At 35.1% G+C, this 66,759-nt stretch overlaps 2 protein-coding genes, 2 long non-coding RNA genes, 1 other non-coding gene and 1 pseudogene across 6 annotated transcripts in view; 4 read left to right on the top strand and 2 right to left on the bottom strand.

Moving 5' to 3' along the window:
• Positions 1–14,842: 14,842 nt before the first annotated feature.
• LOC148782091 (uncharacterized) lies at positions 14,843–18,674 on the bottom strand. The gene is made up of 2 exons (XR_016056278.1): positions 18,469–18,674; positions 14,843–15,541 (listed from the first exon to the last, which is right to left on the bottom strand). It is a non-coding gene; the product is annotated as an uncharacterized LOC148782091 (long non-coding RNA).
• Positions 18,675–29,169: 10,495 nt separating this feature from the next.
• On the bottom strand, positions 29,170–32,309 carry LOC18425041 (GRAS family transcription factor family protein). The gene has a single exon (XM_006829612.3). It carries the CDS (start codon positions 30,657–30,659, stop codon positions 29,448–29,450), a length of 1,212 nt encoding a protein of 403 aa, XP_006829675.1. The 5' UTR covers positions 30,660–32,309; the 3' UTR covers positions 29,170–29,447.
• Positions 29,258–29,359, top strand: LOC148782090 (U6 spliceosomal RNA). Its single transcript, XR_016056722.1, has one exon. It is a non-coding gene; the product is annotated as a U6 spliceosomal RNA (small nuclear RNA).
• A 4,091-nt stretch (positions 32,310–36,400) lies between the features above and the next one.
• Positions 36,401–39,277, top strand: LOC105421880 (pentatricopeptide repeat-containing protein At1g08070, chloroplastic pseudogene; annotated as a pseudogene). Its single transcript, XR_016056277.1, has one exon. The product of XR_016056277.1 is annotated as a pentatricopeptide repeat-containing protein At1g08070, chloroplastic pseudogene (transcript).
• Positions 39,278–41,009: 1,732 nt separating this feature from the next.
• On the top strand, positions 41,010–44,275 carry LOC148782089 (uncharacterized). Its single transcript, XR_016056276.1, has 2 exons — positions 41,010–41,381; positions 42,380–44,275. It is a non-coding gene; the product is annotated as an uncharacterized LOC148782089 (long non-coding RNA).
• A 19,988-nt stretch (positions 44,276–64,263) lies between these two features.
• Positions 64,264–66,759, top strand: part of LOC18425042 (coleoptile phototropism protein 1) — an 8,173-nt gene continuing 5,677 nt past the window's right edge. Inside the window, exons 1-2 of the mRNA XM_006829613.4 lie at positions 64,264–64,846; positions 65,108–65,320. Coding sequence (XP_006829676.2) covers positions 64,343–64,846; positions 65,108–65,320 — 717 coding nt within the window. The 5' untranslated portion in view covers positions 64,264–64,342. The remainder of the gene's footprint in view (positions 64,847–65,107; positions 65,321–66,759) is intronic.

The raw sequence follows: 66,759 nt of genomic DNA, 5'->3' as shown, positions 1-66,759 counted from the left end.
AGATAAAACTGCCTTTCTGTCAATTTTGAATCTGATATTTGGGAGCCTTGAAACTAGACACCCACTATGTAAAAGCCCAAAGGAAATCTAATATTTGCATATCAATTTTGTAACTAGTGAATGAATACCATGTAAAAAATAAAAGGCGATTTTTTGTTTACCAGGATTTAATGGTTGGAATCATATATAGACCAATATATACCCTTTTGAGGCCAATATAGAAAAACTTTGGTCCAAAAATGAATCACATTTAGCCAAGGACCAGAATTTGGGAACTTGATTCATTGTTCATAAATTCTTAAGTATTTCCATATATTCAAAAGCCAAAAGCATGCTGAAATTTCACCAAAGCTTATTTAGCATTCTAGTTATGTTCTAATTATGTTTCCCTTTTTCCACGAGATCCATTTGTTCTAATTATGTTTCCCTTTTTCCACGAGATCCATTTTTTCACCTGGATGGCAAAAGTATAGAAACAGAGACACTAAGAAAATTTATGAAATTCGAAATGTTTGGTTATCGTATCCTCGTATGCACATTTTCCATTAAATGCTTGAGGTATCAAAAATAATTTGTGACCTTAAGTATTTTCCTCAAGAAATAAATAAATACGGAATTTTAGTTATTTATGGCGATGTACAACATGATCCGTATAGACATCTACTCAATGGTTGCAAGTTGATGGCAAGAGTGGGATGTACACCATTGCGTTCACATCATGATCTAGTGGTCCTAAGCATAGTTGCCAGGAGCGCCACCCCCTACGGAATCTCGCTCCGGCATTTTGGAGCCGGGATCTCACTCGGAACTCATTCCCATCTTTTTGGGATCTTGCTCTAATTTTTAGGATTCTCGATCCTATTCACAATGGAGCTCTCTTCCGATATTGCACGGAATGCATTCATTAAATTTTAGGATCTCATTCCCGAATAAATTAAATCCCTGCTCCCAGAATTTTAGGAGTGATCCCTACAAATCCGGAGTTCCATCCCTATTTTTTCAAAACATCCTAAAAGAAACTTCTTAAATAAAATTAATTTTTAAAATAAAATAATTATATTTTAAACCAAATTTTCATAAAAGTGGAGTTCTGCGATGGGAGCGTGGACTAATCATGCACAGAGCTCGATTCTTCCTTAAATGGAGCTCGATCCTTTCCAAATAGGAATGTGGTCATTCTTAGATGGGGGCGCGATCCTATTGTTGATGGGAGCACGATCCTAATGAATATGGGAACACGATCCCATTTGACATGGAACGTGTTCCCGTTAAATAGGGATCTCGATCCCGATGTATTGGGAATGCGCTCTAGGATCTCGATCCGCTACTTTTACCTTCACCAGAACTCGCTCCACGAGCTCCGAAGCTTTGGGCAGACGTCGCTCCAACGCTCCCACTCCTGAAACCAGAGCCGATCCCGCTCTGGCTCCTGGTAACTATGGTCCCACTATTATTCCATCACCTTCCAATCGTTGATTGGACAGTCATAAACTTCATGACTGTGGGCTTCTGAAGCTGTGACAATTGCAACATATGATTTAGACAATCATAAACTTCATGACTCTGGGCTTCTAAAGCTGTGGCATAACTTCATAAATCATGTTTTGAGTTGCAATTAGTTTAGGTAGGTGAAGTTAGACCAATATGAGCAGACATAGCAAGTTGGGTTGCACCGAGCCAAATGTTGAATCTAATCGAATACACCGTAATCGTCGAAAATTGTTACTTTTCTCTGTTAAGGGTTTGTAAACTATGATATATTTGGGTCTGTTCCAATTTCGTGGAGCACCCCAGATCATCATATGCCAACCTGGGACAGTTAAGGGTTTGTTAGTCTGTTGCTCTAAGGCAGTGGAATTTTTAGAGGGACTTTGAATTGAGGAATGAGATCCTTAACTGATATGAGCAGAGGAAGGACATAATGCACCCATTCATTGTTGATGTTTGATGGTAGGTTTCGGACTCGTGACGTACTGTTGCAATTCTCAATACCTTCAATAACTTAGTATATCAAGTCCAGGGCCAAATCCTAGGCCTGATCCTCTTCCCCACCACTTTCAAAAATTGGGGCATTACAGTGTGGAGAAGATATCCATTCTCATATGTTAAAGGAACAATTTGAGGGTTTCTTTTGAGGAATCCAGCAACTTTGTATGGAATGGATTGCTTGATATGTAAGTGACGTGGGGGAGAATTGAAGAGGCTGATGTATTGTTTCGACTTTTCCGCGTGATGAGGGAAAAAGATGTAACCACTTGGAACAAAATCATCAGTGGGTGTGTTAAGCGTGGAAGGGAGTCGAGACTTCTTGTTGTTTAGAGAGATAAAGAGGCAGGATTGATGCCTAATGAGTTGACCTTCATCACATGGAGCTTTTCGAAAGCATAAGAGAAAAACACTCGGTGTCTCCAAACCTTCGACACTAAGCATGTGTTTGGCATATTTAGAGAGAGCTGGACTGTTAGGGGAGACTCGAAGTTCATAGCCGAGTTGCCTATTGAACCAGATGCAGATTTATGGGGGGCCTTATTAGGGGCTTGTAGAATTCAGGGTTGGGTTCGGTTAGGTGAAGCAGCAGCCATGAAAATTCATGGTTGGGTTCGGATAGGTGAAGCAGCAGCCATGAAAATCTTTGAATTGCAGCCTAAAAATGCTGGGTTTCGTTTGTGAAGTATGCTAGAGTGGAGAGGTGGGATGGGTTTTTTTAGATTAAGAAAGTTGACGAGTACAAAAGGCTTAACCATTGATCCAGGGTGTAGTTGGGCAGTTCAAGCATTTCTCAGTGGTGACAGCCCACCCTGAGTTTCAAAAGATAAGTGGGAGTTTTCGTAAATTTCTATGAGAAAATGAAGAAAGAAGGTCGAGAAGTAGCCATTAGAGATGAGCTGGAAGCTTCGAAAGCTGAAGTATTTTGAGGGCACAGTGAGAGAACGACAGTGGCTCTGTCTCTCCTAAATACAGTGCTTGAAACTCCGATTTGGGTCACGAAGAACCTACACATGTATTAGCTGCCATGACATTGTGGAATTCATCACTAGTGTAGTCAAGAGAGAGATTAGAGTGAGAGATGCCAATGTGTTCTACCATTTTAGAGATTGGTTATGTTCTTGTGGAGATCAGGGATATTTGGAAGGTCTCAATAGCTAACATGTTCTTGTGGAGCTCGACTCGTTGCTTGTACAGAATATGAATTGCCGGAGCTTGAAAAGACACAGGAAATTTGACTCAAGAGGGATCATGAATGACAGAGTTTATTTAATTTATGAAAAATAAATTGATGGCATACAGAGAAGATATTGTTTATGAGTAATGATCTTATGAGACACTCCCACACCCATGTGTGTAGGACCTTAAAAGATCACCATTAAATTTGACACAGATTTCTAAAAAAGTCAAATCCTATACCCATCTGATAACTTTTTTAGAGATTTGTACCAAATTTAATGGTGATCATTTGGGGTCCTACACACTTGGGTGTGGGAGGGTCTCATAAGATCATTACACTTGTTTTATTAATAGAAGTTTTATGATGATTTTCACAAGGGTCTTTGAGCTCAAGGAATTATATGATGTAGTCCATGTTGGGATCGATCGGTGAAAAATCATCAAAGGTTTATAACATTCACAGGTATTTGCATTCATGTTAATATAAACAAGCAATGAAAACTACAAAATATCAAAGCAAGAACATGAAATAAAAAATACAAGAACATTCAATCTACAGAGTACAAAGATTTAACGTGGTTCGGTCACAAATCATGACCTACATCCACGGGAGAATGGTGCGAGACTTTACTTACTGATTTGGGAAGATTACAAAGTGAAATCGAGTTCAAAATATTAATTTCCAGTAGTCATTTCTCACTCTAAATAGAGCCAAAAAACAAGGCACTAAGAACACCAAAAAATGGGTTCTCTTTAACACTTTTTCTCACTAAAACAAGGCACACAACAAACCGACAATGGAGTTCAAGCCTTTTGCTCACTTTCTTTCTCTAAAACAGAGCATACCAAGCTATCAAGAGAAAACCCAATTACAGTCCAATCTCGCTATCTTTCTCATTCTTTCTCTCTCTAAACAAAGCAGTTTTAATCCCTTTAAAAGAGTATAGTTCCTACAACACCACAACCATTAGATTAGATGCAATCCAATAACCCAAAATAAAAGATAGAAAAGTTCAATAAAACTCTCACATGTGTGATTTGTTTTCACATATGTAACAATCTCCAACTTGAAGACAAATCACAAAGTCTTTGAAATAATCATCAATGCACCACTTTCCATCCACTCGAGGTTACGTCTCTTCCAACCCGGAAGTCTTCTACACATCATATTCTTTTCATATGAGACAACCTTTGTCAATATATCAGCAAAGTTCTTCTCAATGTGAATCTTGCTCACCTGCACATCTTTACACTCGAGGGCCAACTAAATAAAATGATATCTAACCTCTATATGTTTTATCTTGGAGTGATAAACTGTATTTTTATCTAGATGAATAGCACTCTGGTTATCACAATGCATAACATATTATCATGTTTCACCCCAAACTGGCAAGTAACCTTCGCAATCAAATCATTTCCTTCGTTGCCTCAGTCAATACCACATACTCAGCTTTAGTTGATGACAAGGCAACAATATCCTTCAAGCTTGATATCCAGCTGATTGCACCACCACCAACATTGAAAATGCATCTAGTGGTAGACCTTCTAGTATCACGACATCATGCATAATCTGTATCTATATAACCAACAACTTCCAATGATGAATTTTCAAAATACAAGCTTTCATTTCGTGTCCCCTTCAAATACCGAAGAATCTACTTAACTGCTTGCAAATGTTCCCAACCTGGATTAGACATAAATTTGGAAACAACTCCCACTGCATGGGCAATGTCTGGTCTAGTACAAACCATTGCATACATCAAACTACGCACTACAGAAGTATATGGAACATTCTTCATCTTGCTTTTATCTACCTCATTCATTGAAGAGTCTCTTTTAGACAACTTGAAATATGCAGCTAATGACATAAAAACATGTTTACAGTCAATCATATTGAAGCACTCAAGAACTTTAGAAATATATTCAAATTAACTTAACCGAAGTTTACCTTGCTTTCTATCCCTATAGATGTGCATGCCCAAAATCTTCTTGGCTAGTCCAAGATCCTAGGTGGCAAAATGCTTGAACATATCAAGCTTTAAACACTTAATTTCACTCAGATCATTGCTAGCAACAAACATATCATCAACATAAAGCAACAAAACAGTAAAAGAATCATATGTTGAACCCTTGAAGTACACACAATAATCAAAATTGCATCTAGAATAACCTCCACTCAGCATAAAACTATCAAATTTCTTATACCATTGCCTATATGCTTGTTTCAAACCATACAATCCATTTTTCAAACTTGTAAACCAAGTTAGGATTGATTTTGTTACCAAAACCTTTATGTTGACACATATAAATTTCTTCTGCAAGATCACCATGCAAGAATGCAGTTTTAATATTAAGTTGTTCTAACTCTAAATTTAAGTTAGCAATCAAAGATAAAACAACTCTAATAGAACTATACTTAATAACATGAGCAACAATTTCATGAAAATCAACACCTAGTTTTTTCCCATAACTTTTCACCACAAGTCTGGCCTTATATCACATAAGACTATTAGCCTTCCACTTAATAGCATATACCCACTATTCTTTAATGCTTTTTTCCATGTGGAAGTTCCACCAACTCCCACGTATCATTATTATGCAAAGCATCAATCTCTTCCTCCATTGCCTTATGCCACTTTTCATCATTAGGGTAATAGATAGCCTCATGAAAAGACGCAGGTTCACCACTGTCAGTAAATAAAGCATAATATAAGGAAAGAGAATACCTTTGTGTGGCCTTGTAAGGGTATATGGATATTTTCAATTCTGGCTCAGGTATAATTGGTAATCCTTCATCTTGAACTAATTCGGTGTCATCCTCATAACTAACATCACCTCCATCAAAACTGTCTTGAGCTTGAGCTTGACTCTCTTGCATTTGCCAAGGTAAAAGAATGAGATTTGGTTATTGTATATCCACAACATGCATTTCTTGTTTTGGCTCTTCTTGCTTCTTTTCAGCAAACATTACATTCTCATTAAAAAGAATATCTCAACTTCTAGTAGTCTTCTCTGTAATAGGATCCCAAATCCTATAACATCTATCATCATCACCATACCTAAGAAAAGCACATCTTCTTGACTTGGCATCCAGCTTGGCTCTACTTTCACTAAGCACTTGAACATAAGCTTCACACTCAAATGTTTTCAAGTGTTCATATAACACACTTTTACCTCTCCATAGAATTTTAGGTATTTAACCATTCAATGGTGAATTGGGAGATTTATTGTTCAAATATGCAACTGTATTAGTAGCTTCTACCTAAAACTGTTTACCAAGACCAGATTGTCATAGCATGCTTCTTACTCTTTCAATAATAGTCTTATTCATAGTCTCAATGACACCATTTTGTTGTGGGGTCCTAGGAACAATCATTACTCTGCGAATGCCATTCTCTTTAAAAAAGTATCAAAAGCATTCGAGCAATATTCACCACCATTATCAGTTTGCAATCATTTTATAAATCTCTCTATTTCTTTTTCAACCTTGGCTATGAAAACCTTGAAAACTTCAAAAACTTGATCCTTAGATGCCAATGGATACAACCAATACTTTCTAGAATAGTCATCTAAAAAAGTGACAAAATAAGAAACTCCACCAAGAGATTTAACATTAACAGGGCCACAAACATCAGAATAAATCAATTATAATGATTTACTTTTTCTATGAGATTCATTTAGCTTAAAACTAACTCTACACTGCTTACCCATGACACAATGATCACAAAAATAAAAAAATGAATGCTTAGAAATAGGAATAAGATTTGGAGTTTGCAATACCTGCATACCATGCTCACTGAGATGATCCAAACGACTATACCAAATCTGTATATCTTCATGCATACTAGCTGCAACAACGATATTCTCTGTAGCATGATTCCTTTGAGTTGTGCCATGAAAAGTGTAGAAACCATAGTTAGCAAGTCGGGGAAGATCAATATATTGGCTCACCATAAAATTGAGAATAAATCATTTTTTATTTTAAAAAATCAGATAAAAAAATCGGGTAAAAAATACGGATCGGCAAAAATACTTTATGTAAAAATATTGCAAATATATTGAACTAGGCTCAAAAAATCGGAGTGAAAAAAACAGACATGTTTAAAATAAAATTAAGTAGAAATTAAAATAAATTTAAGTTGAAATAAAAAATAAAATAATAAGTTGCTGACAAATATACGACATGAATTTTCTTATTAAATGCTTTAACAAACATCACACATACTTAGTACATAACGCAAAAAAAAAAGAAAAAGAAAAAAGGCAATGTGAGAAGTAGAATTGAGTTGGGTATATTAATTTCTCTCTCTATATGGTGACCGTCCCTTTACAACCATAGTTAAGCAATGGGAAGATGTACACCTTTTTTGGTTCGACGAGCAACAAATGCAGTAGACCAACAAGAAACACAGAACAAGAATACGAGCATTACGCAAAGTGAGAGAGAAGAAAACACAAAATCTTCCATAAAGAAACATGGAGTGAGAGAGAGAGAGCATGCATAGGCACAGAGAAACAAGATGGACATAAAATCTCAGAGAAGATGAAAAACACGGTGGACATAAACCTTAATCCAAGATTTCCAGTCATGAATTAGGTTTGGGGATTGAGCCATAATCTGGTTTTTTTTTTTGGCTTTTGTTTAGGATTTACTAATCCCAGATTTGACGTCATGAATTTGGTTTAGGGATTGAGCTCTAATCTGGTTTATTTATTTATTTATTTTTATTATTTTTAAGCTTTTGTTTTAGGGATTAAAGATGTTGTACAAATTGTGATAATTTGGGTCTTTGAGCCCTAATTTGGATGGATTTTTTGGTGGAATTTTTGCCAAGTCAAAATTTGGGGATTTTTTATTCAATGGTTGTTATGGTATTTTATTCTCATTAATTCAATGGATATGACTAAGATAATAAACCCTAACAATATACTTGGGGATAAAAATCTATTTTTCAGGAAAGTTCTTTTTTTTTTTTTTTGGAAATAATATACTTTCTAGAAAGCATGGAAATAACAACTACCTAAAACAGGAAAAAGTTTTCATCGTTTAGAAGAAAAAAAATATAGGTAAAAAAGGCAAAGTTTTTTTGGACCGATTTTTTCATAAAGATCAATAAGGCACGTTTTAAACGTTTATGTGAAAATAATGCGTATTTTTGTCAATCTTTTCAAAAAGTCGCAGTTTTAAACGTTTTTGAAAAAAACTCCATATTTTTAAATGTTTTTGAAAAAAACTCCATATTTTTGAAAACGTGTTTTAAACGCGGACTTGCTAACTATGGTAGACACTCCCATCTTTTTGCCCTTTCAACATTGTCATATAACCTCTTGAAATCTTCCATGATCTAGTTCCAAAAGTCACTATGAAAACAGAGTCATCTAATTGACTGACTGAAATGAGATTTTTCTTTAACTCAGGAACATGCCTCACATTTCTCAATGTGTGCTTCTTTCTATCTGATTGCTTAATGACAACATTTCCAATGCCCAATATTTTGCAAGCTTAATCATCACCAAGATAAACAAAGCCACCATCCACATCTGTGTAGGATGAAAAATATGACTTTTCTGGGCAAACATGAAATGTTGCATCAGAGTCTAAAATCCAAGTATCTGCAATAGGCAATGTTGTGCATGCAACACTAAAAGTGACCCCATCTTCACCATCTGAAACCATATTTGCTTCGGCATGGCTATCATTGCCCTTGGCCTTTTGCTTATTCTTCAAAGTAGAACAATCGTTCCTTGTGTGACTAGGTGATGTAAATTGAGAAAATAAAACCAGAAAAAAATAAAAATAAAAGGTTGAGAGAATATACCTTATCTCAAGGTCTGCAAAGGAATTCACCCCAAGATTGAGAGAATATACCCCCTCTCAAGGTCTGCAAGGGAAGCCACTCCAAAATAATCTTTTCACGAGATCAAATTTTATTAACTCATCTACCTCTTTTACAATGAAGGGAAACCTCCCTTTAAATAGAATAAAAAATAAGATAAACATTAACAAAAAAAACTCTCCCTATATTTTTCTTATTTTATCTCTTCTTTCCTATTTTCTCTCTCTTAAAATCACGTGCCAAAATTAGGCTCGTTTCTATCCCATGTTTTGCCCAAATTCTCTCCAACTTTAATTATTGTTGATATGGATAAACACTCTCTATACTTAACCTTATCTTATTTATATTCTTAAACTAGCTCCCATAATTTAACCTTATCTATTTATATTTCAAACTAACTAACCCAAATCAATCAATAACTAATTAACCCAAATCCATAAATATTAACTCATACACAAACTCAATGCCTACAAATATCCATGCGCACCTCCTCTCTTATTCTTGAAGAGATAAACTAAAGAATAATAAAAAATTAAAATAACCCTAATATTATTTGCATCACTCTCTTCAGGTTGGGAGACGCTCGACCTCGAGCTCAAAACTTGGTGATGAAGTCCCACTATAAGTCTCGATACTTTTTCTTCAAGACTAATGCCTGCAACTATGTTCCAAGAGTAATTGTTGAATACGAGCTTGGGCTGATTATTCCTAACCAGGAATGAGTCTAGCTCCAAAAAAACACCAAGTTCAACCGATCAACACGCTTGACCATGAAATTTTGGGAGATAGATTTTAATGTCAAAATCTCGTGGTGGTTCTATAGGACGTGGTGGATCTGGCTTCTCTATAGAATATGACCGATCTAGCTTGTTAATTTCTTCTTCATGAGGAAGATTGTTCTCCCACCGCTGCATTTCTTCTTCACGAGGAAGATTATTCTCCAACCGCTGCATCTCTTGTTTCTTCTCAAGTATTTTAGTTTGAACATCCTCTAGGATGTTAAAAAACTTTTCCATAGCTCGTTCGCAACAATCCCAAGCTTGTTCCCAACGATCATCCATAGCAGATCTAACTTGCTCTGATCTAGCTTGGTCTCTGTAGATCTAACTTCTCTGGATCTAACTTGCTCTCTAGATCTGACTAGCTCTGATACCAATAGATGTAAATTGATAAAATAAAATTAGAAAAAAATAAAAATAAAAGGTTGAAAGAATATACCCTCTCTCTAGGTCTGTAAGGGAATTCACCCCAAGGTTGAGATAATATACCCCCTTTCAAGGTCTGCAAGGGAATCCACCCTAAAATAATCTTTTCACAAGACCAAATTTTATTAACTCATCTACCCCTTTTACAATGAAGGGAAACCTCCATTTAAATTCCTCTTTTACAATGAAGGGAATCCTCTATTTAAATAGACTAAAAAATAAGATAAACATTAACAACAAAAAAACTCTCTTTACACTTTTCCTATTTTATCTCTTCTTTCCTATTTTCTCTCTTTTAAAATCACGTGTCAAAAATTAGACTCGTTTCTTTCTCACGTTTTGCCCAAAATTCTCCCCAATTTGATTATTGTTGATATGGATAAACTCTCTATATACTTGACCTTATCTTATTTATATTCTTAAACTAGCTCCCCTAAGTTAACCTTATCTATATATATTTCAAACTAACTGAGCCAAATCAATCAATAACTAATTACCCCAAATCCATAAATATCAACTCACACACAAACTCAATGCCTACAAATATCCCTGCGCACCTCGTCTCTTATTCCTGAAGAGATAAACTAAATAATAATAAAAAATTAAAATAACTATAATATTATTTGCATCATCAAGTTTCTTGTGATACCAACAATTAACCTTCTTATCCTGTGACATGGACATGCCTCTGCTATGAGATTTGCCCCTATTAAATCCATAGCATTGGTCTCTATATTGTGTCATTGATCTATCTCTTGCTGCCAATGCTTGATTTGATTCGACAAGTATTTGTGTGGATGCCTTTTTAGTTTCTTCATTTAACAATGAAGCTACAACATCTTTTAAATTAAACTTGTTACCCATTGTATTAAGCACAGTGGTAACCAAGGTATCCCAACTAGCAAGCAAAGAACTCAGTAAAAGCAAACATAACACTTATTCATCCAAATTCACTTTCAAAGACCTCAATTGTGCATAAATTGAATTAATTTCACTCACATGCAACCTAATTATAGCACCTTCTTTAATTTTCAAAAGAAATAATTTTTTCATCGCATACATTTTATTTGCACCAGAAGGTTGCTCAAAAGATTGCCAAAGCTTTGCAGATATTTTACATTGACAAACATCAAATAAATTGACGGTGAAATATATAGTCCAACAACTGCCAAATATTTTCGATCAAGGACATACTATTCCCAATCTTCCATTCTAACAGGCATGGTCAGCTTACCTCGAATTGGCCAACCCAATTCTTTTCCAACAAGATAATCTTCTATCATGATTTTTCATATTGGCCAATTGCTTTGATTTAATTTTTCAAATTCAATTGCCCTTTCCATTTTCAAGGAAAAATTCAGCAAATAGCCACAATAGTAAAAAAACCCTTTTCTTCACAGACAAAATGAAGATCAAACCCTAGGCTCTGATACCAATTGTTGGGATGGATTGGTGAAAAATCATCAAGGGTTTATAACATTCACAGCTATTGCGCCTTCATATTAATAAAACAAGTAATGAAAACTACACAATATCAAAGCAAGAACATGAAATGAAAATACAGCAACATTCAATCCACTGAGCACAAAGATTTATCGTGGTTTAGTCATAAATCGTGACCTACATCCATGAGAGAATTGTGCAAGACTTTACTTACTGATTTTGGAAGATTACAAAGTGAAATCGAGTTCAAAATATCAATTTCCAACAGCCTTTTCTCACTCTAAACAGAGCCCAAAAACAAGGCACCAATAATACCAAAAAATGGGTTCTCTTTAACATTTTCTCTCACTAAAACATGGTACACAGTAAACCCACAATGGAATTCAAGCCTTTTATTCATTTTTTCTATCTAAAACAAAGCATACCAAACTCTCAAGAAAAAACCCAATTGCAGTCCAATCTCTCTATCTTTCACACACCTCTCTCTCGAAACAAAATTGTTTTAATCCTTTTAAAAGAGTAAAGTTCCTACAATACCACAACCATTGGATTAGATGTATTCCAATGGCCCAAAATAAAAGAGAGAAAAATTAAATAAAACTTCCACATATGTGATTTGTTTTCACTCATATAACAGTCCATGCTTTTGAGTTTAATCTCATGGATATGAATTTCACTGCTACAGCAATGATGTTTGCGAGAGAGAGCAAATTACATATTCTCAACTCTTGAGACGGCCCAAAACATGGGAGTGAGTTTTAAGTGTTCATGGTCGAAAATCTCGACATCACTTGCTATTCTGACTGGAAGTAAACATGATCTATTGTGGTCTTGAGTTTGATTGAAAAGGAAGGTGATGACCACGATGGGTGAAGAGCTCTAGAGTCTCTGTTAAAGAGTGAAAACCACAAACTTTCATACTACTGGTTATGATTCACGGTTACTTAGAATGGGTTTTGTATTTGTAATTTTGTATCTTACTTTGAAATAATGAATTTTATGTAAGGACCAGGAAAAATTTGCAAAATTACTTTTGGGTCCATATTTTTAGAAATTTAATGGAAAGATTCTTCCTTTTTCTTTTTCTTCTTCTTCTTCCTCCTCCTCCTCCTCTCTTTCTCTTTTATTTATTTATTTATTTATCTGCCATTTTGCTCTAGATTCGATGTTGCAACTATCAAATCATTTTATTTATTTATTTATTTGGCATTTTTAAATCAATATGACTGATAAGATATCAGACCACCCCATTTCTAAAGCCATTTGGTAATGACAACACTGGATTGTCCTACTATCTGATCTATTCTTTTGTTTCGGGGTTGTGATATGTTATCCATTCTAAGACAACTTGTATATCTAGTTGTCCAGATATGCACAATGACTAGCCAAAAATAATCTCTCTTTGGTGGATAAGCTCTATTTAAGTGGGACTCCCCTGAGTGCATTAGTTTGTCAAAATTAAGACGGAAAATAAGATAATGAATCTTTCCTGGTCACCCTCTTTTTAAGTGGATAACATAGATTATACTACCACCATTGTATCAGTTTGTCCAAATGTGAACCACCCAACTAATATCAAGTGTATGAGTTTCTTCACTTTGTTCCAATATGAACTAAGCAACTACTCCCAAAGAATGAATCCCTCTCTTTTGGATTAATCCCAAAAAATGAATCTTCTCAATATTTTTGGATTAACATGTTGGTTTAGATGGGATTAGTAGTTCAAGACCTGGTGCTCTGGATCTGGAATCGCCAATCTGAATTAAGAATTGTTTAGGACCGGGTTTATTGGAACTGGCTCAATCCATGGTTAAAACCTTCTTTTTATTTATATTTCAGTTTTTTGTCTTTCAGTTGTTTTCTGCAATCCTAAGAACTTGAGATTCATTATTTTTTTTTTTGTTGGATTAATAATCCGGCCTGTTCAAATCACCAATATCGATCGGAAAGGTGGATGGACGATCCAATCCACCAATTCATGTTTTAAAACTGCTAAAAAAAATTTTGCCCCCTGAAAGTTGAAGGTCTGCATACAAAAGTTGTGTCTCTAGTCACATATCATGCTTGAGGGTTAAAAAAGAAAAAAGAACCATAAAAGGAAAAAATAAGCATAATTTGATGGTTCTTAAATTCCCTATCCAACCAAGTTTTACAAACTACAAAATCCATGGGAGCTATCCAAGTAAAAAACATGAATGACGCCAACTTATTAAAATCAAGTCAATTGCCAGCAAAATATTCTCTCTACAAACATTTGTGCTGCACACATCTTTAAATGAGTTATTAATGTTCCTTGCATTTAGTTGATATAGTGTCATATTCATCTCTCTGTCTCTTCTCTCTTGAAAAACATCTATATCTCTCTCTTTTAATGGGTAATTTAGTGGGGAAGACAGACCACATATGTTTCTTCAAATAGTTTAAGAGTTAGTTTTTTGAAAATTTTAGTGAGTTAGTGTTAGTAGGAATGAAAACCATAATATAGAGAGGTGTGGGGGTTATACTACCACGAATGACCATTGAGTGTCCAAATAGCAATATTTGTGAAAATGTGGGTACATCAACGTTGCAAACCTCAAAGGCGCGTCTGAATTTTGGAATACTTAGTTTCACTTTTTTTTAAGTGGGCCTCTACGGTAACTGCTGAAACTCGTGGTATCCACTTTTTACATTAAAAATAACGCAAGTGGATATTGTGAAAGAAATACTAATACGACATTGTGGAGAATATATATTTTTAAGGTAAAAGTTTATATAAAGTTGCAACCTTAAAATGTAGAAGTACAAATGTACCTCAAAAATCTATCGAAAAAGGTTGTATTAATGTTGAAAGGCCCTGTAATTGATCATCTCGACAACGAGATGTATGAATGTGTAAAACAAAGATTTTGAGTCAAAAAAATAGTACATCTTGCAACACATTATCTAGACCGTCTATTTTCAAGATTTTCACATGTTTATGGATCTACATGATTTTAACTATTTTTTAAGTTTAAAATTTTATAATTAGATATGAAAATTTGGAGGTGCGCCTTAATTGGATTGTTTAAGGTTGCAACCTTATTGAAACCACACCTTTTTTTTAATTTTTTTCTTTTCACCCCTTTTTTTTTCTTTTGGTAAAGATCACTTACAAGTAGTCTTATTACAATAACTTTTTCTTCACAGAAAATAAAACTAACAAATCCAATATCTTAAAAACCTTGATGCCATTAAACCAATTATTTTTAAACAAAAAAAATATCCCCAGTTCTTATGTTTGAGAATATAAAATCAATATAATTAAATATAACAAAAAAAACAATGCCGAAGATTATCTCAACCGGGCCTATTACACCCCACACCGAGTCAGCACCATCCGATGGCGGGGGATCGATGATCAACCTTCAATCTTAACCGGGAAAGCAAGTTTAGGTCAAGTCGCACCAATGGAACATGAACTTCTTTAATCAGAAACTCAAACCCTAAGTGAATTCTCTTAGCATTCTAGTTTGAGAGAGATGAATTCTCTTTTTACTACACCCTAAAACCCTTAGTTACAAATCTATAATTGAGAAATGGGAGAGAAAAGACCCCATAGCTTAAACTCTTAGCCCCTTTTTACAATGTGGAAGAGAGAGATCAAAGATGAGAGAGTGGGGCGTACCCCCTTTGGGCTTTTATGAGAGAGAGAGAAACTTTAGAAAGATAAAGTGTAGAAATTTTCGGTAGAGACAATCGTTTTTTTATAGGCTTAGAACAAGATTAGGGTTTCTTAGGGTTTTTATTGGCTTGCCTCTTCTTGTGAGATTGAATATGAACCATCGATCTTGTGTGACTTGTAGGGTGAGAGATTTGAGCCATCAATTCCATAGATGGGCCATCAATATGGAATGTGCTAGAACCTTTATCCTATTTTCTTAAACCATTTTCCCATCAGTAGAAATTAAATAAAATAATTTCAAATATAATATTGAGCATACCAAAATAATGCACAAGCCTTCTCATGCTTTTCAAAAATTCATTTAAAGCTTCCTCAAGCCAATACCGTTCCAAAACACATAGCAACTTAGCCTACAAGCCAAAATCACTTATCACAAAAATAGAAATGTTCTAAATGGGTGAGGTATGCCACCCATGAGAGGACCTCATGGGCTCCACCATCTAGGCCATGGTGGGCCCATGTGCACAATGGGCCCCTATACAAGTTTAAATTAAAACTCAATAAAATAATTTTAAAATTTATTTGAATATTTAAATCAATGTAAAATCAATATCTCTGATTTTATAAATCCAAATTTGATAAATAAACTATCCAGAGATCTATAAAAATTCAACTAATAATTCTAAAATCATATATATCATAAAACAAACATAAATAAATTCATTAGATGGGAAAAAGATCCATATGGTCTAGGAATTAATTCAATCAAATAATGGGGCACTCCACCTTCAACTGTGGACTACGAACCACACTTGCTTTATCAAACTGACCCAGTGTTTCCCATGACTCATTGTCCATACAGGGGCTCATTAGTGGGTTACTAAAACCTGATCGATAAGTCAAGGGGTCATAATTCCAGTCAGTGGATTTCAAGTTCTCCCCTAGAGACTGGCCAAGGTCACCAAGTTTTGATGCAACCACAACTACTATGGTGCATAGAGGTATCTCTCGCACATGCATACGTTTCACTCTGAAAGATGGATTGCTCTCTTGAAACGGTCTATCAATATGCATGCCGTGTAATAGTACATAGATGAGGCTTTGGCCCTGTCTTTGAAGGCCACCATCACACACAATTGTCACACAGTCCCTCGACTTACTTATCCGGGCATACTCCGACCTCATCAAGGGGTTACCCATTAGAACATTTATCAGTTTATACTCTATGCCCAGGTAACATGAATTTTTCTTAAAAGACTAGCTTACACCGTCAAGTACAATCTGGTATCAGCAAACATCATTTACTTAATATGGTCCACGACGGACCAAATATCTACTGAATTTATGTTCCACTATATCATTTTATTTTACAAACACTTTAATTACCACACTCATCCAACATACTGTAGTATCTTTCATATAGCACTTCCAATAAAATAAGTTAAGAGACAAGCCAGGATGATGAAGGGAATTAACAATTGATGCAATTATCCCTTCTACTCTCTACCAACATTTGGTGTCGAGGGAGCATTCCCTTAGGCAAATGGCTCGTCCGAGTCCACATGGGCTCAGAAAAGTAATTCAGCCTAGGGGCGAGGTTCTAACTCGGTCATTGGGCAAGGCTGAGTTACCCAGAGTTATGTCTAGACCTTAGGGAGACATAAAAACTTCCGAAAAAATAACAAAATCGTAAAAAATAATGAATTGTCCTATAAATTAGTATATTATTTGAATGCTTTGGAAAAAGACTCGCGAGTACTTTTTGCCATAATATCTCTTTTACAATTTTTTTAGATGTTGCCAACTATAATTTTTTTTTTCAAATCTATTTTTTATATTTTTTTATGTTTATTTGGACTTTTAAAGTTGCTTTTTGGTTTATTTTACTTGTATTATCTTTCTTTCATTTTTTTTTCGAACTTTTCTCCTATGTTTTTCTTTAAATTGGTCGAGTAATTTGCCTTAGCCAAGGACGAGTCAATTGGCTGAGGCAAGTTTTTAAATATAGATAAGAAATATTAGGATCCATTTCACTAGATAATTAATTCAAATGAGTACTTGAATGCTTATAAACATTCAAAAAATGGATCGGTGGCTTGGATTGAGCAGACCAAAAATCGATCTAGATCGGTGAATTAGCTATCCAGATTGCCATTTCACTGTGCAGAAAAACAGTGAATCGGTGAAAAAAACATGTGAAAAAAAACAATGAAACGGCGAAAAACCGGTTCGGATCACCATTTTACTATAGAGAAATGTCATTTTAGTTTGAAGAACTGTTGATTCCCTTGACCTGACCGTTTTCTTATATATATGTAGAACCTGATCGGGGTGACCAATTTCTAGATCGGACCTAGTGATTCCGACCCAACATTTTTTAAATCACATCCTACAACATTAGAAGACCTTCTGTTGAGCTTTTCTACGCTTGTCACTCGGTTCAGTGGCTTACCTCCCAATGTATGTTTGTGTCCTAAAAATATTCTTAACTAAAGTTATATGCTCCTCTGGCAACATGTTTCTTCATATTTATTTATGGAATTTGTTGTAGCTCAAAACTCAGCTAGAAAATACAGCCTTGTATCTTGTAACAAATTATGTGTCTATGTGTTATATATTTACAAATTTTACACTATTTTGGGAACATCAATTTTAATAATAAATAGATTCCAGGCCATATGGTTCAGTTGGATTTTAGATTTTTAGGTGAGGCTTCAAGTAAACTCTAATTATTATGTGACCCATTCGAGAACTCCTAGGTCTTACAGAAAAAATAAAGCTTCATCTCAAAACTCACTCAAAATATCACATCTAGTATTGGAGAACTTTCAAATTGATCATCTGACCATTATGGTTGTGAAAAGAAATTGGATTTCAAGCATTGGAAATATTATATATCATAACACATTATCTAGGTCGTGCATTTTCAAGTGTTCACGGATACACAAGATCTATACCATTTTGTGAGCTACAAATTTCATAACCACTAGTAGAAATTAATTTTTAGAACCATCTGGTAGCCAAAGTATTTTACTGACGAGGTTTTAATGTGAGGTTTTACTCTTTTTTTCATAAATCTCAGCCCTTATACAAATTACACCATATTATATATTATGAGAATATAAGTAATGAACCGATTACTAGTATTGAGACTTATAAGTAATAAACAGATTACCAGGCTTAAGACTTTTCATCATCTTGAAACCTGGCTTTGCTCGACCCTTTTCATTATCTTGAAACCCTCTTGAAACCTGGCTTTGCTCGACCCTTTTCATTATCTTGAAACCCTTAGTAGTGATAAATTAGTGAGATATGAATTTTATTATTTTCATATTAGTCTCCTCCAATATCTCAATGATAAAATTTTAAAGTACTTTACCATTTCTAAAGTGCATTACCAATAGCTATTTAAACTAAAAACTAACTCCACTTTTTGCGAGCAAGATGGCTCATTCAATGTTCACGAAGAATATTGATTCATACAATATGTTATTATTCTTTGAGGCATTAAAAACATGGTACAATCATACTATCTATATTTACAGTAGATATATATTTTGTTATTGTCTATTCGATATGGTTAATACAACACTTAAATTCAAATTTTAATGTAACAATAACTATACTGTAGGTAATTTTAGGTATACTTATTAATAATAAATGAGTATAATAAAATGTTTAAGACATTTTTTACAATAACTAAAAATAAGCATTTTCTCTCAACTACATAAAAAGAATACTATAATATGATGGGATGATGTGGCATGCACAGTATGTAGATGCTTGAAAGGTATGCAAGGACCCTTTAATCGTTGAGATTAAATCTAGCCTCTTCTAAGGGCTACAAAAAAATTTTATTTTTTAATTTATTTAAAAATCGTATTTGTTTAAAATTTGGGAGTAGATTAATATATATAAGGGGAATTAAGAATTAGCAAAAAAAAAAAAATATTTTAATAAATATTGGGTAATATGATATATTGGTCATTTTTATTTGAACTATGATTCTATAATTTTTATTTCATCATTAACATTATCATAACCCTTTCCCAATTAATTACGGTAAGTTATACGAATCTTAATCTACCATTTAGCTCTATTTAAGGTCATATTCTCAGTGAGATCATAACCCCCATATCTTTTCAGACTACTTTTAACCATGTCCTTGTAGGTCTACCCTTTGCACTTTTCAATCCTTCCACTTGAACTAACTCGCACCTCTTAACACATACTATACTGTGTCTGCGCCACATTTGACCAGCCCACATAAGTCTATTCTCTCTCATCTTATCGCCTATTGGTGTCACACTTAAATTTTCTCAAATGGATTCATTAAAAATTATGTCCCTTCTTGTCTTATTACCCATCCATTTCAACGTCATCATCTCCGCTTCACTCATTCTATGGTTATATTGTTTTTTGTCCGCCCAACATTCCATCTTATAGAGCAAAGCTGGTCTCAAAGCTGCCTTATAAAACTTGCCCTTCAACTTCATTGGTATATGACGATCATATAAAAATCCAGTTGTGCATTTCCACTTCTCCCAGCCAGCTTTAATTTTGTGTGTGACATCTTCATCAATTTCTCCATTTTTGTAGATTATCGGCCCCATATATCGAAAGTGCGGTCTTTTTGGTACTTCCTGGCCAACAATCTTAATTATTTCCTTGTCTCCACTCATATTATTACTAAACTTGGATTCCATGGTCCAACTAATTTTAAAACCTTTGGATTTAATAGCATCCATCCAAAGTTTTAACTTTGTGTTGATGCTGTTTTGGGTCTCATCGATCAAAACTATGCTATTTACGAACAACATACACCATCATACCTCATCTTGTAGTGCCTAGTTAAGTCGTCCTTAACTAAGACAAAGAGGCATGGGCTCAATGCTTATGCTTGATGTAGATCTCACTGAAAACTCACTCATCTTTCTACTATTTTTTTGTATACTAGTTAGCGATCCATCGTACATATTTCTCACCAAGTTGATGCAATATTTGAAGACTCATTTTTTTTTCCAACACCCACCAAATTAAATCTCGAGGTAGGCTATCATATGTTTTCTTGATATCAATAAAGACCATGTGGAGGTCTTTTCCTTTCATACTAAACTTTTCAATCTATTGTTTAAGTAAGAAAATAGCCTCAGTTGTTGACCTTCCTAGAATAAAACCAAATTGGTTTTCAAATACTCTTATTTCATGCCTTAGTCATTGCTCAATCACTCTCTCCCAGAGCTTCATAGTATGGCTCATAAGTTTGATCCCTCGATAGTTCACACAATTATGTATGTCTTATTTGTTCTTGGAGATAGGTATCACATGAATTTTCTCTTCCACGTCTTTAAGCGGACGTCTATAACCATGAGCCTATGTTGGGTAGTCAAACTTTTTCATCTGATAAACTTGTAATTTTTATATGATGATCGATCTACCTTCTTAACTAGAAAGAAGTCTATCTAGCTTTTATGTGATTAATTTTATAAGTTATTTAATATTCATCTCGCTTTTTAGAATAAGTCGATCTACCTTCTTAACTAGAAAGAAGTCTATCTTGGGTAGTGAATTATCGATCGAGGGTGTTGATGGTGCGCGACTACCATCAATTGCGAAGCAATCATGACTCAAAGATGGTTTGAAATTTCAGCAATTGTCAGATCAATTACTTGGAAGTGGCAAAGGCAGAGGTGATGTCAAACCTAACGTCAGCTAGCAAGTATCTCACATCAACAGGGTGGTGACAGAGTGACATCTATGAAGGCACAAAGGACTCTTAAAGACGCATCATCGACTTGTGAAGGTAAATCTACTTTTACTGGTAAGATTTTTCACGTTTAATTTTTTCTCTACGTCTGTTATTTCATGGATTGTACATGGTCTTCGTCGCCATGGTAGAGTTTCAGATATTTGAAATTTGGTGAATCATCACAACATTGGACTTCTTTTTCCAGTATAACCACAACTTCCTATTGAATTGATAGACAGAAAAGCAAGAAAGTTGGATTTTTACAATAATGTCATAGTTAATGAGGTTGAGGGGAAATCATGTATCATATTTTTATGGAACACGTGTATATATTTCAGCAAACGTTATCCATCTCAATGAGCAGATGGTTACAGTACAGGTTACACACTTATGCAATGGATGCACTCTAATAATTTTTGGTGTTTATGCTTTTAATTCCACATCTGGCTATGCTTTGGTATCATATAAGAGACATAAATGGTGCTATTATGGTTTCTTGGTTGGTGATGGGTGATTTTAATACTATTGTGGATAGCTCAGAGAAGATGGTGGGTAGTATTTCCTTATCGCAGGACTCAGGAGATTTTGCCCATGTAATAGCAAATTGACTAACCTTGGTTTTGTGAGGGGTTGACTTTCTTGGTCAAATAGTCAAGTCAATAGAAGATGTATAAGGGAATGCTTAGATCATGCACTTGCAAGCATGGATTGAGTTCTATTTTACCCGGAAGCTAAAGTAGAGCTCTTGCCTAAAGGAAATTCTAACCACTGTTAGTTTTTAATCTCTAACTCTAAGTACTTCACCACATGGTAAAATATTCCTGGTTTCCTAGACATTACTTCTTAATCTTGGCAAAGTTGAAGAGGCTCAAGAAGGATCGACGAATAAACTAAAGCATCTTTTGGTCATGTGGGTGAGACTATCTCAGCAACTCATTGACAACTATCCATTCTACACGATAGTTTGGCCCGTGACCCGCTTAATGGGGCCCTTATGTTAGAAGAGGAGTTAACAAATCAATTGCAGCAGTTATTGACTCACAAAGAGAGCATGTGGAGGCAAAAGTCAAGACAAACATGACTGAAAGCTGGTGATTCTAATAAAAAGTTTTTTCTTATCTCCACTGTTATCAGAAGAAGGAATGATAGGATTACAGTTCTCAAAGATCATAATGGAGTCTCTCTTGGTACTAAAAAAGAAATTGAGCAGCAGTTTTTTCATCTCTCCATTGTTATCTGAAGAAGGAATGATAGGATTAGGCTTCTCAAAGATCAGAATTGAGTCTTGCTTGCTACTGGAAAAAAAATTGAGTAGCATATGATTGGTTACTTTGGGGATCTTCTTGTACAGGAAAACAATGTTGACCTTCACTTGACATAGCACTTCTTACCATCTTTGCTTAATACTCAAAAGTGTCGGCAACTTATTGATGTTTTTACTTTGGAGGAAATTAAAGCATGCATTTGGGATCTGGGCTCGAATAGTTTTTCTATTAAGTTCTACTGGTTCAACTGGGAGGTGCTCAAGAAGGATCATTTTATGGCGCTGAATGACTTCTTTAAGAAATGTAAGTTTCATAAATAGATTACTTCCACTTTCATTTGTCTCATCTCTAAGGTTAACTCCCCAAGTGTCATAAAAGATTTTAGATCAATTGCTTTATGCAATATTCTATATAAGAATATAAGCAAAATTATTTCTAATCTATTGAAGGAGGTTTTGGGTGCTTTGATTGATCCTAGACAATTAATGTTTTTAAAAGGGAGACTGATCACAAATAATATACCAATAACAAATGAACTCATATCTCTATGTCGTAAGAACTCCAATAGGGCCAAGATGTGCCTACAACTTGATTTAAGTAGTGCGTACAACTGGGCGTCTTGGGATTTCATTCTTGCATGATAGCAAGCCTTTGGCTTCCCAGAGATTCATTTCTCGGGTTCGACTTTATATTTGCACTCTACTTTTTTCATCATTACATAATGGTCAGTGTTCGCAAAATCGAACCAGAACGGTTAACCGGATATGGGGCTAGGAGCGGGTAGAACCGGAACCGGACTAACCAGATCGGTTTGGTCTGCTAGAGTTTCTTTAAAACAATGGGTCAAAAACCCAAAATTTATTTTTAAAAATAAATAGAAAAACATAGAGTAAGTGTATACTATCTTATTGCCTACATTTATCTTTTTCTTTTTTAAAAAAACTTCTTGTTGAAAATATGCAATCAAGCTCCTACGTGGCTGAAAATTTGCAATTAAGCTGCTGTAAAAAATCTCCTTAAACCAAAACCAGAATACACAACATTTCTGATATACAGTAACCTTATAATCATCCACCAATAATAAGTTAAACCTAAATGATTTTAAATTTTTAACCAAAAAAACTTCCTACCAGTTATGAAACCCAAACAACTAGCATATCAATAAAAAAAGAAATAAAGAAAAAAAATTTCATATAACTAACACGAGAACACAAGGAACCATAATTCGAAATAAACCATAAGAACAGACACTGAAACCACAACTTTCATCAACATTAATCTTGTATTTAATTTCTACAAAGCACTGGTTTTTAAGTTGTTGAGATCTATTGAAACCAATATAAACTATAATTCAAAAAAATAGATTAAAATCCATATAAACAACATGAGATTACACAAGATCATCAACCAAATATGCTGATCAAAATGATAAAAGCTAATACACTTTTACTTTATCCAAGAATAGCTTGTACTGAAACAAAAAAATAATCTCCAAGAGTAAACCTATGAGAATGACCAAATTAGTTAACATATCACATATAACAACAATTGCACTAAATGAACAGATCAATGCCCTCTTTAAGGGCATAAAATTCCTCAAAGTTGTAAACAAATACTCGAGCAACTTAAAAATCATATTAAAAAAAAATACTAGATGAAAAGTCATATGAAATTCGTACCTGCAATCTCAATTGTAAAATCGATCACCGAATCGAGTACAAAAATCGAGTGGTTGGAGGACGTTTTTTAGCTCAGTTCAGAAAAACTAAGTCAATGCTTTAATATGTCAAAATCGAGTACATATCTTGGATTTTCAATGAATTAGGCCTTGAATTTTGTGTCTCCATGATCTACAAAAGCCAAGATTTTGATTGATAAAAAACAAAAAACGAATAAACGAACTGGAGTATGGCGGACTTTTTCAACTCAGTTCTAAAAAACTGAGTCGATGCCCTAATCATTCCTAAAACTCGAATTTTCAATGAAATTAGTAGTAGAATCCACTTACTAAATCAATTATCTATAAAATCCATGGATTTTGATGGATAAAAATCCAAATGAGGCCACAATATTCAGTATGGCAGATTTTTTGAACTCAGTTTAGAAAAACAAAGTTGATGCCCTAATTACTCCAAATCGAGGTCCAAATCTTCGATTTTAAATGAATTTGAGATTAGAATATACTGAATAACTCTTTTATCAACAACAGCCATATATTTTACTTGATAAAAATACAAAAACGAGGCCACAATACACACTATGGCGGATTTGTTTGAAAACGCGAAAAACAAGAAAATAACGGCAAAAAAAAATCAATTTTTTGTGTGTCTCCGGCTTAAATCCTTCATTTTATACTATAAAAACAATAATATCAGACAATAATTTACTAAAAATCCAGAAAAAGGCTAAAAAAGTAAAAATATCAAATAAAAAAGGAATCCAACAAAAACTCAAGTGTTCTGCATAATGTAACGGTCACTGAAGAAAATAACGGGCGTTATTTCAATGTTTTTACGTTATTCATTGCATTTTTTTTAAAAAACCACCCGATTACCTAAAAATATGTTTGGTTCGTGTAGATTCTGACCGGTTTTGGGTCGGAAATTTGTTTGGAGGTGAGATATGGCTATTAGAACCCAAAAACCGGGGGTAACAGGACCAGAAGGGTCTCGGTTCTGTTCTAACCGGCCTGTTCCGGTTTGAATCTGACTGTTTTTTCCAACAATGATAATAGTTCACGAAAAGGTTAGTTTTGAGTAAAAGTGTCTAAGGCGATGATATCCTTTATCTCTTTGTACATTTCTGTTAGTCATGGATTTTCTCAGTAGACAATTGGATCATGCAATATTGTAAGGTATGCTACCTATGGCTTTTCCTTCAAGTTTTGATTTTGGGATTTCTCATCTCTTTTATACTAATGATGTGGTTATATTCAATGAAGCCTCTAGTAATACTGCGAGTGTCATGGAATCTGATCTTTTAAATTTTGAAAAAGCCACATATTAGAAACTTAATATTACCAAAAGCAAAGCATTTTCCTTTAGTGTTACACAGGTTATCAAACATATGATCTGGAAGGAGCTTGGTTTTGGTGAAGAAACCTTGCCGGTCAGGTATCTGGGCCTTCAACTATACCATGGTAATTTAAAGTACTCTCAATGCCACAGTTTGATTGGCAAGGTGTTTGGCACGATAGGCATGTGGCGGGCATTACCCCTATCTTATTCAGGCAAACTTTAGTTGTTGAAGTCGGTACTCAATCCATTGGCTATCTTCTAGATCATATCTTTCATCGTACCCTGGCATACATGTAATATGGTCAAAAGCTGCAAAGGAATTTTTTTTTAGCAAGCACATCTGCAAAAAAAAATGTCTTCATCGTGTCAAGTGGGAAACTGTATACCTAACTCTTGAGGAGGGGGATCTTGGGGTTCGTGATATTAATGATTTCAATATTGCAGGTATGATGAAATTGGCATGAAAGATTGTAAACAACTCATCCTCTTTGCTAGCACATTTTTTGAAACATATATATTTAAAAAATTAATCTCTCTGGTGGGCTAAAAAAAGGAGATGTTCTTATGCCTGAAAGGGTATTCAGCAAGGATTATCTTATTTGAGGTACAACGTTAGATGGATCATTGGGATGGATGTTCAGTAGAATTTTGGGCAAATGTATAGTTATCAGAGACATCAATTTGGGACTCTTATGGTGCAAATGTTCATAAGGATATTAGTCTCTTTGCTAAAATTAAGGTCTCAAATTATATACAAGGTTCTCCACAATCTTGGAATCTTCCATCTCGTACTCTTGACCATTTAATTAGAATATGAAAGGAGGTGGATGTTTTTACTATCCCGTTGCAGCCACAGAGCAATTTTTTGGTGTGGATTCACTCTTCTAATAGTTTGTGGAATTTTATTCGGCAAGAGGGTATTCTCAACCTATTTTCAAAGCAATATGGTCCTCAAAGTGCTACCCCATAGCCAAGTGCTTCTCTTGGTTGGCTATTCCATCAATGACTTCTAACAAATTCTCTTCTTTTAAAACGTGGGAGCACCCTAGCTTCTATATGCATAACAATGATAACATATGTCATCTTTTGTTTTAGTGTGTTTTCTCGCTGGGTATTTGGAGGTCAGTTGCATGGAGAAGTGGTAAACGATTCATCCCAGGAACACTCATTGCAATCATGCTTAGAAATTGGATTGCTTTTAGATTCAAATCAGATGGTCTTCTTAATATTTGGAGCTCTCTTTTCTTCACTACAGTCTAGTTTCTGGCAATCACAGAATTTTTCAAATGAAGGTATCAAGGAGTGAACAATTGATAAGGAGGGTCACATCTCATGTCTATGAGTTAGCTGACGGTAAAGCCTGGGCCTTCCATATATAAGAAAAGGTAATTATTGAAAATGTATAGATTACATGATGCTAACAGCAATCTAACCCCCTCATTCCAGTTGTATGTTCTTTATCTCATCTCCATCATTTCAAGTTGAATATTGACATGGCCTTTCTACAGAATCCAAGGCCTGCAGGAGGCGTTGTTGTAATAAGATATGGTGATAGCTCCTTTAATGATGCTTTTATCACACCTTTTGGTATTGCATCCAACAACTATGAGGAATTTTATGCCCTTAGAGAGGGCATTGATCTGGTCATTTAGTGCAATTGTTTCCCGTTGTAGATTGAAAGCGATTCCTCCCTGCTAGTCAATGTCACTCAAGGCCAATGTAATCCTCCATGAACACTTCAAACTGTTGTAGTCAAGTGCGGGCATAGCCTTTCAAATTTTGTGTGGCCCATTTCCCATATATATCGTGAGGCCAACATGGTGGCGAAGGCACTTGCCAAAAAAGCTACGACCTTCTTTGGTGCTATGGTTTGGCACACTAGACTACTGAATTTTATTTCCCTTCCTTTACTTCATGACTTGACACAAATCCCCTATTGGAGAGCTGAAAAATTATGATTTGTATTTCTTTCTCTTTATTAATAAAAAATTGGGTAGGGGGCGTTTGTCGCCACTGATTTACCCAAAAAAAGAGAAGCAAGTTACCAAATAATATACATTCAACACAAACAACAAAAAGTCTCAAGTAAAGAACAAAATTATTATCATAGTTTTGACTCCACTGTATACGATAAATACAATTGATTTCGAGAAGAGTATATCAATAGTTTTAATGGAACATTTTGATATCTCATAATGGGAGACATGACATTTGAATTCTCGCATGTGCTTTGTGGTTTTTAGTTTGTTTATACTTCTTCTTATAGGACATCGAGTCATCTGACTTACCTATTGTTGTGAGCCACCTTGATCATGAAACACCGATCTATATCATGAGCATTACGAAATAGTAAATCCACTACAAAGCCAAACTGATGGTGGAGAATTTTTTTAAAAAAACATCAATTTTTATTTTTCAGAAAAAAGAACAGTTTAGATTAATGGTTATCCTCTATAGTTTAGATTAATTTTAGATTTAAAATCAATGTTTAAATAAATTTTGAAGGGGCCTCCATATAAATAGATGAGTTGACTGACTCAGTAAATACTTTTCCTTATTTGTACCACATGCTTCTAAAAACACATATGCAGAGCACATGGATTTTGCTAGTATTTATAACGGGGCAAGCTCGCTATGCTTCCCCATTGCATAAAATTTAAGAAAATTGTTTCATGCGGGCTCCATCGCATTTCTACATATACAGTCCATAAAGTTTAAAGCATCCACCTTAAAGATAGATGCAAGTAGGTGTTCCATCTAAAAACAATAGAAAGTAACGGTCCAAATATTTTCTAACTAGAATTGTTATTTCTAAATTTTAAAATTTATTTATTTTTTCATATTCATGATCTCCATGTTAGAGCTTACACGTCCTTAAAAATTAAGTCTTAAAATTCATCTAAAAAATAGTATTAAAAGGCCTACATTTCTACATAGGTGGGATTGGCCGTATGGAAATTGGGTCCTAAAATTTATATACTTCCCCCTATCGAATCGTTCATTCTGAATGGACGACTGAGATGACTTTAAACACAATGTCACATCTCTACACTATTTTATTTTTAATTTGTTTTTAAAAAATATTTTGACACTAAATTTTGGGCATCCACTTCTCTCTTAATCTCACACATGTAAAAAATATAAAAAAGATATTCCCAATAAAATAAAATGATCAAAATATTTTAAAAATTTCAAGGGATATTTTGGTTATTATATTTTATCGAAAAATTCTTTTTAATATTTGTTTTAGGTGCGTCCTATTGATAAGATTGCACGTACCAAATTTCATATTCATATAATTTGTAAAAAAGAAAAAAAAAAATACTTGAGGCGTCAGATCTATAGATCAAACTGTTAGTGACTTACTTGATCTAATTTGGATGACTGGATGGGGGGAGTATCATCTTCTATATTGTAAGGGAAGTATAGAAACATTTCTCTTTATAAAGAGCCTCAAACCTAAGGAAAAAATAAAAAAACGAACAAAAAGAAAGAAAGAAGAAGGAAAAAAAAAAAGGAATTGAAAATTTTTATCCTACTTAATTGCCCTAGAAAACCATGGAAATGTTAAAAGCCACATCCATTTACTTTAAAATTAAGTTTCTTTTGTCAGTAAAATTTTCCACTAGGCTAACAAACTGAGATGGTTACTTTTAGAATTGTAGCCCTTACCGCCCATTTCGAGCGACTTTATCCAATACAAAAATAGAAAGTAAAGATTAAATTTGTCCCTCGATGAGCGTCGATGACAGAGTAGCAAGATTAATCCGGCCCACTAAAGAAAATGGTGGTTACCCGTTTTCTACTGACTAGACCGTGTTTGAGTAGGACCTTGCCCAACTATGTTTTGATACTATAACCTTTGCATACTCGGCCGAGTCCCCGACAGTACATATATATGGACAATTCGTACCAGAAACTCTGCACAGTTGGATGACATTGTTTTTTCTGATAAATTTGAAAGGATTAAGAGAAGACGAGTACCGCCTCGGTGCAAGGGTGACACACATAAATCGAAAAATAGTCCAAACTTTTTACATTGAAAAGAAGAGGTATTATCCCTACGAGAAGGGTTAGAACCCTAAAGATGTTAGGGTTTATTTGAAAAGAGAAAGAAAAAGAACTAAAATCTTTGAGAATTGAGTGACATGAGTGGGAGTGAAGAGGAAATGGCAATCCCAGCAATATTTCCACCCTCCATATCACATTGGGGTAAAAAGTTGAATTCCCATTTCTCTCTCATCATATCAAAACACACCCAAACCATGTCCCATTTGCCCTTCAGATTAGACACCAACACTGCCCTAATAACACTTTCTCTCTCCTCCAAACACCCCATCATCACATCATAAACCCTACTTTCTCTCTCTAACATCTCTCTAGGCGCCTGCCCCCTTAATTCCCACCTCTCTCCTCCCAAACCCAGCCCCCAAATCTCAACGTGTGTCATAACCCTGCCACACGTGCCAAAACCCTCCGACTTAACAACCATCATCCACCCATCCCCAAAAACATGAGTTTCATAAACGGAAAATATTTTTCCCTCAAATTTGGGCCGGAGAATGGATGCCATGTCCGATTCCCGGTCAATCGAGACTAAGGTGCTGTGTTCCCCCACGTGCGAAGCACTAAGGATTTCACGTTTTCTTGCCGAAAAGTTCCCGAAAGGCTTGGCGATAATAACACGCCACGATTCAGTTTCGGAATTGTAAACGAAAACAACGGGTTGGCCCCCGATACTTTCGGCGAAAAGAAATTCAAACGAGGAGGTCCCCGCCACCATCGTAAGGCCATAGCGCCGCCACGTACACGTCCGACGAGGGCCTAGTGGGCCCGCCGGGATCTTTTTCACGGCGCCGGACACCAAATTGCCTGCGACTAATTCGCCTCCTCTATTTAGGGCAAAGAGCACAAACCCTTTCGAAGCGGCCAACAGATAGAGGTCCTCGCCCGAATTTATCGCCGAGGCAAATATTCCGGCGATCGGGATCTTGAACCAGCGTCGGCACATGTCGCTGTAAGCGAGGATGGATGAGGTTTTGAGCGGTTTCTTCTTGTAAAGATAGAGCCAGTTTTCTTGCGACGTTTTGTCGTATAATGATCGGAACTCTTGGCCGGAAATTTCTCCGGCTAAGCATTTACAGGTGGAGCGGGTGATTAAGAGGTCAGAAAAGGGCAGGCGGAGAAGGATGGATTGCAGAATTTCGCCCGGAATCTGGCAGATTTCGCTGGAATTTTCGTCTGCACTAGGAGGATGTGGCCAGAATTTTAGCCTGCAATTGGATGATTCGAACGGAATGTGGCAGAACGGACCGGAATTTTGGTCGGATTCCATTTCTTTCCGGCCATGCCGTTGGATGGGGAGAGAGCGTTTTATACATGTTCACCATTTGGCTGTTACATATGAATTTTGGCAATGTTTAATCAAGAAAATATAATTTAATGTCATCATTATGTAACATGGCATGGTGAAACACCCTTATTCGTTACAAAAATATCTGAAATGCCACCACCCTAAGAAAATGCTAGTTACAGGAACAGGATCGGCAGGTCAAACCAGTCCTCAGTTGAACAAAATAGATCCAACTAAAAAGTTCAAAAGGGAAAAATTGTGCAGAAGTTGAAAAATTATAAAAATAGACGAAAACTAGGCAAGTCCAACTGCTTTTTGACTGCGACTGGACTCCAAATGTTTTTGTTTGAACAAACAATCGGATCCACTTTTTCAAATATTGATTTATGTTAACTAAAAATTATAAAATATACAGATTAAATGAGGTTAGTTAGCATCCCACCCATGCTAAATAAACATTGTACAACGTGTGATATCGACAGTATGCAAATTAGAGATCAAACAGGTTGAGATGTGTGTACATTAGAGATATAAACAGTTGCGATGAACATATGGATGGACTTGAATAGGGGAGATTTCATCCTAGTGAACTCCATTAGTGATTTTTTAATGAATTTAAGTTTTATTAGCATCCCACACGTGTGGGACAAGGCCGAGATGATCGAATTGAAAGTTTTCTAACACTAGAACCGCAATTTTTGTGAGTTTTGAGGTGAGGCTTTACTTGTTTTGTTAAAGCAGCAACCCTATCAAAACATTTTCCTTCATTTCTACCTTTCCTATTTTTGAGGGGTGCTTTTTAACATTTTCACAAAAAACAAGGGTATACTTTAAGATGTATTATTGTAATATCTTATTTTGGCTGGAGTAATGAGGGTGGCTGAGTGTTTTATGACGCATTTTTGTCCTTTAGAAACAAAATGCTCAACAAATGGGCGTCAAATATTATTTTATTAAGACTAAGGTAATTTATTTACTCACGCATGCTTGGTGTTAGTGCGCCGGCCTAATTTTGACTTTAACATTGGAATTGTATAGCGTGAAGCCTCAGCCTCATGAGTCCACCTAGAATTTTTATGAATTTAGGATATAAAATAGGTGTGGTTTTTATAAGGGGTCAACCTTAATCAATTCAAGTAAGGCGCACCAATAAACTCGTGTTAAATTTTTTAATGATGACCTAAAAATCTACTTCAAATCTAAACATGAAATTTAAAAGTTAAAAAATGGTAGAAATCAGATCTACAAACGAATAAATATCTCGTGAACGCACGACCTAGATAATATATATTTTTTTGGAATTTAAAAAAATCATTTTTTTTTTCTACATCTATAGATTTCAAGATCAAGATGATCAATTTAAAAAGTCGTGCAGAATTAGAACAACTTTTATTGATAGATTTTTGAAGTGTGCCTTCTACATTATAAAGTTCCAACTGTATATGAACTCTTTCCAATAAAATACAATTAAAAATATGATTTCGCTATAGATCAACTTTTTGCTGCTCCAAAAATGGGGCATCGGATGATTGTAGAGAAATAAAATGCATTGTAAAAAAGAGTTCAACAAATACTATCATTGTAGAAACGAAAAACAATCTACAAGACAAGAAAGAAGAAAACCAATACAAAAAAAAGGAGACAACCAACCACAATGCAATATATACTTGGTTCGACAACGTGCCTATATCCACGGGAGATGAGAGCTTCTTTATTGATAATGGAAAATAGGGTTACAATAGCTCTCTTCCTCACATCTCTCTGTTCTCTTTGATTACAAAGAAATATGTGTTTTTTCCTTAACCCAAAAAAAACAACCATCCCCACAATATATATCGAGTCTTAGATAGATAATATAAATTACAAAAATACCCTTATATAATTACCGAAATACCCTTCGACCCTCCGAACTTTTAACGGCTATCCGGAGTTGTCCTTTTGACTGTACTTTGACAGATCTATTTTTTCAAAATACAAGACATCAATTCTTAACAATCATATATTTAAACATTTATTTATTTTTCAAGATTCGTGAACTTCATGAACTACATCATCGACCCCTGAAGTTTTGGAGCCAAAGAGAGAGATTTTGGAGAGAGTACACATATTAAACAAATGTTTCGGCTCACGTACCAAAACGGCGCCTTTAGAAATTTGCAGTATTAATCATTAAGTCTAAAATTTCAATATAAACCATAAATAAGGGAAATTGTTTCATGAGCTAGTGGGCACAGGAACCCACTGACTTACAAACGTCCAAGGGAAATTGTTTCATGAGTTAGTGGGCACAGGAACCCACTGACTTACAAACGCCTATCTTAAAAATGGATGTTACGTATTGTCCATACATAAGATATGGATGGTCCATAAAAAAATACTAAAAAGTATATTTTTAATTTTGAAAGTTTATTTTTCTTTTCATATTTATGGTCATCTTGGCTTGTATGATGAATCTACAAAAAGAAAATTTAGAAAAATATCATCCTAAGTGAATTTTAGTGGGGGGACCGCACATGTACATATGAGTCAGCCGACTCGAAACCCATCCAGAAATTAATTGTGATCCATGTCAATTTTAGCCTGTATTTAAGTGTCTTTTTGTAACCCATAGCCCAAAATTTGGCTTCATAATATAAGAAATCATTCCAAAGTCAGATGAAAACCAGGAAAAGATGTTTATTTTTATATTAAAAACATTTTTTTCAGTTCTCACATGTATTCAAACGCTGAAAAACAATATGAACGATAAGGGGAACTACAACATTATCTTATTATAAAATAGGGTCTTTGAACTAAATTATTGATTAAAAAATAGGGTTCGTCAGTGGATTAGTTAAAAGGGATGACGTTTTCCTTTAACATGATTGATATTGTCGAGTTATTAATGGACATGAATTATGAAGCATGCCATGAGAATAGGATAAGAGAATAATAAGTGCAAGCAGGAGAGAGAGAGAGAGTAGGCCTCGGTGTTTGTACTTTTTTACACAATTCTTTTATGTAAATAATTTGCTCTCTCACACATTTATGTCTGTAGTGCTTCTTAGATCTTTTGTTATTTCATGTGGGTTTTTGATCTCCTCTCTGTCTTATAACATACTTTATCTAATGATAAAAGGTTTAAAAAAGTAGATTGGTGACCTAGATCAGCTATTAGGAAATTGCTTGGTATGATGTATTGGCGGTCTAAATCGACAATCGGGTCAAATTAGAAAAATAGGAAAATTAAAAATAAAAGTGGGGATAGTTCTGGCAAGTTCTCTGACAGAACCGAACCAATCAGTTCATAGAGGGGAACCGTTGAGTTTTTGATATTTTACGAGATCTGACTGGGCTAGACCAGTTCCCGATCTCGATTGGCCGGTTTCGATTTTGATCACAGTTTTTAAACCTTGGTATAAATTATGAATTTAAGAAATTGTGTGGGTGGTTCGAACTAATTAATCACCGGTTGTGATTCGGCTTCCAAACTTCTTGTTGTGGCTCGCGGGTTCGGCCAATACGCTTACCCATTTAAAAAATGAAAAAGGAATAAAATGAAAAAAATTACTAGTGATTTTGAGAGAGAAAGTCCTCGTGTATTTTTGAGCTATTTTCCTAAGATTTTTCTGGTTAGACCCCATAGCATGGCCCAAAAGGGTTGGCTCGGGACCTACGTGGGCTTACCAAGATTGAACCGTATTTCCCAATTTCCTAGTTGGGAACCCCACCTTGAACCTTTATCCATAAAAATTAGGGTAAAATTTTCCAACATTTACAGGTGGTGTGTGCCTAGTTTGATTAGTTTAGAACAAACCATCATGTCTTATGACTAAACTTAGGTGAGACCTGATTCATACATCGTGTCCATGGCCACATCCCCATCCAGGTCTAGGGCATCAAGCCGCAGGTCCAGGAGGCACTCTACCCCACGAACCCATGATGTCCCGCTAGGTGAGTCAGACTTCCGTCCACATGGGATTATGGCTAGATATCCTGGTCTGATTTGTCCCCAGTAGGCGAGTCAGACTTTGGGCCACATGGGATTACGGCTAGATATCCTGGTCTCCGAATCAGACCTCTCAAAAGCTATTACTTAAGAACTGTGGCCACCAAATTAACATGGTCCAGAGCACCCGACCAAGAACAAACCATCAGTTTGGTCTGCTTAATCGAGCAGTATCGAACAACCTTAAATCAGGTCAACCTCTCTGACTAATTCTCATCTAATCACTCAAATCGAGCGTGTCAACATAAACTAATCAACATAATACGGCCGAACACATTGAGGTGGAGTGTAAGCTATTCTTGACATGCGTGTCTATGTACCGTTGATATTAGGTCTTGAAATGTCTTGGGTTTTGGGGTGTTACTTAAAAAGAACTTAACTCATTAGTGAAGCATGCTTAGCCCTCTGGATTCTATAAATAGGTTTAAATACATTACTTATTAGGTGAGTAGAGATAGAGAGAATGTTGTCACGTCAAGCATATTGTATTAAGAATTAAAGAGTGAAAGATAAAGAGTGGCCATTGAGCATTAGAGTTCAAGACATAAATTGTGGACAATAAATTCAAGGGAATCTGTAAATCCATTTGTGTTAAGAGCAAAGATTAAAGAGTGAGAGAGAGGCCACTCGGCCATAAAGTTCTAGAGGGAGTGCAGACACAAATTCTAGAGAGTATGTAAATTGTTTTATGAGTTAAAAAGCAAAGGATAGAGAGAGAGGTTGGTTTTTTTGGATGCCTAAGTGGGGAGACGGCCACTACCTTTGGTCGGAATTGAGCGGAATTGAGCTTAAGACAAAGCATTGCAAATCGTCAAGCACTAACCAATTAAGCCTAAGATCGTTTCCTGATAGAGGCTATTGAGTCATGGAGTTCTAGAGAGAGTTCTAGAGAGAGTGTAGGCAGAAAATTCAAGATAGTTTGTAAACTGTAAAACCTTACTGGGTTAAGTTTAATTGAAATAAAAGGAACATGTTTTTCTCTCCTCTTTACATTGTGCTTACTATTGACAAAACACGTATTTTTATGTCTGGTGTAATAAGCAGATCTGCTTTGTTCGTGCATTCTTAAGAGGCAAGTTAGGAATCTCGATATTAATTTTGTCTATTTTATTTCATAATTTCTTGTCCAAGAACTTTGCATTTTAAAACGAAGTCTTTCTTATTATATCTTTCTATAAGATGGGAGTAAGAGTTCCTTACTAAGAGAGAGGTAAGTATTAACCAAAAAATTGTTAGAAAGGGGTAGGCATGAAATTAAATTACTATAAAAAATTATCTTAATAACTTAAGGAAGAAATAAAATAAAATTATAAGTGTTTTTAATTAAATTAAATATGTAAATTTTTTTGAAAAAATATAAGATGAAACCATTTACTTTTGACACAAAAAAATCACACTTATTCCTCCCCATCAAATGTGAAAAATGGCTAAGGGTATACCATTGATTATACGCAATGTACAATAAAAATCTTCTCAAACTCTGTGCATTATTTTTAAGATGCAGTTAGCATGCAGCCAAGCCCGTACATGTAGAAATGCGGGCTTGACAATAAATATACTTTTTAAATATAATTTAATTTTATTTATAGAGAACATATAACTTTTAACATGAAGATCATGAATATGAAAAAACAAATAAATTTTAAAAATAAAAAATAATAATTATATTAAAAACATTTACACCATTAATTACAATTGTTTTTAGATAGACCAACTATTTGCATCCATCATTGAGATAATGCTCTATACCTCGACGGCATCTTGTATAAATACGGTTCAGTCCGCATGAAACAATTGTTCTTATTTTTAGTGTTACCGTCTTGTAGCAATGATAGATAATCTCGTAGTACACATTACCAAATTTTTATTCATCATCTCATCCTGGAGCACACGCTCTCGACTGTTGGCCGTTTTTGTGCAATTGAAGCCCCTGTTTAAATAGAGAGGTCACCATTACTGTGGTGGAGAGAACACTATTGTTTTGGTGTGGAGAGAGAGAGAGAGAGGGGACTGAAACATGGCCATTCCTCTGGCCTCTCACTCCCACCTCTTAGCTCACCCCCACCTCTTAGCTCACCCCCACCTCTTAGCCCCTCCTCTTCCACATGAGAAGCAACGCTGGACCACCAATTCCAATCTCATCAAAACCCACCCTTCTCTCCTTCTCATAGAGACTTGCAGAGACATGACCCAACTCAAACAAATCCACGGTCAAATGCTCAGAAATGGCATTTTCCATGACCCATTCTTTGCAAGCCGGCTCGTCGCCTTTTGCTCAATTTCACCAAATGGAAACCTCAATTACGCTGATCTTCTCCTAACCCAAATCCATAATCCCACGATCTTCACTTATAACACGATAATCAAGGGCTATATGATAAAGGATTTGTATTCAAAAGCCTTCTCTATCTATCAAAAAATTTTCGAAGATGGGTTTTTGCCTGATAACTTCACTTTCCCATCCGTTTTAAAGGCATGTCAGGACCTCAATGAGGGGAAAATGCTCCATTGCCATGTATTCAAACTGGGTTTTCAAGAGGATATCTATGTACAAAATGCTCAAATCAATATGTATGCAAACTGTGATGGTTTGGAAAGCGCACGTAAAGTGTTTGATAAAATGATTGATAAAAATGTGGTTTCTTGGACTACCATGATTGCCTCATATGCGAAAATGGACATGAGTGAGGAGGCTTTGGATCTCTTTAGACAAATGGGTTCTACCAATGCGAGCCCAAATGAGGTTACATTAGTGAATGTATTGATGGCTTGCACAAAGTCTGGAGACTTGGAATTGGGTAAACAAATTCATGAATATATAGAAAGGAATGGTATTGAGCTTAATTTTATTCTAGCTACTGCTGTGATTGATCTTTATGCAAAGAATGGATGTATTGATCTTGCCCGTAAAATTTTTAATGAGATGAATGAAAGAAGCATAGTATCATGGAATGCCATGATCAATGGGTATATCAGGGATAGTGACTACAAGGAGGCCTTGTTGCTCTTTCGCGATATGCAAGTTTCGAATGTGAAACCAGATGAAGTGACAATGGTGAGCTTGTTAATAGCTTGTACCCATTTGGGGGCTATAGAGATAGGGAAATGGGTTCATTTGTATATCGAAAAGGAAAAGATAGAAGTAGATGTATTTTTAGGTACAGCATTAGTAGATTTTTATGCGAAATGTGGATGTATAGATAGTGCTTGGAGTGTCTTTAAGGGGATGGCTAAGCAGGATGTCCTAACTTGGACTTCTATGATTGGAGGTTTCTCGATGTGCGGTCGAGGCCAAAATGCTATAGAGCTCTTTGAAGAGATGCAAAAAACCGGACTAAAACCTGATGCCATTACTTTTGTTGGGGTTCTAACGGCTTGTAGTCATGGAGGTTTGGTTGAAGAGGGTCGCCAATATTTTGATTCAATGATGAGACTGTATGAGATTGAGCCTAAAGTTGAGCACTACTGCTGTATGGTTGATATATTGGGTAGGGCTGGCCACTTGGTTGAGGCTGAGGAATTGGTAAGAAACATGCCTATGAAACCAGATGCTTTTGTTTTGGGAAGCCTGCTTAGTGCTTGCAGGATTCACGGTAACCTTGAGATTGCTCAGAGAGCAGCTCAAAGGCTTCTAGAGTTAGACCCTAGTAATGGTGGAGCTTATGTCTTGTTATCGAATGTTTATGGAGCTTTAGGGAAGTGGAATGATGCTAATAGAGTGCGAAATACTATGTTGGAAAAGAGCATTAAGAAACCTCCTGGTTGTAGTTTGATTGAGGTAAATGGAACTGTCCATGAATTCGTCGTGGGGGACATCTCGCACCCTCGATGCACTGAGATCTATGCAATGTTAGATGATATGATAGGAAGGTTGAAACTCGAGGGTTATGTGCCTAACACTTCACAAGTGTTATTTGAAATGGATGAAGAAGAGAAAGAAGACGCAGTTTCTCGCCATAGTGAGAAGTTGGCCATAGCCTTTGGGCTTATTAGCACAGCCCCTGGGGTGACTGTTCGAATAGTGAAGAACCTTCGTGTGTGTGGTGATTGCCACTCTGCTACTAAGCTAATAAGCAAAGTTTATGATAGGGAGATCATTGTACGGGATAGGAATCGATTCCACCATTTCAAGGGAGGTTCATGTTCATGCATGAATTTTTGGTGAGTAATACGTAAGGGGCATTTGAAATCCTTGGTTTCAATACAAGCCTAACTCTCAAGTACAGAAACGAAAAAAATGAAGAAGACGGAGAAGAAGAAATCCTTTCTCCATGCACCACAACAGTCAACAATTGTGTATTTCAACACATCGGATTCCTTTGCCTAGCTATATAGCAGTCTATCTAGATGATGAGGGTTGAGGACAAACAAGATCAAGTTGTCAACCCTACCAAGCTTCCGAGGACCTTAAAACCACGTTAAACCACTCTTACCTCACTATCTACATAAGGGGAAATATAGATTGTTTGTAGGAAACATGAACTTACTGAGACTTAGAATCCCAAACTACAATCTTGAAACCATATAATTTGTATTAATACTGCAGACCTCCAAAACCTTGGCAATCCATTGTATCATTTGTATTCCGTTCATGCAAATTGGTTTGGCATCCTAAGTTCCTTTCATAGCTCGGATCCAGGAAAAGGACTTTCTTATTTCGTATAGCTGTCAAAATGAATTTATCATTTGCATTCTGTTCATTCAAATTGGTTTGGTATCCTAATATGACACATGACCTAAACATAAAAGTGATTCTCTGTTAATGAAGCGCCTATATCACAAACCTTCAAAACCTTTCGGTTCTTGCTTTGAGTTCATTAACCGATCACATTTAGGAACTGACTTGGACCACCCATGACATCTTAGATGACAAGATCCCAATGAAACCTCACAGCAAATTCTCTCCAACCGTAAGTACCCCCAAAAGTCCCCTCCAATAAAAGAAAAATTATCATATTACACCTGTGATTTTGAATTATTTAACATCTTACATTTGCTCTTTTATCTAATTTCAAATTTCCTACCATTCTTTTATCAAATTTCAAATAGCCCATAGAATGACATATCAAAATAGCTTTTGACTTTTATTAAAATACAGCCAAGGTAAAATGTTAAATAGTTGAAATGTAAGGCGTATTTTGATGAATTTCCCAATAAATAATTTACTCACATATCTATACCACTCACCAAAAACTACTTGAGCTGCAAGAGGCCCCTATTGGTTCGCTTGCTCAAATTATAGTTTAATCTAAGGGATGCAAAAGTACATGTCAACTCTAATAATAATCTGGATGTCAATTTTCTGGCATTTTTTGAAAATCACCCACATTTTGACTCTTTACTGTCTTAGAAATCCAAACTAGTTGAGAATTTGAACAAAATTCTGACTGCATCTCCTCTTACTTGGTTTCTTTCTACAGTTGAGCTCTAAAACAATGGCCAACCACCAGAAACTGCAGGAAATCTATGAAACCCTGTAAATGGTAGAAATATTATGTCTTCTTTGATGAGGGCAATGAAAACCCATGAGAGAAATTGGTGTCAAAATCTAGAAACATCCTTGCTTCAATTAAGTCTCTTTGGGAACCTGCAAAAGCCATTAAAACCTTAGACGCCCACGTGTTCTCCATTGTTTAATTTTTTAAAACTAAAGCACTTGAACCAACCCTATTAATGAAAATCAGTGAACGTATTTCTATAGGCCTAGTGTCAAATCGACTAGCATTAAATAAGCTAGAAGTGCTGAATCTTTGATCCGACAATTTGACAAGGTTAAGTAAGATGGTTTACACGATCCATGAACATATTTGGACCATGAATTTCGTTTGATGAACCAATCAAGTGGTGTGGGTTTCACCCCACTTCTTAAATGAGACCTATTCCAAGCATATTCCTTTAATTGAACCTCTTTCACAAGAATAGATATTCCAGATAATAGTTACGAAGACCGGACTTGGCCAACTTGGTTCGACCATTGAAATCATCGGATAGTGCCGTCATTGATCTGATCCAAAGTAAAAGCTGGATTTGGTTGAAAACTAGTAAAAACCAAAGTTTGACCAGTCAACTGGCCAATCTTACCTATTTGACCAACTAAATTAAGTTGGGCAACTTTTCTAACATATTTCATATTTTAAAATTATGAGTACTTGCTACTTTTTTTGGCATATTTCATCTTTTAAAATTACGAGTACTTACACATCCTAAATGTTTTTTCAAAATACTAAATTATTTATTTGTAAGTGGAAATTACAAAGAAGGTTGTTCAATCAGATTTCTTTTTTATGTTTTTCAAAAATACCTTTATCTTTTTTAAAAATATCCTTCGGTCTGAGTATTCCATTGTCAGACCGAATTTTCAATTTTTTAAGTTTTTTTGTTAGTAGGGCAATGCCCCAAGCTTTAGGGACAGTGCCTGGGCCGTATGAGGTTAGAATCCTTTAACTGATGCTAAGCAATCTGAGGTCTGGTATATTTTATCTATATTTTATCAAATTATGAGACATAAAGTGCGATATGATGATGGACACCTCGGACTACTCCACAAAAACATCGCAACCTCAAAGTACTTTTGTTTTCGTTTTTCCTCTTTCTCTCTCTACATCTATCTCTCACAACCTTCTTTCTCTCTCTAAATGGTCGACCGGACCGTGCATCCAAGAGACGATTTTTGGCCATAGAAGTGAGATTTCGGCTAGAATCTGACTACCTACTAGGTGAGTTCTTTTTATTTGTTTTTTTATTATTTGTGGATTTTGAGAAACTGGGATGCTATTAGGGCTTTTCCATTGAAGAGTTCTTTTAGGGTTCACCTCACAAGTTTCAGAAAATCACTAAAACGCGTAACGGAAAATCAACCAACCCTGAGTCCATGAGAAACTAAGAGAGTTACTTTTATTTTTCTCACTATTTGCAAATTTTTGGAAATCTAAATGCTGAGTTTTGATGATCTGGTTTTTCAAAGATGGATTCCATTGTTATATGTTAGCTTTCATTCTAAAAGCATTGTAGGGTTTCTACAATATGTAATGACACCTTTAAAAATGACCGAAATTCACGGGAATCATAAATTGAATATGGGACAAACGAAATGCAATTTATTGTGCAATAATCATAACTACAATTTATGGCTGAAAATCACTTTTGTGCAATAATCGTAATGCAATTTATTGTAGTTACACTATTATGTTGGTGTTAAGGTGTCTTTCTTCGAGGCTACCTCACAATGACTGTACAAGCCTCTTGTTTGAATGATAGGAATAAGTTATAACCATGGGTAGAGTTAGACTGGTGTGCCGTTGTGGTGGTTTTTTCGAGCAAAATGTAAATCATGGAAAAATTTACTATAAGGGCGGGACTGTAAAAGACATTGTGTGGGGAAGGTCACTCATTGGAACGATTGAAGGCACATATGGCAACTATTATGTTCTATGACCTAAGTAATTTGATAGTTATATATCAAAAAAATGACAATTTATTAGAATTAAAAGAGGATAGAGATGTCACATGTACGCTGCTAGTAACTTCTAGTATTCACATGTGTTTCAAACCAATCTTGTAAACCAACGCATATGGATCATCAACCAAGAGTTGATGACGCAAATCCATCATATGGTCCGTCAATGTGGATTAGGTAATAATTTTGATTTGTACGAGTACGTTGGTATTTTATTTTCTGAATTTAATACTTATTGAATTCTTTGGCCATTCCTAGGGAACCCATTGAACCAATGCCCGTCCCTACCATCCAAAATGAAGCACATGAATGCGAGCTAGACTCGGATGACGATGTAGAGACTGGATCCGACCGTGATGAGTATTATGTATTGGTCATTCCATGCACTTCAATGCGCACTCGAGTTGACCTGCATGTTGAACAATATTTTCAGAATGACAGGGCTCTTTGAGATCACTTGTTTGATTATGCCATATGTCAAAATTTTTTCATGAAGTATAAGAGAAATAATCAAGAGCGTACAGTTGCAAACTGTACTGGAAAGGGGCGCAAATGGGAAGTTTGCTGCTCTAAACATACTCCTTCTAAATTTTTTAAGGTGAGAAAGATGGAAAAATTACACATGTACAGGTCCACTTGAAAAGGCTCATAAGCCATTAGCACGTAGCCAGTTGGTTGCCAAAAAAATTAAAGCCCGTCTAATTGACAAGATGGATCTCGCTCCAAAAGATATTGTTAATGATATTCAACGGGAAAATGGTGTCCTATTGACATATATGCAAGCGTAGCGATGAAAAGAAATCGCGATTGAAATGATACATGGGTCACATAGGCAGACATATATAGAGCTACCCTATACCTAGAGAAGATATGACTTACCAACCCCCAATCTGTAGTGTATATACTGACAAATCCTCGCCACAGATTGCAGCGTTAGTTTCTATGATTTCATCCATGGATGTATGGATATTTTTATGGTTGTAGGCTTCTTGTAGTCTTGCATGTGTCATATGGCAGAAAACTTTAAGAGGAGATGGAAGAATCTTATACTAGTGGCATGCATTGCTCTAGAATGTCGCCCGTGCATTGAGGCCAAAGGATTTCGAGGCCGAGATGTCAAAAATTCAGGAAGTTGATGCCATAAGTATTAATGGATAATGAAAAATCCACGTCAATGCTATGCGAATGCATATTTTCTTGTCCCGAGATACCATCAACTCACGTCAAATCTTGTACAGGTCTTCAACAGTAGGATAGTAAATAACAAGAAAAGCTGATAACTGTATTATGTGAAAGCATTATAGTGACGTTAATGGAGAGAAGGCAGAAGGCAGAAAAGTGGATCGATATTCTAGTGCCATCAGTACAAAAAGAGAGAAACTTATGGATTGATCAATCACATTTTCTGCATTGTTATATGGGTGTCGGGCAAGCAGTATGAGATCCTTAAAAGATAGGAAGCATGCAATGGATCTGAATCAATGGTTTTGCTCATGCTTGGTTTGGAAGAATAGTGGGTTGCCATGCAATCACGCTATTGCCTCTATAAACCATAACCGCCTTCCTGTAATAGTTTTTTTCCCTTTGTATTTCATCTCATACCGGATGACTTTACTTTGTCTGGAGTTTTCAATAGGGTGGTGCTCCCCCAAAGATAGTGTGGCTCCCTGGCAGATCAAAGAAACAAAGAAACAACAGAGACGTACAGAAAAAGAAAATACACCAGGGGGTACTTCTGTAAGTGCTATGGTGATAAGTTCCACAATAGGAGGACATGCAGATAACCAATTGATGAACATATACCCGAGATATGCAGAGAACCAGTTGATGAAGCAAGGCCTGAGACATCTGAGCAAAAGAGCGACTTTTATGATTCATCTGAATAAGAAAGTGCATATGATAATTCATCTGAACTAGGGAGTGACATTTGTGATTCATCTGAACAAGAGAGCGACTTTCCTGACACATGTGACGATGAAGTCAGTGTGTCTGGGGAGTCTGTTTGTGGTAGTTCAAATGAGGAATGAGGCTTTTTCTTGATTGATTGATACTTGTGTGTATCAATTCTCAATCTCCTTTTATTGTAATGCACATATACTTGTATTTACATCAATCCATAGATGAATGTAACAATTTTGGTTTTCATTGTGCAAATTTCATTTGTTTACATATTTACATAATTTGTAGATGAAAGTAACAATTTTGTTTGGATTGTGCCAATTTCACTTATTTTTTTGAACTTTCACTGCGGTTTGAAGATGCCAACCTTGAACCACTTAATTCAAACACAAATTCTTGTAAGAAGATAAAGGCGGTTTGAGCTGTGTATCCTCGAACCACTTTCTAGATTAAGTGTGGGTGAGTTCTACAGAGATTCGAAGTAGGGATCCTCGGATGGCTTAAATGACTAACACAGTCTGAGGATAGCCATGAAATTCAGCGGTCCAATGATGAACAGATCGAACCGCCTTTTGGACTCCACAATGCTTATTCATGTAGATTTACCCTAGTAGACGGTCTGAGGATGACAACCTCAAACTGCGTTATTGATGTAGATTTACCTCAGATGACTATCTAATGATGAAATTCTCGAATTCTCGCAGTCCAAGAATGCACATATCGGAACGCCTTCTAGACTAGAATATATATCAAGTAGAACTCGGTCCAAGAATGACAACCTTCGATCACCTTTTGGACTACACAATGCTTAGTCCAAACAGTCCGAGAATGATAACCTCGGGCCACTATGAAGTTCTACCCAAAATGTGGTTCAAGGATTAGCAAATCAGATCACCTTCTGGATTAGAATGCTTTTGGTCCGAGGATGGTTCAAACCACCGCTTCTCCCAAAACTTACAATCCTTTGCACTAAATCATGAATGACTCCGACAACACTTGACCCTGAAGTGGCTCAAAATAAGCCCCTACTAAAAATATAGTAACACATCTGCAGCAATTATTGTTATTTTGCACACCACTTAAAACTTGTGCTAAGTGAAATGAAAGACTAATATTCACTAGCGGTGTATGTATCTAGTGCACTAAGGGAATTTACCATCGATTTCTACCAACAAATGCCTAAGATAAACTGTATAGATTTGAATATGTGCATCAATAAATGAAAAAATGACCGCCTTGCCACCAAGGCAATGTTTTTTCAAAAAAATGCCTAATCGTGGACTAGTCGGTCTATTAAGACGGGTCCTTCAAGGTGCCCACCTAGGCACCCAAGGGGCCGCCTAGGTGCCAGCTTCCCAATTGCAGAAACAAAACTCGGGCAATAGATAAAATCATCATTTTACCTCCCTTAAAAACGGGAAGGGGGGGGGGGGGGGGGAGGGGGGAGGGGAGGGGGGGAGGGGGAGGGAAGAGGGGTGGGGGGAGGGTTTTGAGGGTCATTCTTGAAATAGGTTTTGATGGTCATTCTTGAGCAATATATTATATACAAAACTTATTAAATGAAAAAATTACTTCTATATACAATAAAATGGGGTGAGGTCTGGGGGGCCCAAAAATTTGCAAGGAACTGCAATTCCCCAAGAGGCAGGCCACCTTTGTCTTTAGGCACCTAGGCAGGCGCCCAAACACCAAACCGTCGAGGCACCCGCCTCCACGTTTTTTAATATTGATGTGCATAATAGATGTTCATCTCCACAGACCTTCATTGTCAATTCTCAATAAATGGTAGAAGTTTCCCTGCAGTATACCATATAACCGATAGCAACTTCCGTAATCGGCTCAATCAACACAATTCAACCACATCAATTATAAAATGAATATGTCCAACTACTTCTGGAAAATTTAGGTGTGGCACTAATAGGTGATAAGATGAGAGAAATGGTAGACTTATGTGGGCTAGCTATGTGTGGTATAAACCTAATACAACATTTGTTAGGAGGTGCGAGTTAGTTCAAGTGAAAGGCTAAAAAAGGGTAAGGGATAAGCCCATAGTTGGAAGTAATGAGAAAAGATATGAGAGCTTATTGCCTCACTGAACAGAATGGTGGACTAGGATTCATATAGCCGACCCCAATTAAATGGGAAAAGACTATGATGATGATAATGATGTGTCCAACCATATTAATTATAAAATGGATATGTCCAACCACATCAATTACAAAATGGATATGTCAATTCAACCATATCAATTACAAAATGGATATGTCCAAAAACATCTTTAGTAAAATTTAAAGTTAGAAAAACTTGAAAAAAAACAAGATTTTGATTTGTAGAGATCGAAATTTTTTTTGATCATGAAATTGAAGGATATTCATTCCCAATCCTTTTTTATTCTTTTAATGGTTGTAAAAGAGGATATTTTAGATCTAAAACATTTGGGTTTGGCCTGATATAGATTCCACTTCAAGAAGGTTGGTATATTTCAATAGCTTTTATTAGGTTATGTATTTGTTTTTTTCACAATGTCTTATGATGTTATTCTTTATCTGTATTTATTTGTGATATTTTATGGTATATATTTGATATCTTACTGACTATTTGCATTATTATTTTTCTATTTTGATATGTAATTTGGTTCCTTAAGAAGGCAATTTAATAAAAAAAAATCCATTGGCATCAAATCGAATGAATATTGTCATTTTTACCTTTTCTAGTTTTCTTTTTTAAATTTTTCTTTTCGATTTTAACTACTTAATTTACAATCTAAAGTCATAAGTATTTATGTTTGATCTGTACTTCTGACTTTTGCGTTATGAACAATATATTATATACAAAACTTATTAAATAAAAAATTACTTCTACATACAATGAAATGGGGTGAGGTCTGGGGGCCCAAAAATTCGCAAGGAACTGCACTTCCCCAAAAGGCATGCCACCTTTGTTTTTGGGCGCCTAGGCAGGCGCCCAAACACCAAACCACCGAGGCACTCGCCTCCACGTTTTTTAACATTGATGTACATAATAGATGTTTGTCTCCGCAGACCTTCATTGTCAATACCCAATAAATGGTAGGAGTCTTCGTGCGGTATACCATATAAGCAATAACAACTTCCGCAATCAGCTCAATCAACACAATTCAACCACATCAAGTAAATGAATATGTCTAACTATTTCGGAAAAATTTAGGTGTGGGACTAATAGGCGAACAGATGAGAGAGATAGTAGATTTATGTGAGCTAGCTATGTGTGGCACAAACTCAATACAACATATGTTAGGAGGCGCGAGTTAGTTCAAGTGGAAGGCTAAAAAAAGGCACGGGATAGGCCCATAAGGACATAGTTGAAAGCAGTGTTTTAAAAAACGCCGAGTCGAACCGGACTCGCCCGGTTCGACTCGAAAATCGCGAAATGGGGATCGGATCGGCTAAGAAATTGGAAATCGTCCTGTTCTAGAGAGAACCGGACGATTCTACACAGTGACTCGCCAAGTCACTGTGCGGAATCGGCGAGTCCGTGAAGAACACGGGTTGCACAGTGTTCTTCACGGGATTCTTTGAAATTTATCATTTTTTGATCATTTTTCTTGTTTTTTTTGCCATGTGATCTAATTTGCAGGGTGTAAACAGCTTTATTCAGCTTTTTCAAATATTAAATGGTTGAAAAATTTGGTGTTTTTGGATCACGAAAAATTTGGTGTTTAGGGTTTCCGCCTTTTCTGAAAGTTTCATGCCAAATAGGGCATGAATCTTTCAAAATTTGTAGGCATTTTGATCTTAAAGCTGTGAATCAAAACCTTTTGTTACTAATTTGTGATAATCGTTGAGAAAAACAGAGTTTTTTGGAGATTGAAGGCTTCGGTTCACAAAATCAGGTAAGAAGTTTGAGTTTTTTTTTTTTTTCCGCCATTTGATTTATTTCACGGCATATTTTGAACATAATGAGTTCAATAATTAGGGTTTTTAATCTTTATTGTGTCAAGTATGATTTAAAATTTTCAATTTTACGTAATCTGGTCAATTACAGCATGAAATTTGAGATGAACACTGAAATGTCTGCGGAACCAAAATTCTGCTGTTTTTTTTTTTTTCGCCTTTTGATTTTGTTTTCATGATATATTAGAAATAATGTGTTAAAAATTTAGGGTTTTGATTCCTTATATTGTTGTTTATTAGAAAATATACTCAATTGGATGTAATTTATTCACTTAGAGGTGGATTTTTTAGTTAAAATCGCTTATGTAAAACGGCTCTGTGAAGAACAAATTTTTTTTTTTTTTTTTTTTTTTTTTTTTTTGTTTTTTTTTTTTTGTTCTTGTTTTTTTTTTGTAACCCATGATAGAATTTTTTGTAATCCATGATCGAATTTTTTGTAATCCATGATCGAAATGTTTGTTTTTTTTTCTTGTAATCCATGATCGAATTTTATTTTTTATTTTTTATTTTTGTAACCCATGATAGAATTTTTTGTAATCCATGATCGAATGTTTTGTAATCCATGATCGAAATGTTTGTTTTTTTTTTTGTAATCCATGATCGAAATGTTCGTTTTTTTTTTTGTAATCCATGATCGAATTTTTTGTTTTTTGTTTTTTATGTAACCCATGATAGAGTTTTTTGTAATCCATGATTGAATTTTTTGTAATCCATGATCTAATTGTTTTTTTCTTTTTTTGTAATCCACGAACGAATTTTTTGTTTTTTTTTGTTTTTTTTTTTTGTAATCCATGATCGAATTTTATGTAATCCATGATCGAATTTTTTGTAATCCATGATAGAATTTTCTGTAATCCATGATCGACTTTTTTGTAAACCATGATCGAAATGTTTGTTTTTTTTTCTTGTAATCCATGATCAAATTTTTTGTTTTTTTTTGTTTTTTGTAACCCATGATTGAATTTTTTGTAATCCATGATCGAATTGTTTTTTTTTGTTCTTGTAATCCACGTGCAAATTTTTTGTTTATTTATGTTTTTTTTTTTTTTGTAATCCATGATCGAATTTTATGTAATCCATGATCGAATTTTATGTAATCCATGATCGAATTTTTTGTAATCCATGATCGAATTTTTTGTAATCCATGATCGAATTTTTTGTAATCCATGATTGAATTTTTTGAAAATTTGTGATTTTTTTTTTTAATCCATGGTCGAATTTTTTTTTGTAATCCATGATCGAATTTTTTGAAAATTTGTGATTTTTTTTTTTAATCCATGATCGAACTTTTTGAAAATTTGTTACTTTTTTTTTTTAATCCATGATCGAATTTTTTTTTGTAATCCATGATCGAATTTTTTGAAAATTTGCTATACTTTTTTTTTTATTTTTTTTTATCCATGATCGAATTTTTTGAAAAATGATGATTTCCGAAAAGATGTGAAATTTTGATTATCATGATGTATTAAACCCAATTTTTAATTTTTATTGTTTGAGTTTGCTGTAATTTTTTTTTTTTTTTCCATGATCGAATTTTTTGAAAAAGGATGATTTTCCGAAAAGATGTGAAAATTGTGACAAGGTTTTAATTATCATGAGGTATTAAACCATATTTTAAATTTTTATTGTTAAAGTTTTTGTTTAAAAAATTGTATGTTGATGGATTATTTATGCAAAAAAATGCATGTTATTATATTTTTAATGCAAAACTGTATTTTTTTTATCTGTTGTTCATGGATTTTTTAGTTGGAATGACTGTTGTTAGCTGGCTCTTTGAAGAATTGTTTTTATTATTAATTTTTTAATGCAAAAAATGTATGTTCTTGATAATTGAGTTGTAGCCATGTTTGGAGCTTGCATTTTGTATTATATTACTCCGAATGTTTGTAATTGATATGTACGAAAATATTATTGTCAAAAAAGGTATTTTGCAATAACAAATAACAACGAATATGACTACATGAACTACCTCAACATATTATCACTACACACGGTGATTATTTTTCTTTTTGAACTGTCAGGTTAATTTTATATTTTTTACATCTTAAAACAGTTGAATCATGTCAAGATCTGCAGAAGACCCTGCATGGCAACATGGGGTCAGACTTGATCCCAACAAGAAAGACAAAATTATTTGTAATTACTGTCAAAGAGTGATAAGTAGTGGGGTACATAGGTTCAAGCAACACTTGGCAGGGGTTAAGGGAGAAGTTTCTGCATGCACTAGTGTCCCTAGTAATGTAAAAAAACAGATGGTGGTAATTCTTAATACTAACAAAGGTAAAAAAATTGCCAAACATAAGATGAATGAGGAGATAACTACACCATCAAGCAGGAAGATACAGAAGAGCAATATAATAATGACCTAGAAGAGCAATATAATAATGAGTTGGATATGGCCACAAGATTGAGTTTACATGAACAATATCAGAGGAAACGTGGGTTTAGAATACCCGGTGGGTCTAGCTCAGACATGCATGGTTGGCCTAGCTCCGATATGCATGGTGGGCCTAGTTCAGATATGCATGGCGGGCCCAGCTCGAGCATGTATAGCGGGCCCAGCTCAAATATGTATGGAGGGGTTGGTGGCAATATGTATCAAGGAGAATCAGTTGTTGAAGAAATTGTTTCTAGGTTACCTAGGAGTGCCAGTATTGCAGGTCATGATCGTAAAGACCCATTGCTCTCAAAGCCTAAGTCACAACAGATGACCCTAAAAGGCATGGTTAAAGGTACAAGAAACATCTTAGGGAGATATGTTGGTAAATGGTTCTACGATAAAGGGATTCCCTTTGATGCAACCAATAACCCATATTTTCCACCTATGATTAGTGCAATCCAGAGAGTCGGGCCCGGGGTAAAACCCTCGACGGCATATGAGCTCAGTGGGCCAATATTAGATGAAGAGGTAGAGGAAGTTAAAAAGTGGATTGAAGAATATAAACAGAGTTGGCCAAGGACATGAATTACTCTCATGAGTGATGGTTGGTTGAATAAAGTTAGCAAAAAGGAGTTTTTAAACTTCTTGGCCTATTCCCCAAAAGGTACAGCTTTTTTGTCTAGCAAAGACGTATTAGGGATGAAGAAGGATGCAAACTTCTACGTACGACTATATGATCAGATAGTGGAGGAGGTGGGAGATAAGCATGTACTCTAGTTTATTACGGACAATGCGCGTGCATGTGTTTCTGCGGGCAGCAAGTTGATGGATAAGAGGAAGCATCTAGTATGGACCCCCTGTGCTGCACACAGCATCAATCTTATGTTAGAGGCGATCGGTGAGATCAAAATTGTGAAGGAGACTCTAGATGAAGCAAGGTTGGTGTCGAGATTTATATACAACCACTCTAAAATATTATTTTTGTTTAGAGAACACTCTAAGAAAAAAGAGATAATCAGGCCTGCCATAACCAGCTTTGCGACCGATTACTTAGCTGTGGACTCCATTCGAGAATCTGAAGGTGCATTAAAGAGATTGTTTACTTGTGAAGAGTGGTTAAATGACCGCCTCTCGAAGTCCAGTACCGGTAGTGGACAACATAATCTCAAATAGGTTGTTCTGGTCTCGATGTTCCAGTGTTGTAGAGGCCACTGCCCCTTTGGTCATGATGTTAAGAATGGTGGATGCTGACAAGAAAACTACCATAAGTATCCTTTATGAAGGTATTGAGATGGCGAAATCAGCTATTGGGGAGAAGTGTAATTTTGCTAGCAAAGTGATCGTGATTATAGAAAAGAGGTGGAACACCAAATTTGGACGTCCAATTCATTATGCTGGTAAATATATATTTATATCATTACAATGTTTCAGTTTAAATCATTTTTTTATGAAATTGTAAATGACATTTTTCTACTTATATATTTTTTAGGTTACTACTTCAACCCAAAATTTTTCTATTTGACACCTGAACAACCCCACAAGATTATGGAAGAGGTCAGATACATTAATGCAAGGTTGGAGAGAAGACATCGAAACCAAGTAGCAGCAATACAAGAGGTATTATTTAATGTTTAGGTAAGAACTTCATTGAGTTGTTATATTTGTGAGGAATAATGCACTAAAACGTAATATATTTGTTTTAGCTTGCTATGTATAGGGATGTTATAGGATCCTTCGGAACTAGACTTGCCAGAAATTCTCGAACTATGATGGATCCAGGTTATCCCCTCGCTAATATTTTGTTCATTAATATATTTAATCTTATGAATTGTTCTTGCCTTTACAATGCTTTTTACATTTTAATCCAGCTGAATGGTGGAAGATATATGGTACTGATACACCTCACCTAAAGAGGATAGCAATCAAGGTGCTCTCCCAAACATGTTCTGCTACTGGCTGTGAGCGCAATTGAAGTACGTTCCAATGGTTGCACAATACTAGGAGGAATCGACTCGCTTCTGAGAAGCTTCATAAACTAGTCTACGTTCATTATAATTTAAACCTCAGAGAGCGACAAATAAGAAGGAAGCTTGAAGACTATGGGCCGATAGACTTAGACACAATATTTGTCACAGACACAGCAGACCAATGGGTAGTAGAAGAGGAGGAGCCAGTGTTGCATAAGAGAGCGTTCCTTGAGGCTATCGGTGATGAAGATATTGAAGAAAGTGATGAGCAGCATGAAAGAGGAAGCAGACAGCCAATGTATCCACAATATGTCGGTGATATTGCACCTAATGAGGGAGAGTGGGAAGGGGGTCTAAGAGAAAATGAGAGAGATGATGATTATGAGGCCACCCTATCCTAGCCATATTATTCACATATGGAGTCTCAACAGCAACAGTGTAGGGATGAGCACGACAATGCAGGTGAGCATGAAGGATGGACAAGCTTCGGGGATTTTGGATTGGGAACACAACAAAACACTAACACTCAAGGATTTGGGAATGGTCAGACGCCCGCTAATATCGATGATTCGTTTTTAGATCGAATCAATGAATTGTCAAACAAATTCAATCAATGGCACCAGCGTGACCAAGAACAACAACAACGTCGTCTATCATTTTATTTTTAGATCGTGTGTTACTAATTTTATGCTTTATTGTAGTCCATGTATGTTGATATACTTATTCCATGATAATTCTATGTTTATCCTTTTGTGTGATGTAAATTAAATGCTGAACGGCGGTTCATGCAAGGAAAGAACATATCAATATTCGCATATTCATTCAAAAACATGAAAATTCTTAATGGAGTACCCTCATTTCTTATTGAATTCCTAAAAAACAATATTTATAATGAATTTTAATAATTTTTTCGGATTTTTTTGAAGCTTTATTCTGATCGATTCACCCGATTCCCGATCCGAATCTCCGATTCGCCGATCCGGATCGGTTTTTTGGAAGCCCGATCCGAGTCACCGATCCGTTTTTTAAACCATTGGCTAGGACCCTACCCGACTTGGGCCAAGTCCCGTCTTTGATTCATGGTTTTTAACACCGGCTTGCGTGGATGTGGATGTGTATGTGCATGTGCATGTGCATGTGAGAGAGCGAGAGAAGAAAGAACGTCGTGGATTACAGCAAGCGTATGTGTCCATTTGTGTATGTGAGAGGCCAGCCATGTGATACAGAGTGTAATTGAAAGAGAGTGGTGTGGTAGAGAGAGAGCCATGGAATAAGAAAGAATCGTCATTTTGAGAGAGAGAGAGAACTGGAATGTGAATGAATCATTCAGAGAGAGAGAACTGTGGAGTGAGAAGAAATCATCATTGAGAGAGAGAAAGAACCAAAACTGGAATGTGAATGAATCATTACGAGAGAGAGAGAGAGAGGCCAAAACTGTGGAAGTGTGGAATGTTGAGGAATGGAGGTTGTGAGAAGAGAGTTGTCTCTGGTGGGGAAAATTTGTGGTAAGGTCTGACACACAAGCAAATTTGTGGCGATGGTTACATGGACAAAGGTATACTGTGGCCCCATTCAGACATAGCACATCACACTCATCATTTACGCCTCACAAACCCCACCCTTTTGTCTCGTTCATTTGCCCAAATTACCTTTCAACTCCATCCTTCCTCCCCAATTTATTTTTTATTTTTTTATTTTTTTATTTTTGGCCTTTTTGTTACTTTTAACCAATATTTGGAAAATTGAATCCCCCTCGAAAACCGGCCGAGCCGTATATGAATAATCAATAAACTAGTTCACATCGAACTGGCCTAAAACATCGGCCAAAGGTTGGATCCCAATACTCAACAAACTGGCCAGTTCAACTAGCCTAATCCAACAGATCCCACCGGTTTAAAAAATATAAAAAAAATAAAAACAACATGAAAAGTATATTTAAAACATAATTAAATAAAACATATTTAAATGAAGTTGAAAAGTAGTGAAAAAAATAAATTTTTAAAAATAATTTGTGCCAAGGGTATTTTTGAAATTTTTTAAAATGGAAAAATCTAAAAATAATTAGTTATGGCCAAAACACTTTCTAATAGTTGCCAAAATGATAAGAAAAAAAAAAAAAAAAAAAATTCAAAAACATGTTACAAACAAATAACTTATTTTTTGGGATTATATATATATATATATATATAGGGTGACCCCACTAGCTCACAGAAAAAAATGAGTCCAACGGCCCAGATTCAATCTGGGCCGATTTGATGATCATGGATGTCTGGTAGTATTTGAATTTTATTTTTTTTCTATAAATCGAAATCACTTGATATTTAGAGCGTGTGTACATTAAAAATACGTAACTCTTCGAAAAGTATCAAAAAAAATATTTTACATTAAATAAATTGACCAAAATACCTCCAAAACATTTTGGGGGTGTTTTGGCCAATTTTTTTTGCGAATTATTTTTTTTATATTTTTATTAGGTGCAGCTTGATGAAAAGAAAGAATTAAAATTTGTAAAAAAAAATTTGAAGCGATTTGGATTTTTAGAAAAAAAAATTAAAATTCAAACACTATTCGACATTTGTGTTTGTCAGATTGGCCCAGATTCAATCTGAGCCGTTGGGCTTATACTATGCCATGAGCTAGTAGGCTCACCCAAGCTTTTTCCATATATATATATATATATATACACATCAAAGTGAGAGTAGTTAAAAGCAGTTTATGGGTTTTGTTAAGGTACTCTTACACATGGAGTATATATTTAATGTACTCAGCATTTTTAGACACTTTATACCTTTGATTTGTAATACAAAAATTTTCAAATAATGGCATTTTTTGTTATTAGGAGGGATAAAATGAATATTTCTATAAAAAAACTAGTAGAATTCTATTACTGATTGAAAAACAATTAATACTCTATTTGGCTGATATCACACATCATTGTCCACTATAGTTAATAAATATTTTTATTTCTATTAAGAAATTATATTTTGCCTTTGACTAATTACTTAAAATACCTCTAAACAAAAAGTTACTACATTAAATCAATCGTTTAAAAAACGGATCGGTGCCCCAGATCAGGCATCCCAAAAACCTATCTAGATCGTTGATTCGGCATTTCGGATCATGAATCAGCCGAATCGGTTGGATTCGGCCTTAAAAAAAATAAAATAAAAAATACTAAAAATCATTACACATGTTTTTTTTCTAGGTATCCGATAAGAAATGGGGGTACTATATTAAGAAATTTCATTTTTTGCATCAATAAATAAATATTGAGATGTTGTTTCCCTGTATGAACTACTGTTAACCATTAAATTTACATCACACAAAAGGAAAAGCATAGAATTATCATGAATGAAGTATATAATCATACATGAACTACAATAAAGCATACAATTCATAAATACTACCCAGTACTAAAATGAAAGACTATGTTGTTCTTCATCTTGGTCACGCTGGTGCCATTCGTTGAATTCACTTGACAATTCATTGACTCGATCTAGGAACGAATCATCCAAATTATCTTTGTTGTTCATGAAGTTATATTTATTGTTCATGCAAAATACTTCTTATTGATAAATAAATTTGACAAGCATGAATTTGTTCATACCGACAAAAAGTTTTTATTTATGCAACATTATAAACAAAAATAGTATGTACCAACCAAACTTAGAATCAAGAAAAAAAATATTTACAATGATATGGTATCAATAAAAAAAATATTTACAATGATATAGTCATTCATAATGCTACTACATGTGGACTCGCCACATATCTTCATCTTGACAAGCATGAATTAGTTGCTATTTGCAAAAATAATTCATTTATGCAACATTATAGATAAAAAGAATATGTATCAGTTAAACTTAGAATCAAGAAAAAATATATTTATAATGATATAGTATCAATAAAAAAAATACTTACAATGATATAGTTATTCATAATACCACTACATGTGGATTCGCCATATATATTCATCTTGACAAGCATGAATTAGTTCCTACTGGCAAAAATAATTCATTTATGCAACAAAATAGATAAAAAGAGTCAATATTAGCCAAACCTAGAATCAAGAAAAAAAATATTTACAATGATATAGTATCAATAAAAAAATATTTACAATGAAATAGTCATTCAGAATGCCACTATATATAGACTCGTCACAAATCTTCATTTTGACAAGCATGAATTAGTTCCAATTGGCAAAAAAAATTTATTTATGCAACATTATAGATAAAAATAGTATGTATAAGCCAAACCTAGAATAAATAAAAAAACAAATTTACAATGATATAGTATCAATAAAAAAAATTTTACAATGATATATTCATCCAAATTGCCACTATGTGTAGACTCGCTACAAATAATATTTATAATGATATAGTCTATCAAGATAATATAATTATAAAATATGTATCAAGAACATACATACATTTTATGTATCAACATCATACATTTCATTGCGTTAAAAATTTAACAACAGAATTGAAAAATACCAGTTAACTTCTCATGATAATTAAAACTTGGTCATGATTTTTCAAAAAATCACAATTTTTCAAAAAAAATTGAAAAACACCAACAATCACTATTTTCAAAAAATTGATTACTAAAATTTGGTTAATCACACAAATAATACCAATAATCGTCTGAATAACATCGTTATCCTAAAAAACCCTATGAAATTAATTCGGCTGAAAATTATGTTTGGCAGATTTTTTAACCCTTTTTCAAAAAACGCAGCACACCTCCATTTCTTAAAAAATCGAGCAATAAAATTCGGTTAATCAAACAAATGACACCCAAAATCATATGAAGAACATCATTACCTTAAAAAACGATCTTAAATAATTCAGAACGATGCTCTAATTCCCCTAAAATTTATAGTTTGGCAAGAAAAACAAAAAAACCCTAATTGTTCTTGAGAAAATCGTGACTCAATAAAAAATCTACCCCAAATAGACCAAAAAAGAGAAAATGGGCTACAATTTATGGTCAATAACATTATAAAGAACCAAAACCTCTGATATGAAGAAAATATTTGCTAAAAATCAATTGAAATCGATTAAATGGCAGAAAAAAAGAAGCTCTTACATATTCTTCAGAAACCGTAACTTCAAATCCAAAATTGACCTGTAATTGACCAAAATAAGCGAAAATGACATACAATTTCTGCTCAGTAACGCTATCACGAGTTAGAACCCTCAAATATGATAAAAAAATATTGCCCTTTTTCGTCTATAATCGATGAAATGGCAGAAAAACTAAAAGCAGTCACGCGTTCTTCACAAAACCGTGAATTTCTGATCTAAATTTGACCTTTGAATTCACTTATAATGCTCAATAAGGCTATAAAGTGATCTCCAAAGCTTGCAATATTCTATTTTGATCAAATAATTTATCAAAACAATCCAAATCATGTTGATCTTTTGTGCGTTACATTATTTATCGAGTTGTGAACGGTGACTCGAGCTATTTACTGTAGAGAACCGCTGGTTCTTCTTCAGAACTGGGCGATATGATCTTAATCGATATGGGCTCCCGATTCCCATGTCGACTCGGGCCCGTTTCAACTCGCCATTTTTTTAAAAATTGCATTATAGGGTAAGAGTATCAAGTGCTCAAAAATGTTGAATACATTAAATATATACTCCATGTGTCTATAAAAAGACTATTTATCTTTGATATATATATATATATATATATATATATATATATATATATATATATATATCTATTTATTTATTTTTATTTTATTTATTTATTTATTTATTTTTATTTTATTTATTTATTTTTATTTTATTTTTTATCTAACAAAACCATTGTCGAGTACCCTTTCAATTCTTGATCTCTTTATAAACAATCTCATATAAACACTTCCAAATAATTTCTCCTTCCTTCTTTCACCAACTGCCATCTGTAACATCAGCTTATCTCTTTGCTTCCCATGCATCCCGTACGTGAAGTTCCTGCAGCTCTCTCTTTCTCCCTCATGTAACGTACGTATATGCCTTGGGTAGCATTTCCCTCCCTCTCACACCTGCATTTAATACATTTTACGGGTACAGGTCTCTCTTGATCTCTTCTATACCTAGCATGTGTGTGACGCCTCTCCCTCAAGTGCCTTATGTATAAGAAAGATTTATACATGACCCCACACGCGTATATAAAGTATTTGAGAGCATGAAGGATGATTGGGATGGCTCGATTATAATGTCACAAATTGGTTCTAGAGCATCTAACATTGATCAGATAACTCAAAGCGTTTTATTTCCAGTTTTTATTACACAAATCGTTTTCGAATGAAATTTAGGGCATGCATATATATATGACAGAGGCACATATGTTCAAAAAAGTAAAAAAATATTTCATTAGATAGAAATTTATTAGAATACCCATGAAACTCTTGGTTACATTTTGGTCATCTACTTTTTCTGGAAATATCTTTTTTTTTTTCTTGGTGCGCCCCAATAAGAATATATCATCATCATCATCAAGATTTTTTTCAATTAATTAGGGTCAACTACATGAATCATGATCCGTCATTTTGCTCTGTTTAAAGTCCTACCCTTGGTGAGACCATAAGCCCCCATATATTTTCGGACTACTTCCAACCACATCCTTTTAGGCTTACCCTTTGCCTCTTTCAATCCTTCCACTTGAACTAACGTGCATCTTCTAACATGTGTTGTACTGGATCGATGCCATACATGGCTAGCCCACCTAAGTCTACTATCTCTCATCTTATCGCCTAATGGTATTTTAATTTTAAATTTTTTGACTTTTAAACTGGGGGATAAAAGCAAGAAAAAATATTGTTTAAGTTGGGGTAAAAGTGTTATGAGAAAAGATGTCTACAAATTTCATTTTGGGGGTTTCTATAATTTTCCCTTTTTAATATCCATATATCTTGCATTAAAATAGTCAATTGGAGGGTTTTCTAACCTTTTCCACTAGATCTAGTGGTGAACGTGGAAATCTATTACGTCACAATAGATAACAAGAAAATATGATATTTACAAGTACACTTTAATAGTAAGGAAATGGAAAGACATTACTGAGATTACCCGAGATTTTCCAAAATCACCAAATCCATTAGGCGTGGTGGGGGTGAAAAATCTATTACGGGTTGACGATTAATCTTTGGAAATCTTTCATGTGTGTCTCTCTGCCCTATCCCCACTTAAGAAAAATATTTTCCTCTCTCACGTGTACATTGTATTGTATAATTACTAAAGTAAGTAGAACGTATAGGGGATATGAAAAGGAGAATCTAAATTGATTTGAACAAGTGTACGAGGACAATTTTTTACTGCAATCATAATGAAAAATTTCTACATCCCTCTATCCCCAATTTGGGTTGTAGCTCTCATCTGACCCTCATATAAAAACAAAAAGTTTTAATAATTGGTAAGTGAAAGTAAGGGAGTGGTAGAACTTGACGAGGGACAATTTTCTATTGCAATTATAATAAAAAAAATTCTATATCCTTCTATCTCCAATTTGGGTTGTAGCCCGCCATCAGTGCTCTATTATAAAAATAATAATAATAAAAATAATAATTAGTAACCGATGAGAAATTAAACAACACAATCATAATAAAAACTTTTACACAACATAATCCTCATAAGAGATTAGTAAAAGCTCAATTGAAATAAGATACTTCTTTAGTCTCCTCCAATGCTTCAAAATTTTCTATTGAAATTATCAAACCTTCTAGTTTACTAATCAAACTTCTTCTAAGTTTTTAACTTGTACCATAAAGATTTTGTATCATAAATTTATTGTTTATTTAAAATTATATATAGAGAGACATGTGAAAGACTTATATACAAAGTAAATAAAAATAAGGCTTATCACAATAAAATCATGTTATTCCACTCATATTATTCCAATGACTTATCATGTTGAAACCAAAATCTAATCATGTTAGTCAAACATAGCTATATTTTTTATATTTGGGTGGTAATGTATTTCTCATATTTCTTCCAGACATAGCGAAACAGTAGTAATGTATTTCCTAAATTGCATTTAAATACTACCCAAACAATGACAATCCATTTACAGATAATGTATTACGCAGTAATGTATTACGCTCGTAATATATTTTACAGACAATATATTTCTCAGTATCCAAATAGCCCTAAATTTCTAACGTTAACTCTTCATATAAATTTTACAAACAATATATTTCCAAGCAATGGTTTAAAAGCGGATCAGTGACCAGGATCGGGCATCTCAAAACCGATCCAGATCGGCGAATAGACGATCCGGATCGGGAATCGACTGAATCGGTTGGATTAAAGCTTCAAAAAAATCCGAAAAAATTATTAAAATTCATTATAAATATTGTTTTTTAGGAATCCAATAAGAAATAAAGGTACTACACTATTAACTTTCATTTTTTTCGTCAATTTGTGAATATTGAGATGCTCTTTCCCTGTATAAACTTATGTTAACCATTAAATTTACATCACATAAAAGAAAAATCATAGAATTATCATAGATAAAATATATAATTATACATGGACTACTATAAAGAGTAGACTAATCAATGAAAGAATGGCCATTAAAATTTTGTTTTGGCGAAAAACCCTAATCAGCTAAAAAAATCCAAATTATTACAATCTAACAAACTATAATCCAAAATTATTAAAACCTAACTAATTATAATATTATATACTAAAATTATAATTATTAGTTTATATTTTATAATTATTTTATTAGACAAATAATAACAAATTAAAAATATTTTATAATATTATCTAATTTAAAATGTATTATTAACAACCGTAAGAAAAATAGTGCATTACATGATTGATAATGTAAAAAGTAATAAATAAAATAAAAGATTTGGTTATCAATGTAAAAATTAATAAAATGCGTACAAATTTTGAAAATAATACTTCAATTTTTCAAAAATTTATTTTTTTAGGTTTCTATAATAAATTTAGTGAAAGAGATTGTTAGTCGAAAGGTGGAGATTTCTATTTTTTTATACTTTTCATATTATTTAAAAAAATAATTATACCACTATATACAAAAAAAATTAACTGCTATATAAAAAGTTAAATTTTTTATTTTTTATTTTTTTATATTATTTACAAAAATATTTATACAATATATACAACACAAAAAAATAACGCCCACGGGGGGACTCAACCTTGAGAGGTCACATAAAGAACCAAAGGTTTTAACCACCTCACCATATATGATTATAACTTGATGATTAATAAAATACATTTAAATTCCCTTTTCATTTAATGATGTTTGAGAATTATCCCACATCGAAAGATGGGTATTCCACTTTGGTATATAAATACCTATGTAACATAGATTAAAATATTTGTGTAGAAATATTAGGGTATAGAAATATTAGGGTAACCTCACACGTGTCGCACGCGTGTACGTGCGTGTCGCACACGTGCAGGAAGGGAACCGGGTAGAACTGAATTGGAACCGGCGGTTCTTCTCTAAAACCGGGCGGTTCTCGATTTTATATCGAAATCGACACGGGCTGTACCGGTTCCCGAATCGAGTCCGGTTCAACTCGCCGATTTTTAAAACATTGTTTCCAAGTATCCAAATGACCCACTCTTCATATAAATTTTTCCTTTCTTTCTAACTGGTCCACGTATGTAGGCATGTTGTTATGCGCACGTACTCTCTCAATGCATTTATGTGACCAACCGTGATGGATCTCCATTGTAAAAAATGAAAATAACTGGGATATTTTTGTAGGATAGGTAATTTTTTATTAATGAAAACAGCACCTCATGTTGCCTTCCTTTTCTTTTGTACCCATAGCAATGAGGGCCTTAAAAATACATTCTCATATCTCCTAAATGCCCTCATTGGCTCCGCTCTGCCAAGGAATTTTTATCTGGAGCTAGTGATTGGTATCCTCTAGTCTAGTTAAAACCAATGCTGACGGGAAAGGGGTTGATTCTGGTGGTAGCACCCCCATATTTTAGTTATTACATTGTGACTTTCATTTATATTTTAGTTATTACATTGTGACTTTCATTTCTACTGACACCATCTCACCAATACTTTTAAAAACTAACTCTTAAATTATTTCAAAAAACGGATAAGGACATGTAATCCCCATTAAATTACCCCCCCAAAAAAAAAACCAGTGTTGGCGTTGCACATGTTGGTGGGATAGGTTGGACAAGATTAAAATAATAATAATATGTGCGATAGTCACTACAAAAAACCACGATTTGGGGAGAAAATTTTGCCCAAGGCCGGGCCGGGTCGAGTCCTATTAATTTGGCCTGAGTCGGCCAGGTTCAGACAGAGAGAGAGAAAGAAAGACAGGGGCCACTGCACAAGGCCCTGCTTTGACAGAGAAAGTCCTACCCAAAGAGAGAGGAAGGGGGAGAGAGAAGGGCAGGGCGAGAGAGAGAGAAGGGTAGAGAGGGAGGAAGGGAAAGAGGAGGGGCCTTGCCGAGAGAGAGAAAAGAGATTGAGGGTTTGAGATGAGAGATGAGAGATGACATTGAGACTTATGGATAATGGGGCTCTCCTTTTTTTTTTCAAGCTACTTCACCGTGTATTGATAAATTGCCTAAGTAGGAAGCTTACTAGGGTAGGCCAGGTAGGGGATCTAACCCCCTAGGGGTTGGACCCTTAGACTCAGGGCTTATCCATTGGGTGAGCTCGAGCAACCCAAGCGAGTCTGAATCAACTCTTTCCAGCACTAGTGATAATTTTAAAATATGAATTATAATAAAAAAAGAAAAAATTTATACAAGATTGCAGTTTTATTTGTAGAAATAAGGTCGCACTAATTTATACTATTCATTATATTTGGATAATGTAAATTTACCAAGTGTCTTAAAAATAAACAACATAGAATATTTGTACTATCCAACTAAAATAAACAGTGTAATCTAAAGTCAAAATTGATAATAGTAAAAAAAAAAGTCAAAAGTAGTGTTTGGTTGGTTTTGACAAATCGGACTGGCCAAACAAAATTGGCCAATACGTTTTTCAATATATTACATATTTTAAAGTATTAATCTTATTTTTTATAGTTTAAATTTTACTCAACCAGTTCGTCCCCTGGACAGATTGGTTTTAACTAGACAAGTCCCCTTGCCAAATCCAATCCAAAAGAATCCATTTGATCGTCCAATCATGCGAAACTGGTCATCAGACAAAACAAACTCATTTTCGACCGAAACTAATTGTTTTAGGAAAAATTACTAAAACCCCTTTTGACTCAATTTTCCATATATCCTCCTTCAATTATTTTTTAATCACAATTTTTATCTCAAAACTAACTTTTATAGTAAAGACCCAACCTTTGTTGGACCCAATCATATTCTAGTCAGGCGTTGAATCACCAAAGACGGTCTGATACATATTCTTGTCAAACCGCCATTGCAAACTATTGGACCGCTCTAAAAAAATGCTAGACTGCAACTAGGAACTGTCGGACCGTATCACCAAATTGCTAAGCCGAATAGTGCATCCAAAAAAAACATTGTCATACCGCTCTAAAAAAGTGCTATACCGCAATTAAGAACTTTCGGACCGCATTACCAAACCGCTAGAATGGAGAGTGCATCCAAAAAAAACACTACCAGACCGTTTTAAAAAAGTGTCCCACCACACCAAAGAATTGTCGGACCGCAACCAAAACATTGTTGGACAACCTATTATTTGCAGGACCGATAGAGAGAGAGAGGCGTGGACCTTATTGAAAAAAAAAAAAAAAGGTATTTTGGTCTTGAGTTGGGCTCACATTTTGACTTAGGGTAAACGCTATACAAAACGGTACCGGGGTTTAGTAAATGATCTAAAAGATTGTTGAGGGAGGTTATCTAAGAAGTTACAACTTGGGGGTATATGTAATTCTCTGACCAAACTAACCAAAGTGGCATACCTATGCTCCCAAGTCCTTGTCTTACTGCAAAAACACCTCCTCATATATATTCCCCTAATTTTAAGTGAAATACAGAGAGTGAGAGAGAACCAACACCATAAGAGAGTTACAGAGCAACCAAATGCCATAAGTGAGGGAGAGATTCTCCTGAAAATGGAGAAATCGGGTGAAAAAGGGCTAGCCATATCGGAGTGGTCTAACCAAAATTGCCAAATCACAGTCGACCCCTGGTTCGATGACTCCTCCATTCTCGACATCGACTACTTCGTCAAGACAATCGCCACCGTCAAATCCAAGGATGTGCGGCCCGATCTCGTCGGCTCCATCATCACGCACTACGCCTCCAAATGGCTCCCCGAGCTTTCCGGCGAGAAACTCGCAGGAAAGAACACTGGAAAATCAGAGAACTTCGGCTCCTCCCAAATTAAGAAGAGATTTTTTGTGGAAACTTTGGCTTCAATTTTGCCTCAAGAAAAGGACTCTGTTCCCTGCGGCTTTGTTTTCCGGCTCCTCCGTACCGCAATGGCAGTCGGCGCCGAGCCCAGCTGCAGAGTGGAGCTCGAGCAACGAGCCGGCTCGCTCCTCGAGCATGCCACTCTACACGACTTGATGATTCCTGCGTTCTCTCATACCAGTCGTACTCTTCTTGATTTACAGGTAGTGTCTTTTGTACTGATAAAGGGCATTTCCTTTTATACTCTGCCGAGTCCGAGTAACTGTAGCAGTCCGCATTGGACACTTCAATTTTTTTCCGGGGATTAATGTCCCTGGTGTTTCTTTTCTAGTTTTCAAAATCCATCTCAAACGTATGCATAAATGCATCTTGTCCGCTCAAATTCAAATCTTATCTAGTAATTGGACTCAGTAAGAGATATATGTACTCTCTCTCATGTGAGGCTCTTCACTCTGAATATTCAGGTGGTTCTTAGGGTTTTGACAAAGTTTTTGTCCTCGGAAGAGGGCGGCGCCACCATCGTGAAAGTGGCGAAATTGATCGACTGCTACTTGGCGGAGGCGGCGCTCGACGGAAACCTAACGGTGATGGAGTTCGAGGGGCTCGCCGCAGCGCTCCCATCGCATGCCAGGGCGTGTGAAGATGGGCTATACAGAGCCATAGACACTTACCTCAAAGTAAGGTTTCTTCCTCTTTTCATAATACTATGCACGTTATGTTGATTGTTTAGTAGCATACACGAGAAGCCCATCTGCCGTCCACTTTCAAAACAGGTGGAGATCACCCGTTCTGCACCGATTTCATATTCGTGGGGCGGTTCATCTCAACCGTCGGTTTTGTAAGATGGTGGATGGCCTTTGTACACAAGCACCTGTATTGTACTCGTTTTCGATTGGTGGATGTTTTACTGGTTCATATATGTTTCGGGTTTGGACCGAAATTTCGGAAGTAGACGTTTGTGGCATTGCCCTATGGAAAAATGGTAGCAATTTCAGCGGAAAGTTTCGTTTCGGCTGATTTCGATAAAAACTTCGTACGGGGGCAAAATTGGATAATTTGAAATTTTGTCCAGGCAGGGCAAAGTTGGATGATTGGGTTTAGGCGTAGGCCGGGCAATGGGCTGGGTGGACGAAACTTGCCCAACTGGATATGCCTAGCCCTAAAAAAAGTAGGGCTTAGGCCAGGCTAGGGTTTATGCGGATCCGGTTTGGCCTAGTTTCGAGGCTTTTTTTTTTTATCCTTTAGTTATTTTTCATTGAAATAACAAACAGGGCCATAGCCGGCGTTACGATGGGGACAAAGGCCAAGCTTGGCCTTGGCCCAATTGGTTGCCACCTTTAGTTTAGAATGCAATTATTTGTTCTTTGGGAAAAGTTTATATAGGGCCGAGGCTTTCTCTAAACAATCAAATTCAAGCCTACCTCAAAATTTTTACTAAAAAAAGGTGTTTTGATGCCTAAATGTCCTCAAATTCATCATCTCAACATCCAGATGCATGGACATAAGAAAAAAATGGATTTCAAATTTTCGAAATAGTGTATTATATAATGCACTTTTAGATAGTCAATTTTCAAGATTTTAAATTTTTCATAGATCTCTCGACCTACATTATTTTTTAAGCTTTAAATTTTATAAATAAAGATGACAATAGATTTTAAGATTATCAAAAAGATTTCTAATATTAAAACTACATTTCTCGAAACTATTTAAAGGTAGATTCTAATTTGATTGTTTAGAGCCTAGGCTCTATACAAACCGCACCCTTGTTCTTTTCTTGGGTGCATTAGGCCGAGTCTTTTGTTTTCAGGCAAAGTACATAACGTGTCAAAAAGACCAAATCACAATCTCATCTCTTATACGTTCCCCTCGATACCTCCTGATAAGACAGGAGATATTGAGCACACAAAAATTATCACCATTCAACCTTAAAAAAAACAGGAAAAAGCTTATATAAAAGGTATCAACTTTATATTGTACGGGTTACGTGAAGGTTATTCCTACGCTGAAAAACTCTCAAATTAATTTTCTCGACCTCGTAGATATGAAAAAAAAAAAAGGAAGTTTTAGTCTTAAAAATAGTTCATCTCTTAATACATTATTTAGACCGTTTATTTTC

This window comes from Amborella trichopoda, chromosome 5 (assembly GCF_054954075.1).
Source record: "Amborella trichopoda isolate Santa Cruz 75 chromosome 5, AtrichopodaSantaCruz75HAP2 v2.0, whole genome shotgun sequence".
NCBI lineage: Eukaryota > Viridiplantae > Streptophyta > Magnoliopsida > Amborellales > Amborellaceae > Amborella > Amborella trichopoda.
The sequence above is the reverse complement of the archived record's forward strand: the minus strand, read 5'-3'. Positions and strand labels throughout refer to the sequence as shown.

Coding starts and splice junctions, on each gene's coding strand:
- LOC18425041 (XM_006829612.3), bottom strand. CDS start 30,659: ATGGAATCCGACCAAAATTCCGGTCCGTTCTGCCACATTCCGTTCGAA.